At 42.4% G+C, this 72089-nt stretch overlaps 2 protein-coding genes across 2 annotated transcripts; both read right to left on the bottom strand.

The window, feature by feature from the left end:
* Window positions 1-17673: 17673 nt before the first annotated feature.
* Window positions 17674-39234, bottom strand: LOC147904129 (uncharacterized). Its single transcript, XM_087372389.1, has 7 exons — window positions 39188-39234; window positions 38797-39008; window positions 25553-25716; window positions 25165-25370; window positions 24837-25074; window positions 18425-18475; window positions 17674-17685 (listed from the first exon to the last, which is right to left on the bottom strand). Exons 1-7 carry the CDS (start codon window positions 39232-39234, stop codon window positions 17674-17676), a joined length of 930 nt encoding a protein of 309 aa, XP_087228515.1.
* Window positions 39235-53101: 13867 nt separating this feature from the next.
* Window positions 53102-69963, bottom strand: LOC147904128 (sugar transporter ERD6-like 4). The gene is made up of 18 exons (XM_087370828.1): window positions 69613-69963; window positions 69016-69078; window positions 68751-68840; window positions 68591-68650; window positions 68399-68464; window positions 68074-68139; window positions 67884-67959; window positions 56591-56655; window positions 56124-56216; window positions 55817-55897; window positions 55641-55725; window positions 55109-55155; window positions 54779-54841; window positions 54605-54664; window positions 54393-54452; window positions 54239-54298; window positions 53964-54078; window positions 53102-53845 (listed from the first exon to the last, which is right to left on the bottom strand). Exons 1-18 carry the CDS (start codon window positions 69808-69810, stop codon window positions 53733-53735), a joined length of 1461 nt encoding a protein of 486 aa, XP_087226954.1. The 5' UTR covers window positions 69811-69963; the 3' UTR covers window positions 53102-53732.
* Between the last annotated feature and the right edge of the window lie 2126 nt (window positions 69964-72089).

Here is a 72089-nt window from a genome sequence, read left to right as displayed (position 1 = left end):
ACTGAGTCTATCCTCTATCTTTGCATGTCCATTGAACACCTTACCCTCTCCCTGCATGCCATCCTCTTCTGTCGCAATCTTTTTACATGAAGAGTCGAGGGAAAGGATCATCTCAAACCATAGAACATTCTTTTGGATGACAAAGTCGTGGCAAACCTCTCAGTATTTTAGGCTTTTGAAGCTAATGGATCTAGACGAACTTTCACTTTGTAGACTGAGCTTTTCATTTTTCACCGATTGACATTTTGATATGTTTTTTGCTTTCATTTGACTAAACAGATACAACTGTCAAGGTTTTCCTTCGAGTTTCTTAGACAAAATAGTAGTTGGGGCATGGAGCCTATTCAATGAGGATAATGGAAATGTAGCAAGGCTTTTTTCTGGTTGCTGGGTGCAGCAACTCATATTTTGGTGATCAAAGATGCATAGAGGGAATTTGTGCTCCCATTCTATTGCTTGCAATAGTGCCAGGTGATGGTAGTGGCCATTTTTTCTTATGATTTTTAATGTGTGATTGCAGCTGGGGGTCTTACTTCTACTCTTCATGAGATTGCAACAGTGGTCTCTTGGATGCAACGTTGCAGCATTACCATCATTAAACCATCAAACTCAGGATTGTTAGCAACACAGTTGAGATTCTTATAGACACGAATTCTAGATCTGGTGGTGCAAACAGACACTCTTCCATCATTTCCAATGAAGCAAATTGCTTCAAAAGATGCTCTGCACTTTCTATAGGGAATGGAGGAAGAGGAAGCCCTCTCTAGTGATGTGCCCATGCTAGAGTGTAGTGAAGCCTTGGGATCATGAGTTGTTGCATTCATTATCTCTCTAATGCACCTGCACTCCTCGACTTTGCAAGTGCATCCTTGGATTTGTGTAGTGGATCCATTCCCATTTTTGAAGTGCGTCCTTGGATTTGTGTAGTGGATCCATTCCCATTTTGCAAGTGCGTCCTTGAATTTGTGTATCCATTCCTGTTTTGAAGTGCTAGACTATAGGACTTGTGGCTTGCTTTGGAGAAGCTTCCGTGGGCTTTGCAAAGGGATTGAATGCTTTGTGAGCTCCATTGGATTTGTAATCCACCTTGCTGCTCTCAAAATATATGGCTTTGGAAATGATGGGAGCTTCTACTCTTTGCCAAGCTCGTGTGACTTGGAGAGCTTTGGAGGCTTGGCCAATGATGGGATTGCTTTCAACATCTATCACCATGACCGATTGCAATCTTGGTTTCTTTCCCAAGGGAAGCAAGCCTTTGACATGGATCATGGACCAAGCCTTTCTGCATTGTGGAAGTGCTTTGCCAAACATATTGATTCAAGTAAGGATTCGAAGGATTTTGTGTATGCAAGATTTGTAATAATAAAATTGTTCAAGGATTGAAGAAAGATTACTCACGGAAAAAGGTTGCGTCTACTTTTTTGGCGAAGGTGGAAAGCTTCCATCCTCAAGTAGCAGAGCTTCAAAGTCATGCATGAAAATCACCAACAACAGTAACCTATATTCCCACCAGACCTTACCCAGTGGCCTTACGTCTGTCAACCTGCGAGATGGTCTCTCCCATGCTAGTTCGTGGTCTCAAAGGATCCTTCAACAGTAGAAATCTCTCCAAGAATGCCGACCACACCACACTAAAACAGCTATGTAAGCAATCATATCATGTAGCTTCTTTGGCTTACTGCTCCCAAAAAGCATTGGCTCTCCAAGAGGCATTTGCTTAAAGTTCAGTCTGCACCCAAAAATAGGCCAGCCCATTCCAAAAATGTGTCCAATGCTTCAACTCTCCTCATAGATCACAATAAAATGCTCCATTAGAATGGAGTTTTGAGTTATTATGCATTTGCGAAGAGCTCCACAAATGACTCACTGTCTTTTCACAAAGAGGGATCCATTGAATTCAACAAATGAAGATGAAGGGTTGGAGGATAATGAATCAGGGGAAATTTATAGCAGTGGCAGCAATTTACCCCTAATTGGTAGTGAGAACAGGGACTTGCCTGACACACTTGATAGTACAAGGTTGGGTAGATTTGAAAGGATGCAAGGGAGGTCTAGGGGGGTTCTAGAGGAGGGAGATGCAGGACTATCACTCTAAGAAAACAGATTATGAAGGCAAGGAAAGAAGCAGAAGAATGTGTGCAATAAAGAAGATGCATAGAAACAGGTTCCTAAGGAAGAACCAAGGTGAAGATTTTTGTTGAAGCATTTGAGAAGATTATTTTGCATTTGGATGTTGTTGAGGTGATAGATTCCTGAGATGGAGAAAAGACTCTTTGATGCGAACCCCTCTTGCACTCAAGGGTGCCATACATAGTTAGAATATGTTTCTTCTCTCTAGAAGATGGTTCATATGATGTTTGCTATATCAATCTCTGATGCCTGAGCAAATGGAATCATGGCCCATGTAAAACTAAAGCATTCATTGCAAGTGTTATTAGGCAAGGTAATTCGTAGCCTACAAGTCCAGTATTCTAGCTCCATCTCCCCATGAATCTCAGGTGATGATGGCCTATCTACGCCATTCTACCATCCATTTCCATATGGAGGTGTTGTCAATGGTTTGGCAACAAGTTCTATCCTACTGCTAATAGTTTTTATCAGCCTAAACAGCTTATGTTTATCTTCCATGGCATGATCCTAACACAATGCTTCCTCCAAATGTATGTATACTAACATAAGGTGTCAAACAGTTTGGCAAAAAGTTCTACCCTATTGCTAATAGTCTCTATCAGCCTAAACAGCTTCTGTCTATCTTCCATAGTTTTCCCACCATGCCTTTGATGATCCTAACACAATTCTTTGTATGTATGTATGTTAGTATTGGCTAACTGCAAATAGAATCAGATCCATTAAATGAAAATCCTTGGTAAACCTTCGAGTAATTGTGTAAAGAGCTACATCTTGATGCATACAGACATCTTTTGAACAAACTTCATGTAGTACTTAGCATTTTGGATTCCTATATAGAACCTCAAATTCTCTTGATCCTAGCCTTACAATAAACTACATTGTTGAACAAGTGGACATGAATAAGATGGGATAATGGGTAGTTACCTACATTAGAAAATTTAAAAAAAAACAAGGATCCAAAGTAGGTCAAGCATCGAAGATGCTACATGTCAAAGCCCTACAAACTGCAACCACCTAACCATGCCAAGATCAGCTACATCTCCCATGTGTGAGTCAGAATGTAGGCTCTCATGGTGATCATAATGAGATGTGGTACTGGGTTACTAAACCTGCTCGCTCATAGGAATTAAAATTGGAAGGCCTAATTTAAGGCATTTTGTGCAATTCAAAATTGTATGTGACATATAGGAGAGAGATGTGTGTGTGTGTGTGTGTGTGGGGGGGTGTGTGTGTGGAGAGAGAGAGACAGACAGAGAGAGAGAGACAGAGAGACAGAGAGACGGAGAGAGAGAATCTGCATTATGTGTGTTTTTGGATATGTATGTATGTGTGCGGGGGGGGTGTTTGTGCTTTGATATATGTGTACATGTGACAAGTACACACATAGATACATATGCCCACACATGCATACATACATGCAAGCGCAATAACCTATATCCACACAAGCACAAAAATGTAAATGTATGTATGTGTGAGGTAGGGATTTGTTTGAACAACCATATATATGTGACATGTACACACATATCCAAGCACAAACACCCCCATGTACAAATGCATACATACATACAAGCGCAACAACCATATACCCATACAAGATTAAACACATACACACACATATGTCAACACCCACACAACTAAAGACAAATATGATGCATTCACAAGTGCTCTCATGTGAGGCACACGAATTCATCCATTCATATACATTTACACTCATGTGTACACACATACACACACACACACACACACACGTACTCATGTGTGCACATAGACCACTATACATATGTACAAACATACATGTATATAATATATATATATTTATATACATAGATGCAAACTAAAATGTACTCACAAGTAGAGACAATCGCCACAGATGCTTGCACCAACACACACCTACATGGGTATGGTGGATGACATGGGTGTGAAGATAGTGGGAGAGAGAAAAGGAGTCTCACTTGTGGCTTTCTCACATGCACAATGGGGAAATACACACAAAGGTGGAGGCTGAATACAGTTTTCCTCTTCTTAGTTGTGAAAGCCAAAAGGAACTCTAGTACAAAGAAATAGAAGACCCCTTTATGTGGGTCTCAAACCAAACTCAACTAACTAAGGTGGCATACTAACTGAGCCACAAACTAGAGTAGATAAGGATAGCTGTCATCCAGCTATTATTCATGGGCGGTGTACCAACCGCGTCTGCAGCTAACAAGTCGGTGACATAAATGCACAATGGTCACCCTGGCATATCATGAGTGGAGCTCGATATCTCAACACTCCCCCTCGAGCTCAATCCCAATTCCTACAAACCAAGCAGGTCTCTGAACTTGCGCAGCTTCTCTGCGCCCAATGCTTTCGTAAATATGTCAGCTACCTGATCCTCTATGCTGACATAAACTAGATCAATAAGACCTAGTAAAACCTTCTCCCGCACATAGTGATAATGCACCTTAATGTGCTTTGTTCTAGCATGATAGACTGGGTTATTTGCCAAGTGTATACTGCTCATGTTGTCACAATAAATGACAACTGGCCCATCTGTAGACTGATGCATATCATAGAGTAGCTTATGCAACTAAGCTACCTCGCATGCAGCCACTGTTGCACCCCTGTACTCAGCCTCTGTGCTCGACAAGGCAACTGTAGGTTGTTTCTTGCTGCTCCAAGTGACTGCAGCACTCCCAAAAGAGAACACATATCCACTGGTAGATCGTCTATCAGAAATACTACCAGCCCAGTCAGCATCAATGTATCCATGCAATTGTATCTGAACCCCAGCCTCATAAAATAGTCCATACTGCAATGTGGACTTCACATACCTGAGTATGCATCTAGTCGCATCCAAATGCGGTTTCCTTGGAGCCTGCATAAACTAACTTACCAATCCAACAGCATAGCTTAAATCTGGCCTGGTAATAGTCATATAAATCAAACTTCCTACTATGTGTCTGTACATAGTAGGGTCTTCCAGAAGCTCCCCTGCATCTGTGCTCAGCTTCACATTCTGCTCCAAAGGAACTGAAATAGGCTTAGAACCTGTCATCCCATATTTGGATAGCATGTCTAATCCATACTGCCTCTGCAAGAGCTGTATCCCACTTGGTGATCTAATCACCTCAATGCCCAAGAAATAATGCAGCTCTCCCAAATCCTTCATCTCAAACTTCTGCTTCAATAGCATTTTCACATGAAGGATATCTTCATCACTATCACCTGTGATGCTCAAATCATCAACATAAATGAAAAGCAGCATAATCCCTTTCTCTGTTTTTCTCACATAGAGTGAGAAATTTGCCTTGGAAATCTGAAAGCCAATAGTGACAAGATACTGTCCTATCTTGTCAGACCATGCTCTAGGTGCTTGCTTCAAGCCATTCAAGGCTTTCTTTAACCTGCAAACAAACTCAAGATGAATAGCATGAACATAACCTGCTGGCTGCTCCATAAAGACCTCTTCTTGAAAATCACCATGCAAGAAGGCATTCTTTACATCCATCTGGTGTAAAGACCATCCCTTTGATGCAGCCATAGCAATGACTGCTCTTACAGTTGCCATCCTTGCAACCGAACTGAATGTTTCTTCCTAATCAATGCCGTATGTCTGTGCATACCCCTTGACAACTAATCTTGCCTTGTATCTATTCACAGAACCATCTGCATTGTGCTTGATCTTATAAACCCACTTACAGCCAATTGCATTCTTGTTTTTAGGCAAAGGCACCAATTCCCATGTAGCATTGGCTTCCAAGGCATCCATTTCTTCATCCATGGATTTCTCCCATTTTTCATTTCCCATGGCTTGCTCAAAAGAAGTGGGTTCTGGTTCGTGTATCACTTTGACCATATAGGCATAGTGAATGGTTGTAAATCCATCATATTTCAGCCTATCCACAAGATACCTAGCTCTGGTAGACCTGCGCAAAATAGGCTCACTTCCAGGTGCTCTCAAAACATCCCTGGTCTTCCTTACTCCAGGTGTAACAATAGAAGGAATACCCAATTCATCATCAATGCTCTGTTCTGAGCCACTGGATTCACCATCCACATAAGAGTGACCTGCATTCACATCAAACATGGGCTGATCTACCTTCTCTTTTCCTTTTTGTGATACCTGCGTACCACTATCTGCATTGCTTTGAGGAGATTCTCCTGATCTCAATCTACCTATCCATGGCGAAGTATGTGAACCACTGCTAGATGACACTGCAGGTCCACTGATATTTTGTGACTGTTGCATTGAATTCTGTGCAACATTACCATTTTGTGCATCTACATCAATCATCACATTTACTCTGTGGAACATTACCATTTTGTGCATCTACATCAATCATCACATTTACTGGTTTATACCAGCTGCTCATCTCATCAAAAACAACATCTCTGCTCACTGTAAACTTACGAGTATAAGGGTTATAGCATCTATACCCTTTCTGCTGGCAGAGAATAACCAATAAAGACGCACTTCTCAGCCTTTGGATCCAACTTGGACCTCAACTCATCTGGCACATGAACATAGGCAATGCAACCAAAAATTTTCAAATGAGAAATGTCTGTTTTCCTACCAGTATACATCTCCTCTGGTGTCATGCCATGTATTGCTGTAGTGGGAGTCCTGTTCATTATGTAAACTGCTATAGCAATTGCTTCAGCCCAATAATAATAGCCCAATAATAATCTGGTAGATCTTTCTCATTTAGCATGTCCCTAGATACCTCTCCAATATGCTTGTTTTTCCTTTCTACAATTCCATTTTGCTGTGGGGTATGACTGCATGAATATTGCTGCTTTATGCCATGCTCCTGCAAGAACCTTGCAAACTCATTTGAGAGGTACTCTCCCCCTCCATCTAACCTTAGGCATTTTATTTGCAGGCCTGTTTCTTTTTCAACCATAACTTTAAAAGCTTTGAAGTGCCCAAACACTTCACTTTTCTTTTTCATAAAATACACCCAAACTTTTCTGTTGAAGTCATCAATAAAAGTGACAAAATAGTGACAGCCTCCAATAGATGCAGCTTTAGTAGTCTACACATCAGAGTGGATTAATTCCAATGGCTTTTTACTCTCTTGAACATGCCTAGGAAATGGTTTCCTTGCCTGTTTTCCAAATTGACAGGCTTCACAAACCTTATGCATTTTTGCAACCTTGAATTTAGGCAATCCTACAACAATATTTTGGGCTTGCATTGATTTAAGTCGTTGTATATTAACATGACCAATGCATTTATGCCAGATATCAATATCTGCAACTACACCGGTCCCATGTGCAAACATTGCTGCACTCAATTCAGGCATGTCCACATCCAACGTAAATGCAATGTCTAGTCTAGTAGCTATCATAGCATACATAAGACTCCCAACCGCTAATGCATAAGTAACCTTGGCCATCATGGCCCTCTCCTCATCTGATTTGGGACTATCTATATGACTCAGTTTCACATATGGAGGCAATGGAGTACTCACTGCCTTCCCCTCCTCCATATTGAAACGCTGCAATACTTTTGTAACATACTCCTTCTGTGAAAGCCAAAGGAGTTTCCTACTCCGATCACGCGTGATGCGCATACCAAGAATATGACCTGCAAATCCCAAATCCTTCATATCAAAGGCCTCATGCAACTTGGCCTTTAATGCATCTAGCTCATAAGTATTCTTGCTAGCTAATAGCATATCATCCACATATAGTGCCAGGAGTATTAGGCTATTATCCTTAGCCCTTTTAGTGTAGAGGCAGTGATCAATTTCACTCTTCTAAAACCCTGGGACCGAATGAAAGCATCAAACTTCTGATACCATTCTCTAGGTGCTTGCTTAAGAGCATAGAGACTCTTCTTCAGCTTGCAAACTAAATGCTCTTTGCCCTTTTCTTCAAGGCCTTCCGGCTGCACCATGTAAATTTCCTCAGGCAAATCCCCATGCAAGAAAGCTGTCTTGACATCCATCTGCATAAGCTCCATATCCTTTGCTGCCACTAGTCTAAGCATGCATAGTGTGGTCATCTTCACAATCGGAGAGAATATCTCATCAAAGTCCACACCCTTCTCTTGCTTGAACCCTTTGGTGACCAAACGGGCCTTGTACCTAGGCACATCATCACCTATGACCTTCATCTTATAGACCCATTTACAAGGCAATGCTTTCTTTCCATGTGGCAAAGAAACCAAGTCCCAAGTCTTATTCTTCATAAGTGAACTCATCTATGATTGCATAGCATACTCCCACTTGCATTGATCCTCGTGCATCATAGCCACTCTGTAGCAAGAAGGCTCCCCGCAATCAATAAGCATCACATAGTCTACCCCTGGAACAAACCTATCAGGCGGTCTAGACACTCTAGATGATCTTCTGAAGGGCATTTCAGCTTGCTGTCCCACCTGCATATCAGCCACATTTGGCTCATCATTTCCACAAATAGATGATCCATCATCTACCCTTGATTGTATACCTATGGGAGTACTTGGTGGTACCATTTCTTGCACATTTCGTGCATGGAGGCAATGCAACCAAAAACTTTCAAATGAGAAATATCTGGTTTCCTACTAGTATACCTCTCCTCTAGCGTCATGCCATGTAGTACTATAGTGGGAGTCTTGTTCATTATGTAGACTACTGTAGCAACTGCTTCAGCCCAATAATAATCTGGCAGGTCTTTTTTGTTAAATGGTGATAAGAGCTTATGGCAAGTCTTACATGAAGACTCTGAGGGAAACCATTGCTCAGGCCAAGTCTACTTGTCAAGACCTCACTGAACTCAGTCATCATCGTTCGTTGTCCATGCATGAGCAAACCACATTATGTCAGGCCAGACATTGTCTTAAACTAAATGATCACAGGAAACTAGCAAAATGGGAGACTAGAGCAAGACAAAGAGCCTTCACAGATAAAGGTTGCTCTTCCAAAGAATTTTTCAAGAGTTTGCATCAGAGGAGAATCAAAACAGAAATTTGCAGAGTGCTTATGCCTGATGGATCATGGACTACTTCACGGTCACAGCTTGCCTCCTTTTGTGTGCATCACTTCTCTCAGCAATTTGGCTCTGTAGCTCCTCCCTCGCAACAGGTTTTGCTTGCATGAAATTTACTGTTGCAAAATGTTTCTCCAATCATTTCCCCTACTCAAGCTTTGGAATTGGAGGAACCCTTTACTGAGAGGGAACTGTCAGATGCCATCAAATCATGTGGCAGATGGAAATCCCCTGGATGGGATGGCTTCACACTCGAGTTTTTTCTAGCATACTGGCCTCTTTTGAAGCATCCATTACTATCTATGGTGAATGCTGCATGGCAACATCAGAAAATGCCAGACACATGGAAGAGAGGTCTTGTTAAACTCCTTCCTAGAAAACAAATTTGTGAGTCTTTGGCAGACTGGAGACCTATCATTCTTATGCCCGTAATTTACAAAGTCACTACCAAAATGATTGTTGCTCGGCTAAAGGGGTTTTTACATGATGGGTTGCATCTTGCGCAATATGGCTTTGTCCCGCGTAGGCATATCATCGATAACATTGCTAATGCCTACATTGGAATTGAATATGCCAAATACACACAGCAGGATGTTTTGTTATTGCAAGTTGATATTGCCAAAGCTTTTGATACAGTTCAGTGGGATTTCATTTCATCGACTATGCAAGCTTCGGGTTTTGGCACAAAAATGCAGCAACTCATCAATTGGCTATATCAAGATAGTGAAGCTGCCTGCATACTTTCAGGAGATATTTCTCCATCCTGGACTCTTGCTTGCTCTGTCAGACAAGGATGTCCATTGAGTGCTTTACTTTTTACCATAGCCACTCATCCACTCCTTCAATATCTGGATCACCTCTTGGACATTGACCAGCTGCACGGCTTGGAGATTCTTGGTGGACACCTTTGCAAGAAACTACTTTTGGGATCCAGATGCCAACTCTAATTTCTTCACAACTATTTTCCTCCCATCTGCAAGACAACCTTTGTATACAAGCACATGGAAAGAGAAAAAATTAAATGCAATATCTACAAAATAATCAAGCTATTTGATTTGTAGGGTAATGAAATTGAAAACATGGGCAATGATAAAGGATTTGAAGCCAAATTTTCCATATATTGTTGGCCATATGAAATATGAAGTAGCTACTGGTCTTACTAACTTCAATATGTACTCACAAACGTAGTATTTTTTTATATTGATGCCATGTAGTTTAAGAAAAATACATTTCAAGATTGGACCAAAAGTGCAAGTCCTAATAAAAGTGGGACATGGGGTATTCCCACTTTTCCTAATATGGTCTTGATTTCCCCCCCCCCCCCCACCTCAGGCAAATTGAAAACAAAAAAATCTTCAACTTAACCTTGGACACATCAAATGTTCTAGAAAAAGTGCACTTGATATGCATATAATCCTTGGTATGACGGCAAAAGCATGCTCTGAATCAAGTCCATTCTCTGAGCTCTTATTTTCGCTTGAGAAGTATTCTTTCTAGCAGTCTTGAGAAGTATTCTCAACTACAACAGCCCAAGCATTTGCAACAGAATTGCACTCTACAAAACCATTATCCCAAACTATCTTTATCAAGGATTGTACACTCTTTGAAGAAAAAAGTTTTGGGTCTGCTTTAAACTAGGAAGATCTTCCGTGTCTATGATAGTGGAAGTGACAAGAGGGAGAGAGAGAGAGAGAGGAGTGCACACTGCTTGAGTGGGGTCAGGTCCAATATAAGGTTTGAGCCCTCAATCCTTCATCTCAAACTTCTGGTTCAATAACATTGTCACATGAAGGATATCTTCATCACTATCACCCGTGGCTGTACATCAATAGATTTCAGCCTGACATAGTGGCATTATAAGAGCACAACCAACATACTTATGCAGGCAAGACAGGACACTACTGTGGATATGATGTTTTCTATGCTGGGGAGCACTCTTTCTCAGGGGTTGTCCTTCTGATCAAACATGAGCTTCAACCAGCCATTGCATTAAATGACAACAAAGGCAGATGGCTTGTTCTCCAATGCATTATTAGAGGAGAGGTTTGAATTTGCTTCAGTTTATGCACCTCAGTCCTCTCGAGAAAGAACTGCAATTTGGGATGCTATGCAACAATATCCGTGGAGATATCATGCCTACATATGTGGGGATTTCAATAATGCTCCACAACAGGGAGACAACACTTCCAGACATGACCATATGTTATCTCCTGAAAGGCATGCATGGTCTCAACTGCTTTTGCATTTGGATCTGGCTGACCTTTGGAAGGAATTGCAGCCTTTGTCGCCGGGCTACACTTTTCAACATAATGCTCTTTCCGCTTATCAGGCACGACTGGATCGTTGCTATAGTGTTGCTCACCAACAGAATGGGGATTTCGCATGCAAAATGTGGATTGACTATGCCTTTGTGCATTCAGACCATGCACCCATACATTTTGCTTCTGTACATAGTTGTTACATTACTATAAATATCTGTATATATGACTGCTCACATCACCTCTTTTACACTCAATGTCCAGGGCATGTGTGACAATAGGAAATGGAAATCTGTGTGGCTGTACATCAATAGATTTCAGTCGGACATAGTAGCATTACAAGAGCACAACCAACATATTTATGCAGGCAAGATAGGACACTACTGTGGGTATGACATTTTCTATGCTAGGGAGCACTCTTTCTCAGGGGTTGTCCTTCTGATCAAACATGAGCTTCAACCAGTCATTGCATTAAATGACAACAAAGGCAGATGGCTTGTTCTCCAATGCATTATAACAGGAGAGGTGTTTGAATTTGCTTCAGTTTATGCACCTCAGTCATCCCGAGACAGAACTGTAATTTGAGATGCTATGCAATAATACCCCATCACCATATCTGCAAGGTTATCATTTGTATGAACCTTGACAAGCTCTATGCGCTTGTCCTCAAGTACCTCCCTGATGAAATGGTACTTGACCCCCATGTGTTTGGTCTTTGCATGAAAGACCGGATTCCATGCTAGCTGAATAGCACTCATGGAATCACTATGCAATGTTGGTACACCTGTATGAATCCCCAAATCTCCCACTAGTTGATCAAGCCATATAGACTCCTTGGGGGGGAGGGAAAGAAAGAGAGGAGAGAGAAAGAGAGAGAGAGAGAGAGAGAGAGAGAGAGAGAGAGAGAGGGGGGGGGGGGAAGGGGGGGAGATGGAAGGGGGAGGGGGGAAGGGGTGGTGGAGATGGAGGGGGGAGGGGGGAGGGGGTGGTGGAAATGGGGGGGGAGGGGGTGGTGAAGATGGAAGGGGGAGGGGGTCTCTCTCTCTCTCTCTCTCTCTCTCTTCCCAAATCAAGTCATCCATCTAAGGGCAGTCCTCACGAGTATCTTGCTGAAGAGGGACAATTGCTTGTGTGGGAGCTGAAGGACTTAGCTGGAGCATCACTAATATGGGTGTTTGGAGGATCTTGAATTATAAGAGGCCGTGAGCTAGAGTAGGAGAGGTCACGAGAATATATCATTACGTGAAAGAAGAAGAGGTAAAATGGGTGGTGCAGACAATGATGGGCTCATATTGTGAAAACACACATTAGCTTAAAGGCCATAGGTGGAGAGGCTTTGGCCAAGCGAGAGGTGGGTGCTCGGTTGTAGCTGCAAACCTCGGCTATTGGGAACTACACAGTTGGTGGATTACATCATGGGAGCATAGCTGATCATAGACTATGTGAAGCTGATAGGAGTTTGAAGGCAATTGGTTGTATCGAAATTAGAAATACTACCAGCCCAATCAGCATCAATGTATCCATGCAATTGTATCTGACCCTAGTATCATAAAATAGTCTATACTGCAATGTGGACTCACATACCTCACTATGTGTCTAGCTGCATCCAAATGCAGTTTCCTTGGAGCCTGCATAAACTGACTTACCAACCCAACAACATAGCTCAAATTTGGCATGGTAATAGTCATATAAATCAAACTTCCTACTATGCGTTTGTACATAATAGGGTCTTCCAAAAGCTCACCTACATGTCTGCTTAGCTTCACATTCTACTCCAAAGGAACTGAAATAGGCTTACAGCCTATCATCCCATATTTGGACAGCATGTCCAATCCATACTGCCTCTGCAAGAGCCATATCCCACTTGTGGATCTAATCACCTCAATGCCCAAGAAGTAACGCTTATGTAGTCAATGTGCTTGCATATGCACATACTACTCTGATTTCTTTCAGTTTTCTTTATAGTTTGGGATTCTATCATATGCACCAAACAAAATCATCAAAAAGGTCTTGTACATGCACCCTCTACTTACCCAGTGCAATTTAAGAGGGGGTGTTGAGGATGGTGTAAATTGCACCATACCTCTAGGGCATTAGGGGTAAACCCTAACCCTAACCCTAAGGGGTTCACATGTATGTCTTCATGTTCATGTTCAATACAACTAAGTGTACAGGTAGCTATATCTTGCTTTAAGCCATACAAGGCTTTCTTCAACCTGCAAACAAACTCAGGATGAACAGCATGAACATAACCTATTGGATGCTCCATATAGACCTCTTCTTGCAAATCACCATGCAAGAAAGCATTCTTTACATCCATCTGATGTAAAGACATCCCTTTGATGCAGCCATAGCAATGACTGCTCTTATGGTTGCCATCCTTGCAACTGGAGTGAATGTTTCTTCATAATCAATGCCATATGTCCGTGCATACCCCTTGACAACTAATCTTGCCGTATATCTGTTCATAGAACCATCTACATTGTGCTTCACCTTATAAACCCACTTGCAGCCAATTGCATTCTTGTCTTTAGGCAAAGGCACCAATTCCCATGTAGCATTTGCTTCTAAGGCATCCATTTCTTCATCCATGGCACAGTCGTTGATCAGTGTCATGAAGTAGAAGGAACGACCCAAAGCTTCCGTCTCCATCTTTCCACAGAGGTCCATGTGAACGAGCTCTAGGGGAGCCTTTGCCCTGCTGGCCTCTTTAGGAAAGGGCTACCGATGCTGCTTGCCCATCATGCAAGCTTCACATACATCGGGCAGATCTGAAATTTCTGGTAAGTCTATAATCATTCCACTTTTATGCATCTCCTTCAAAGAACTAAGGTTTAGATGACCAAACCTCTCATGCCATAGCTTAGTGTTCTTCACATCTACTCGAGCACTGAAAGCTGAGAGTTCGGAAATGTTCTTGCATTGTGTAACTTTACCAATGACCTTCCCTTGAAGATCCAAAATCTGTGCACCATTCTTATCAAATTGAACTTTGAGGTCCCGATCCGTGATCACAAAAATGGATAACAAGTTCCTCTTGATATCTGGCACATAAAGAACTCGGACAACTGTTTTACAACTTCATCCGACTTGAGAGCAATCATACCTTTTCCTTTTGTTGGACATTTTGCATCATTGCTGACTACTACCATGATGTCATTCCCTATCGGCTGTAGAGAGGTATACCAATCCTTCTGACTGGTCATCTGGCACGATGCACCACTGTCAATGATCCAAGGTTCATCCGCAGATACATGAACTGCCTCCATGTAAATCTCCTCAATTGCTACGAATAGCTCTATTGGTACTGCTTGTGCACTGTTGTTGGACTCTTTCTTTACTCCGTTCTTCTCATCTGCAATCTTCTTTGGGCACTCATTCTACTTGTGCCCTACCTTGTTGCAATAGAAGCACTTGATCTTCTTCTTTCTCTTTTTATCATCAGAAGAAGATGGGTTACCAAAGTCCTTACACTTACCTTTCTTTGATCCAGTCCAGAAAGCCGAATCTTCTCTAGTCCTTGTTTTTTGACGCATCTCCTCCTCCAGAAGCATCGTGCTAAAATCCTCAAAGTTGAGGGGTGGATTTCTGTTCTGTGTATTCAGTGCTATAACAAGACCATCATACTTTGGTGGGAGAATCCGTATGCACCTTCATGCTAGATTCTCACTGGTGATGGTGATGCCAATCACAGTCATCTGATTGCGTAGATTCTTCACCTTGGTGATGAACTTCTTTGCGGCTTCAGACTCAAACAATTTTTTGTTCGCGAGTTGAGTCTCCAGATTTTAAATCCACGTCTAATTCATGGTCTCGTACTGATTTTTCAAGACCGTCCATGCCTCCTCCACTATTGTGACATGTTGAACTAATGCCATGATGGAATCACTAACACTGCAGACAATAGAACATAGCACATCTGTATTTCTTCTTGTCCATGCAAAAATCTCATCCATAGTTGGTACTATCTGTTGTCCTGCATTGGCTAGATCCGATCGCGGAACCGGCCTCATGTCCACCCTAGTAGTAGTGTCTCAAAGCTCATATGCACTTAGGATGGTCTTTATCTTGAACTTCTAGAGAGGATAGTTAGAGCCGTCCAACTTTCCGCTTTCACCGAACAGTGGGATTTGCAATCTTGCAGGCTGGGCCATCTCTCACAATCTGCTCGCAAACAAAAACACACTACTAAATCTTCTTGCTAGAGTCTAGGCTCTGATACCATGTAAGAAAATAATACAACGTCTGTGCTCAACAGATAATAGGATCTCGTACACAAGAGAGAAAATAAGATAGTATGGAGAATCAAAAATTTGATTATTGTAGAACTGATATAGTAGATGGCGCTGCCTCCCAACCGAGTGCTCTTGTGAAAGAAGCTTCGATGGCATGCCGAAAACAGTAGAAGACGGAGGCTAGATGCTAAGGAATCAGGGTTGCTGTAGCTAGTGATGAAATGGGCTTCACGGGCTTGCTCTTATATAGCCATAGTCGATTAGGCTCAATTGGGTGGCCGACCCAGTCCACCCAAAACGGTCGACTGGGGGTCGGTCCCGAAATAGGCCACCGACCATACGATAGAACCAGTGCGCAAAACAAAGCAACTAACTCACGGTGTCCGTTTAGCCCACAGCCATCCGGGATCATCTGAGGCTCTAAACGGGCCCCACAACCCAAGAGTGGGCTGCCCCAGGAAATGCTCCATCTACGCTCAGTGCGGTCAGTCAAGGGATGCCTTCCTGCACTTGCATGTATCCTATTGGCGGTGTGCCAACTCTATCTGAAGCCGTCCAGCCATCAGGTCACACATGCCCCCATCTGGCCGGATAACCTAGCTACTCAAATGCTTTCTCCTCATATGGGGGGCTTACAAGTAGAGTTAGCTGGTTCCCGTGTAGTTACATGAGAGTGGAGCATTGATATCTAACAATATGGTTATTCTTATGCATGAGCATATGCTCATGCATAAGCATAACCATATAAGCTTATTTATGAGCATATGCTCATGCATAAGCATAAGCATAAGCATCTACTTTAGCATATGCTTATGAAAAGAGAGAAAAGAGGATGAAAGAGAGGGGAAAAGAGAGGGGAAAAGAAGAGAAGGAAGAGGGGAAAAGAGAAGGAAAAGAAAGAGAGGGGAAAAGAAGAAAAGAGAGGAAAAAAGAGAGGGGAAAAGAGAGAAAGCATATGCTTATGCTTATGCATGAGCATATGAGCATATGCTCATGCATAAGCATAAGCTTTTCTTTCCCCCTCTTCCTTCTCTTCTTTTTCCCTCTCTTTTCCCCTCGCTTTCATCCTAGCATATGCTAAAGTAGATGCTTATGCTTAAGCATGAGCATATGCTCATTTGCATAAGAATAAGCATATGCTTTCTCTCTTTTCCCCCTCTTTCATCCTCTTCTCTCTCTTTTCTTAAGGATATGCTAAAGTAGATGCTTATGATTATGCATGAACATATGCTCATATACTCATGCATAAGCATAAGCATATGCTTTCTCTCTTTTCCTCTCTCTTTCATCCTATTTTCTCTCTTTTCATAAGCATATGCTAAAGTAGATAATTATGCTTATGCACATGAGCATATTCTCATAAGCTTATGCTTATGCATGAGCATATGCTCATATGCTCATGCATAAGCATAAGCATATCTTTTCCCCTCTCTTTCATCCTCTTTTCTCTCTTTTCATAAACATATGCTAAAGTAGATGCTTATGCTTATGCATGAGCATATGCTCATAATATTATATGCTTATGCTTATGCATGAGCATATGCTCATATGCTCATGCATAAGCACAAGCATATGCTTTCTCTCTTTTCCCCTCTCTTTTTTCCTCTCTTTTATTCTTTTCCCCTCTCTCTTTTCCTTCTCTTCTTTTTCCCTCTCTTTTCATAATTATCTTAATTTCATAATTGTCTTAAGTAATTAATGGTCCTTTCATAATTCTCCTTTCTGCATTGATGTCCTTTCATAATTTTCTTAAGTAATTAATTGTCTTTTCATAATTTTTTGAGTTTGAATTTCTTAATTGTCTCAAGTAATTAATTGTTTTTCTACTTCTTACCTTCTCTTGTATTTTTTTTTTTTTTCATGTTGGTGTTTACATTTGTTCAATCTCCCCAAATTAGACATGGGATCATGTCGCACGTCCAATGAGTATGGAAACCCTTGTAGGAGGAGACATCATAATCTGTACTCTCCAAAGGACTTTGATTCCACTCAGGCGACTCCTTAGGGGCCTACCCTTGGGACTAGCATGACTCCTCTCAGGCCTAGCACTATGACTACCCCTCGGGGAACTCCTTTGCTAGCAGCCCATGGCTTCACTGAGAGTTCTGACGAGTTTTTCGCACAGATGAGTGATACACAGGCAATGAGATTCATGTCTCTACTATCCCAGAGGACCTCAGCTATTCCCTCTCTTATACCAACCGCTAGACCTACTCAACAGCCATCTCCTCTAGCCCCTTCGACTAAGGGGTCATCACCTGGGCATACCCATCGTAAGGGAAGGAAGAGTAGGAAGGGTTGAGGCTACTGTGGTGGTGACTCAAGAGATGTATATGAGTCAGCACTTTCACATCCCTACAGGTATTCACTTGGTCATGAGACCCAGTACCAGTCAAAGTCCCTTGCCCTCTTCCACTCCCTCTACTACTCCTTGCTCCATAAGCGCTCACAGTACCACCCCTCACTCTAGCTTTGCCCCTCCCATGACTCCTCCTTTCCCTCCCGAGGATCTGTACTATGAAGTCACTAGGGGTGGAGAGATAATAGAAGATAAAAAGGGCTCAAAAGTGCTGGCCACCATGAGGTGATTGATGAGCCACCACTTCAAGAGCGGCATAACTATACTAACTGGCGGTAGCAAGATGACTAAAAGAAGAAGGTAGTCATTGAGGGATTGAAAAGACAATACCCTAACCCCCCAAATTGGGAGTTCAATGAGGATAACATGTGAGAGAGCATCTGTGCTATCTTGAAGCATTGTAGGTCATGCGGACTTCCATCACAAAGTAGAGGGCTAAACCCAGCTGGGTAGAAAAAGTTGATTGGAAGTTTTTGAAGGAGTACAGGGACCAACCACAAAATTTTGACAGTCAGAGGAGGGCTGTGAGGAGATGGCTAGACACCGTAGGTGCTTTGCACTTTGGTGCAGACGGACGGTTGGTGTTCGAGCCATGGGTGGTACTTCTTCTCATTTAATTTATTATTCTATTTTTATATTACATATTGCATGCACTTTATCTAACTCCTGCGATGGGTTGCCTTCCCACAAACCAAAGAGATGAGACATGGATTTTGCATAGGAGCGAAGCCATGGTTTATTGAGATGGAGGCACTGGGAGCGATGGTTGATTGGGTTGAGGTGACTGCTCGCACAATATAAGTCTACTCCTACTTGTAATCTCACTTTTGAAATTATTTTATTCTTTAAGGTCCAATCTAATTTCAAATTAATATGGTTTCACTCTTAGGGTGCAAGCTCGAATATCCCATCAGAAGAGGTGAGCGGTGATGACAAGGAGGTAACTCTCAAGGGATTTGGCATACACAACTTTGACGAGGGCCAAGGATCAAGCATAGCTCATGAGGGCTAGAGATTAGGCCAGCGTGATTACTATGATGACGATGACGATTCGGATGAGCAACAATATTAGTAGTATTTTGTATATACTTCGGCATGTATATGCTTTTTTATGTCGGCTTGTTTGAGAGATTTTGTATCACCCTTTTCGAAGGGGAAATTTTGTAATAAACAAGTTTGTATATACTTCAGCATGTATATGCTTCCATCTCTCAGCTTGTTTGAGCGATTTCGTGTCACCCCTTTCACAAGGGAAATTTTGTAACAAACAAGGTTTGAGAGTTTTATCTTGCCTGTGTGCTTGTAAAAATTCTTTTGTAATGCAAAAAAAAAAACATTAGTGGGACAAAATGAGGCTTGTTGTGGCCCTGTTTAGCCCCACTAATGTTTTTTTAGAGTTCTATTAAGGGTCACTATATAGCGATGCTTTACTAGTGTCACTATATAGCGACATTTACTAGACTCACTATATAGCAATGCTTATATAGCGACATTTCCTTTTTGATGTTAATAGCAACGTAAATAGCAACCTTTGCGCCCGTCAAAAAAAGGTAGGTGCCTTCTAGTGCATGTTCATAAAGTTGTCCTCCTAAAAGCAACATGGATCCTCTCCGAGAGAGAGGATGCAGCAGTCAAGGTAGACATTGCCTCTTTTTGGACAACGACAGGGTACATGCATTGCATGAAAGGAGCATTTTCAAAGGACAATAAGCTTAGTGGGCTCAAGTCCCATTATTGGCACAAGGTCTTATAGGTATTCTAAGCTGTACAATTAGTCACACCGATAATTGTGATGTGTTAGTGTAATTATGATCACTTTGTTATATTATTGACATGACTTCTTTGTTGCTTGGAGAGTTCATCCTCCCAATTATAGTGAAAGGTTGCTTACAAGAAGATTCTAGAAATGCTATATTCAAGATCAGTGGTATTGTGAGGTATGTTTACTATCAACTCGCATTGATTGCATTTTCTTCAATTTAAGTTGATATTGTGAGGTATGCTTACTATCAACTCACATTGATTACATTTTCTTCAATTTAATTGAATAATCTATCGACTGATTATGAATATATCTTACTTGGGCACATGAAATAGGTGGATATCTCAAAAAGAGATCTCCATATCAAGCATCGAGAAGGCTAGGATGGACTCCATCAAAGATGTATGCTTGCTTGAGAAGCACTTTCCCTCGAGCATTATGACAACTCAAGTGCACTTGCTTGTGCACATAGTTGATGAGGTGGCCATTGTAGGTACCGTTCACAGTCAGTAGATGTTTTTTCTTGAGCGGTTTATGAAAAATTTAAAGGGATTTATAAGGTAGAGAGCAAGACCAAAAGCAAGCATGGTAGAGGGATGGCTTGTGCACTTGAGTCATTAGTATATATTTTCTTCCATCCATGATGCAGGCTTGGCATAACAAGGATGATGATCGCATTGTTGGCGAGGTTCCCCAAGGAAAAGGGATTGAAAGAAAGATGAGCAAAGAGAAAATGGAGAAATTCAATAAGTTTTGTATCCTCAATAGCAAGGAGATGCAGAAGTGGATTGAGAGATATGAAGCAACCAAAGTAGAAAGAATAAATGCAAGGATGACATTTAGAGTAATGCACAAGCGAGCGCAACCATATCCATGTGATCTTGCCCTTCTCCCCATTGACATGCCACTTGATTGGCTACAACTAGCTCTACATAAAGCCAAACATGATGAAGAGATAATAAACGAGCACAAGCAAGAGTTATAATCTGAATGTATGATACATGTAAGTTTCTTACCTCTTGATGTAATTAAGTAATTATTTGTGGCAATGTACGCTATAAAAATAGATGCATCCTCATTGTTTTAATGATGCACTTTTGCAATACAAGAAGTACAGTGCATTATGGTCATATGGATGACATTTTTTCCTGGAACACATCGATTCAAAGAGAGTCACATATGATTGTGGAGTCATGGCTAACTTCACACAAGATAGCTGAGAAAGTACTTTCGATACCAATCTTCTCTCCTCGCAATTGGATTATTGTGGGACCATACATGAAATCTATGAAATTGATTTTAGACGATTTAGTATTTTCATTCTTGATGTGAAATGGTTTAGAACTATTAACAATAGTCCCCATGCGATGGTGAGGAAAGACATAGTGGTTTCTTTGCGATAGACTCCACCAAACTTTGGACCAATGAAAATAATACTTTTGTTCTTCTCGAGCATTGTGAGTAGGTCCATACTAATGATTTAATTAATCAAAGAAGATGAAGATCACCATATGAGCCAAGAGGAAGATGCACATAATGACATCGTACGGGAGGAAGATGGAGATCACGATCTTGAGGAAGAAGATGACGATCAAGAATCACTCAACTTTATTGAAGAAGATCAAGTCTTAGGTGAGCGTACGATGCCAGAGGTACGATGATGATATAGGAGATCAACTCGGCATAGAGTTGGAGATAGACTTGTTTGGCATGCTTGACTTTGAAGTCGTTGATATAAATGCTCTTGATTGACTTTTTTCATCTCAAACTTGGACATGAATATATGAGCTTCAAACTTGATGTAGATGCTATTGTATTTTTATTCTTTCAAAGGATCAAACATGTATGAAAAGATTTTTTTTTTGTCATTGGGGAAAACTCTCTTTAAAGGTCGGTATGGGAAAAAACACTCTCTGTAAAACATCGGTATAGGAAAGTATCTCGGAGTCGTTATATAACGATCTTTTACAAGTCTAGTCAAGATCGCTATAGAGCCACCATTTACAAGTCTGGTAAACGTCCCTATATACCCACCTGTTACAAAGGTCTCTATATACCCATGTTTTACAAAGATCACTATATACATACCTTTTTAAACCCGTCTTACGTACCGATGATTAGCGCACCACGTGCACTAAATGTCAATGCCTAACCATCGGAATAAGACCCATGTGTAGTAATGAATTCCATCATATTGAGTTCTCCTTCCCACTGTCAAAGATTGTGATGATTACAGGGAGCTCACCACTAGGTTAAGTTCTCTCTCCCAGTGCCTTGAAGGAATTTGCTATGAAGAAGGTGATCTTCAAGTATGAGGTGCTCATATTGTCCCTTGCATACAAAGAGTTCCGAAACAAAAGTGTAAGAAAGTGCTAACTACGAGGTGCTTGTATTGTCCCCTGCATATGAGGCACCAAGTCGAAAGTGGAAGAAAGTGCTAACAAGGGCAAAAAGTGACACTAGGTCCCACCACAACAATGGTGTTTACAAGTGCTAAAAGTGTTTAAAGAAGTGTCAAAAAGACAAGTTATAGCATCTTTGGATGTAATCTCTTTTGTCAAATATTTGCTTCGGATGTCATTTCTTTTGTTTTAATTTCGATGTAATACTATTATCGCAACAACTATCAGATGTAATTTCTTTTGTTTCAATTTCAATGTAGTACCATTATCGCAAAAAATATTATTGATATTACTTCGGTAGTGAAAGTGGCTCTAAAGAAGCACAAATGGCATATTTCTTCCCTCAGAAATTGATGTACAAGGAGTAATAGGACCAAAATAGCTTCCAAAATAAGACTATATTTTACTTGGTTTATAACCAAAATAGCTCCAATAACCAGCACGGTGGTTGCAAATATGGACCTTGAGGGGTCCCCTTTAGGGATTGACATGCCACATTGGTCTTCATGCTAATGTGGTGGTCTCTCCATGCCAACATCATTGCTCGAACCAGCACGGTGGTCAGCGCAATAAAAGATTATGTTGCATAGCGACAGATGGCGAAGCTGCACAATGACAGGTGGCAAGGAAAAAGTTGTGTGATGTAGTGAGGCCAACGTGGTGGTCCTCCATGCCAACATGGTGTTCACTCCATGCCAACATCATTACTCGAACTAGCACGATGGTCAGTGCAACAAAAGATTGTGTTGTGTAGTGATAAATGGTGAAGCTGCACAATGACAAGTGGCAAGGCAAAAGCTGTGTGGTGTAGTTAGGCCAGAGACTATGATGTGCGAAGGAGGGTAGAGCAACAATCTCTGTGCTCATGAGTAAATGCATGTAGTGCCATGTGTTGAGCTCTGCACTGTTGACAATGATAAGATTGTGTCTCATTATTATGCTAGGATGAAAATCATGATGTCGAAAAAACTTTCGACAAGAGCGCAGGTCCACACGAAATTCAAAATCTTACCCACCAACGCATTGCATCGTGGCCCCAAAATGGTCCCGAAAATAGTTTTGCAATTGGCTACACCCAAGCAAATGCTGAACCAACTAGAAAGTTTATCATTGCATGCACTTTAGCTACATCTAAACTAACAAATCCCAAATATTTGAATTCTATTTGGACCCATATGTACGCATTTGAATTCAAGAATAGATTGTATCTTTGTAATTAACAAAGGACCTACTTCAATACATTCAAATGTTCTTGTAGAGACTTTATGTGAACGAGTACATCATAAAGCTTAAAACTAAAAGATAGCTTGACTCAATGATTGCTTCAAACTTGTAATTGTGTCACAACATCCTTTCTAGTATCATTATTTCCATATGCACTTAAAAGAGATTTCTTCAAATGCGGGCAAGAGTTTTTTTATTGAATTTGCCAAGCTAATCAAACCAAGCCACTCCAAGATCTTGCAAATAATGTTTGATTTTTATTCTTGTTTTGGTTAGAATACTTATTTCATTCAGCTAAGCTAGAGAAATGATCTAACTAAACATAGATATCCCTGTTCTGGAGGGAGATTAAAAGGCTTGGGTTACTTGCCATATTTATAACGAGTTGCTAGATGTAATATTGTGCAAATTAACATTGCAATTCTCATAGAATTGTTGCTAACATCATTTGTGACAAGTCCGTGTTGAGATGTTTCATCTCCATGAATCTCATAATTGTGACAAGATGTCTAGTTAAGAAAAAGATAAATTAACAGACGACCTTGGCATCTCTACCAATTTCATGATGACCCTATAATGTAAACCAATAGACTATGCAACAATGGACACAATACACAATGCGACAATGCTCAAAGGACTTGAACCAAGATTTGGCTTCAACCATAGGCTTGCTTTCATTAAAGATTAAGGATTACAATTGTTTTAACCACTTTGCACTAGAGGACTACATAAAAATCAACCCTAACTCAATGGACTCCTACTCAACACATGATAATCATTGATCCAACATATCAAATCTACACAAGTTTGCAATCTATAATTAGGTATACTTAGGCGATTCTAATCAATGTTTTAGTTGTCCATGTGAAGAACACATAATAATTATGGTCAATTTTAATTTTAATGTCTACTTCTATCTCACATGAAATACATAATGAATCATTAAACCTAAGTCATGATGCACTTTGTTTACGCCCTTAAGCATGTATTAATTTGGTTTGGCTTTCTTCAAAAAACTTTCCATCCCTTCCTTGTGTGTGTTACCTACTGTATGCACGCCTTACGTGCCACTTGAGTTGCTTCATCTCAGACGGTACGGCTGGAAATGGCGTTCAATGAAGTGGAGCAATTTATAAGTACACTGCAAGTGCGAAAGCATATAACGAGATCGAACAAGGGTTACAGAAGATGTAGAAAGAAACTTTTAGTCGAATTCAAAAAATGTTGGCGCACTCATGCGCGGTGGTTACGTCAATGGCTGGGTTTGCAGTAGAGGAAGGCCAAACGAGTGAGCTGGAGTTGAAGGACCTCACTTTCGCGTGCGGGGAGTTGAAGAGTGCTTATGGACGTCTCCTTTGCAGTAAACTTGTCGTGTAAAGCTTCATGATCTCTGAACAAACAAACAAAGATCAGGGGCCAGTACCTTGGCGATCAAGCAGAACTTTTGCTGGCTTCATGCTATATGTTCTGAGCAGTCTGCGTCTGTTGTGGGAACGCAGCCATCCCTACGGTTGGCGGTCCGGTCGGTAGCGTTGGTCCGTCCAGCCGGCACTTGACTTCGAATACGTAATACACTTGACTGAGAATCCATGTTAGAAAAGTGAATGCCGCCGCTGCCGCAAATATGCTACTTCTTATCAGTTCGCAGCTAGGAACTACTGTGCCCGCAACTACCTTGGTTTCGGTGCGGAGAGAATTGCGGTTGGCCCCTGCTAGAAGAAGGATCTCGGCGAGGCCAAAGAAAAGCCTATAGCGAAGCACAGCGGTTACATTACAAAAACCGACCTTATTACATATTTTCAATTAGAGAGCAAAGTATATCGGAATGAGACTTCACCAACAAAAGCCCAACGAAACAACGGCACACAATCTGGCTCCCCCAGGCATGTGCAGGATGCCGAAGCAGAAACAGCGAGTCGCTCCCATTATGATTAAGGTACCGATTAGAAGAAGGCAAAAGGCCGCAGCAGCCATTCCACTTGCTGAGTCTGCGCTGTATTTACAATACCAGTAATTTCCCGTGTCATCGAACTCCCAGTCAACCTGTTATAAGTTTGTACAGTAGGAATCAAACGAAACGTTTAGGCATCAACGTTTTCTTTCTAGAAGTGAAAGATTCATTGCATTCTCTCGAGACAAACTACTGAATTGTAATCCAGGTTTGACCCATTAAAAAATCGACAATCTCTAGGGCTATAGAAATCGGCACTGGGCAGCGTCCTTACTTTATTCCGTTTGGATTGTGCTCCCAGAGCCAGGCCAAATGCAATGACGTGGAAGACCGAAGAGACGATGAAGACAAGCCAGACCGGTTTATCCATTTCGGACGGAAATGTCTTCATGAGGACCGTAATTAATGCAGGTTGCAAGGGTCGTTCGACTGGCAAAGCTGTACAGGAAACCGACTGGGGAACGATGAACGATTATGAAGATGAGATAGCAAAAATAGGAGAGTGCGAAGGCTGTGAAAGAGAAGGAGCGAGCTCCAGAACATGGAGATTAATAGATCATCGTCGTTGGCGACGTCGACGCTGAAAGCTTAAAGGGTTCACGAGCAGTTGCCAATCCTAAGTGCATTTCCACTCAAGCCTAACTCATTCTCATATTAGCTCTTCATCCATTCTACCTACTATTAACCACGGACAAAAAAGGCCATGGGACTCGCTTGGTGGTTGAACGTCACGTGTGAGTGTGGAACTCGATCACCACCGCCTGTGCACACTAGTCCCAAAGCAATCTCCGTGTGTCCACTAGTCCCAGAAGAGTCTTCCCCTGGATAGGGACCGGTTGAGGGTTGAGTGAAGGTGAGGTTAAAACCACAGACAAAAAGAGGACAAAAAGAGAACACACGGTAGCATGAAGGACAGGTGGAGAGCCACTTGTCAGCTAGAGGCTTGCGCGAGATAATTTGTAGGTTTTTCAAAGTCGTGACATATCCAATCTACATGCTTCACTATTTCATGGATTTGACAAGTAAGTTCGTTCCCAAGTGCTCATCTCAAGGTGGTACTCATGATAATGTATTGTCCATGTGGATTGACAAGTTCTACGTGGAAAGAACCCAAGTGCTCCTCTCAATTGGTGGTACTCATGATAATGTAGTGTATGGGGTTTCAAATGCAACCTTACCGCTCGAGATGATGCAAATAAGCATGAAATTCTAAATTGGTTGTTGAATTCCTGTGGGTAGAAAGTTGTATAGAAGGCAAGTGAATGGTGGGACACTCAAGCGAGTCCATCTGTGCAAGAGATCCAGCAAGCATTATGAATGGTTGCTATTGACATGTTTCCTTCCAAACTGGTTGCTACCTTCTTTTTCACCCAGTTAATGAAAAATAAGATAGCATTAGGGGAGAATTGGGGTCTCAAAAGGGCCTCCAATTAGTGTTTCCTAATTTTAAGGGATTAGAGAGTGATTTGAGGTGTACCAATGAGAGTGCTAGAAGGTGTGGGGCAATGGTATGTTGAGGTGGAGGGTGGACAGGCCTGCAAAGAGCCCCTATTAGTTGCTCCCCTTACATTAGGGACCACCCAAACCATCCCCCCCCCTCTTAACCGATGTTTGACCCTCCTACCAGGTGCACCTCCCCCACATGAGCCCAAAACTGCCTTCAATGGGATGGTAGGGCCCTTATGGCAAATTTTTCTTCTCCCCTCCCTCTTTCTAGGGCCTCTTCTCCCCACTGTTCTGGTCCATCCTGCCAAATCACTTAGATTTGAATCAAATCCCATGCATTTTCCCTCTTCCCCCTCTTTCTCTGCTCCCTCCTGCTTTGGCCTGCTTGCTGCAGCTCCTCTCTCTCTCTCTCCCCTCTCCCTCTCTTGTGCCTCTGTTACATTTGCTCTGTCCCTCTTCTTCTCCCTCTCCTATGCCTCTGTTGATGTTGCTCTGTCCCTCTCCTTCTCCCTCTCTTGTGCCTCTGTTGCTGCTGCACTGTCCCTCTCCTTCTCCCTCTTTTGTGCCTCTGTTGGAGTTGCATTGCCTTGTGTAGGAGTCCCACTCTTGCTATTGCAACCTCTGCAATCATGGTGAGGAGAAAGGCTACAAGACCATGCAATGTTGTGACCTCTTGTGTCTTCCACAACACCAGAAATGCATTGGATGAATGGATCCCTTGCACCTACAGCTTAAATGTCTAGATAGTGATGAAAGAATCGGCCAAAGGTCCACATAAGCTTCCCAAGAGCAAGAGAGGTGACATCTTGCATGAGTGGAAGGGATGCATCTTGAAGTTCAAGTTTGGGAAGAAAGGATGGCTCACAAAAGTGTAATATGTTTACATGGGAAAAGATATGCGGCTTCCTCCATCATTCAATCAATCTAGGATACCATCACACTGTGAGCCTTTCTATCTATGTACCTTTTTCACTTGTAAGTGTAATGAGTCCATTTGGAAATTTTGTATTTGGTTTCTAAGAGCTCTTATTCATGCTGGCAGATGTTTTCCCTTTGGACCTCGAGGAGTGGGAACTAGTTGAATCATTCATAGGCAAGTTCACTACGTATCATGAGGATTTAGGTAAGCAAATGCATGCCAGGGAGAAGGCCTCCTTGCGAATGAAGAATGTGTATTGGTATAATGCAACATACATCACTCCAATGACATCATCAAGCTATGGCCATCTGCAAACCATTGCACCACCACAACTTCAAGACATGGATTGCAGCAATGTGGACTCGAGGACATTGCAATCGTACAAGGACAAGACTGCAAAGGATGTGGGCATGGCCATGAAGTTTACATTTGTATCCAAAAGGCCAAGGTTATCTTGGTTTGTGCCTCTACACATTTTTGCTTCTTTATTTCAGAATATACATATGCATAGAACAAAAACTATGTGGTCGCATGTAGATGAAAATGCTCTTGAAGATTTACTTGGGATGAATTGGGGAACTAGGTCAGGTGACCAAAAGGGTGATGTGTTTCAATGTCATGCATGTAAAGACAATGTGGTTATTAGATACCATTTGTCATGCCAAATGTTGTATTTAGCTTTTTAGTATAGGCGCTAGAAGAAAACAAATGGCCGGTGGCTTCCCCTAGAATCTAATGATGAAGACAATACGGGGGTAATTTTGTCTATTGATGTTGAAGAGGGAGATGTCAAGAATGTGAATGTCACATCGCAATGGACTCTAAGGGATGTGCGAGAACACCTATTGGTCATGGAGGATGGTATATCAGAGTCCTTCTACTTTACCTTAAATGGTGGTAAGATCAGCCGTCGTGTGGAGAAGTGCATGTATATTGCCAATTTCATTCCTCCTGCAACTTTGAAGATTGCTAACAATGTGTTTGACTAGTGCAGCATTTAATTTTTTGTCTATCAAATCCTAGTTATTGCTTCAAAAGATAATGGACAATTGAATTAAAATGTTATTTCTTTTAATGTTTTCTCCTTTCAGTTCATGGTGGTAAATGTTTTTCAAAAATTTTAGGGATTTTACGATTAATTTTAATTTTTAGGGTTTTGATATATATTAAGGAGTAAGAGCCCTTTTTACATCACATTCTCACTTTCACATTTAGAGAGCCATAGAAACTCCCATCCTCAGAAGTTACTCCCTCCATCAACTGCTATTTTCCATGGATTTAGCTAGAACTATGTTCCATGACTTCATCTCACGAACTGCATTTGCAAATCGTGAGGAAGAGCTATTTTTAGTGTTTGATAGGACTTTAGATGTCCTAGGCACATATATGCGAGCCAAGGATAACTTCTCAAATCTCATCCTTTACATGCAAAGATAATTTCTCAAATTTTTCCTATACACTTGACCATACTTCAAAGAGATGGGTTCCCATAGATTACATAAAGTATCTATTCATAGAGGAACCCAAGTTTGTAAAGCTCTTGGCCTGCTTTTGTGACAACCTTATAGATGAAGGGTTTAGGACAGTCGAAGTCCAAGACATCCTAGATGCAAGGATCACAGGAAATACAGGCACCAAATTCCTATCATGGGAGATGCCATTCATCTTCCTTCTCTAAGAAGGAAATTTAGAGGAAGAAGCCTCATCATCTAGCACCCCCTCTATTAGAACTGCTGATCTGGTCGTCCCTAGACTAGACTCGGACATCTACATGGAAGAGAGTCTTGATGATCCAACAGAGGATATGGAAGCAACTCAAGCATTGAGCCTACTTCAAGAGCCCCCAGTAGAGTAAGAATCTACATCAGAGACCGTTGACCTAGACTCATAATTATGGTCCTTGTCCCCCCTCATCATCGATGGAGAAGAGTACATATTCCTCCATGACATAGAGATTCTTTTTGGACTACGAGAGGATGAGGCACTCAGAGTCCTATCGGGATTCGATGTTGACACAAGTGTCAAAGATCCCCGGGTTTTAGGTACCGAAGACCAGACAATGGAAGACTTTCTCTTAACGACGCTGGTTTCAATGAGGGATGCAAACATGTCCATAAACGATGCACAACCCTCTCATGCAGAACCTTCCACCTCCAACACAGGTCAAGAGAAAGTGTCCACCTCTTAAATGGAACATCAGACAGCACGTGGTTCCATCAACATTGCAAATGAGGAAGGGATAGAAGCCGATGATGCTGTAGTGGTAAGTTCGAACAATATTTTTTATTTTGATGTTCTTTCAGTATGATTTGTTTTGTCACTCTTCTAATGTTTGTTGAATTGTTGCAGGATGCATTCGAACTTGATGAATTCTCATCATGATGGGGTAATGTTCACAGCACATTTGGGTGAGATCATTCTTTGGCCCATTACCTTGGAAAAGTCGCAAAGCATATCATGGTCTTTCACGGCAAATTTTCTCCTCGAGGTCCTTCGGAGCTGCTAAAGTGCAAGGATTATCGCGTGCTATCGAATACTCCAACATTACTCAGAATGCCGACAAAGTCATTTTGGTACACCGCCTGGCTGTTATCAATGCCTTTGGATCGAACATTCATGGCAGGGCATTGACGACAATGGCTATGTCTTTGGTAGTAGGAGAGGAGGGTGTTAGTGCTATTGCAGCTAGATTTATATCTAGGAATCCACTAGGGGATTCAAAGACCCCTATTCTCAATGTACTCGAACTAGCCAAGAAGAAAGATAGCTTGTGATGCCTTTTGTAGATATAAACATATGTTTAAATGGATATTTCAATGGATACATGAGTACATGTCTTTATTATTTGTTTTAAGTTATCATTGCTCGTCATGAATTCCATAGTATTTTGTTTAAGTCGATGATATATTTTCTCCATCATTTTAATTGGGTTAATTTAATAAATTTCTAGCCAATTTAGTGTCATTTTCACCAATTCTGAGTATCAAAAGTTCATTTCTGTCAAATCCTGAAGGAGGAAAAGTGTCTAGCACGTCACCAGGACCCCAGAAAGCCCAAAATCCACCATGGTGCTTGGTAGCTTTTGGGCTTTCTAGGGTCCTGGCAACGTGCTGGACACTTTTCCCTTCTGTGCGACGGTGAAATTCCTTTAGGATTTGACAAAATTCAAAACTTAACTTAAAATGATAATTTACTGTAAGCATTGAAATGGAAAATATACAACAATGTGATAGTGTAGAGAATGTCAATATATTTCATTTAAAAAAAATCATCCCTTGGGCCTTCGATACAAGATAGTGCCTTCAAGGGCAGGGGGTGGTCGAAGTCCTAAGGGTGGGTTGCAAGAGAATCTAGGGCTTCAAACTTGGGTCACTCCACAGCTGCTTCGCCAGAGCCATGTGCTTGTCCACGACCATGACGTGCTTTGCATGGATGGTACACAAGTTGTCATCCTCAAACAGAGTGGTGATCACTTGCTCTGCATCCTCCTAGAGTGCCCCCATAGCTCCTGTGCTAAAGCGCACATCATTCTTGTATCCCTATGCAATCTCCTGTACCACACATTGTAAGGGACCACACGGGATCAAGTTGTCCGTGGTCTTCTACATTTGCCTGATCTCCCTCAGGGCTCGTGCTCTTGGTTTTGCTTGATACGGCTTCCTGACTCTGGGTGGGGGCCTTATAGGTACCCGAACACCTTCCCACGGCCTCATGTCTGCCTTGAACTTCTTCCATTGCTCCTATCTGTGTTGGTCCTCCTCTAGTAGACACAGTGATGACAGAAATGAGCATCTATTTATGGTGCAGCACATGACCAATTTTGTGACAAGTGCAAAAGAAAGCAATGATGTCTGGTATGTTGACTCAAGTGCATCAAACCACATGACAGGTCATGCATAATGGATGCAGGATGCAAGGAAAATGGAAAGACCAGGATTTGTAGAGACTGGTGATGATACTGCACATCCTATTGTGTAGATTGGTAAAATTCATTTGTCTATGCAGGATGGGAAAAAGAAATACATGTCTAATGTATCTCATGTCCTGAATATCACCAAGAACCTAGTTTCTATTGGTCAAATGGTTGAGCAGGGCTTGCAGGTCAGCTTTAATCCTCATGGATGCTTTGTTGAGGATATGAAAAATAACGGTTGCTTGATAGCAAAAGGAAAGAAGAAGGGCAGGATGTTTACGTTGGATGTGGACATGCCTGAATTGAGTGCAGCAATGTTTGCACATGGGAACGGTGTTGTTACAGATATTGATACATGGCATAAATGCATTGGTCATGTTAATGTACAGCAACTTAAATCAATGCAGGCCCAAAATATTGTTGCGGGATTGCCTAAATTCAAGGTTATAGAAATGCATAAGGTATGTGAAGCCTGTCAATTTGAAAAACAGGCAAGGAAACCATTTCCTAGACATGTTCAAGAGAGTAAGAAGCCATTGGAATTAATCCACTCTGATGTGTGGACTATTAAAGTTGCATCTATTGGAGGCTATCATTATTTTGTCACTTTTATTGATGACTACAGCAGAAAAGTTTGGGTGTATTTTATGAAAAAGAAAAGTGAAGTGTTTGGGCATTTCAAAGCTTTCAAAGCTATGGTTGAAAAAGAGACAGACCTGCAAATAAAATGCCTAAGGTCAGATGGAGGGGGAGAGTACCTCTCAAATGAGTTTGCAAGGTTCATGCAAGAGCATGGCATAAAACAACAATATTCATGCAGTCATACCCCATAGCAAAATGGACTTGCAGAAAGGAAAAGCAGGCATATTGGAGAGGTATCTTGGGCCATGTTAATGAAAAAGACCTACCAAATTATTATTGGGCTGAAGCAGTTGCTACAACAGTTTACATAATGAACAGCAGTAATACATGGCATGATGCCAGAGGAGATGTATACTAGTAGGAAACCAGATATTTCATTTGCGCATGTATTAGCGCGTTTATTTGCGTGTTTACACTGAGAATTAGATGCGCATTTAGACGCGTAGATAGATGCAAACCAAAGAATACAAAAAGTGAGATTTTGGTGTACATCATTGCTTTCCAAACATTACCCATGATTACCAAAGCACATAATTTTTTGCAAGCCACATATACAAGAATTAAGTGAGATGAGGAGAATGAGACAATATGTAAAATAGTTTTGCCAATATCAATTATGGGGCTACGGTTCAATCTCATCCTCAATGAGATCAACCCTTGCCAAACTATCTACTTCAAAATCCAAACAAGTGTTTAGATCTACAAATACATTCAACCCACTACTACTTGTGCCACTCATGTGCTCATCGAAATCAGCATTTTGAATGGTAGGCTCGTCCTCATGGGTAATGGCCTCAATATCTATATCTCCTATCTCATGATCATCCTCCTCTCTCGTATCATGGTCATCATCACGTCCATGGCTGATCATCCTCCATACGCTCCATATTAGTAAATGTACTATACATCACTTTGGAACGTGGCATAATAGGTATGACATGCCACCATCTATTATTATCCACCATTGGTTGATAGACAACCTAATTCAAACACAAATACAATCATGTTACTTTTCTTGCATCAAATATTTAAAAGCGAGTATTTTTATATGTGTGCATAGTACCTGTTCACATTGTTGCGGTAGTACTAGTGTGTCCTTCCTACTTTGCCAAAACTTTGTGGAGTCAATAGTTACAAAGCCACTTGCATGGCGTTTGATTGTTGCATTAGGGCCTCTTTCCACCACGTCCTTAAACCACTTTACATCCAAAACATACACAAAGAAGCGTCGAAAGTCAAGCATAATAATATCTTGGATTATGCCACAATAATCATCCATGGCTCCATTAGCTCCCTCAAAGCTCGCAATGATGCCGCAATCTTGTGTGTTTCTCTTATCATCAATCCGTTGTGTTTGAAAATGCTTGCCCTCACACCATATAGCATTGAACATAGTGCACTACACCAAGAAAAAATCAATTAAATAAGCAATCTAAATTATTGAAAGCTCCTAACTTATGCATAACATTCTATATATCGACCTTGCTCATGCATCCCCTAGCATACTCCCATTCTTCCATTGTGATATGCATCCCCTCATCTTTCTCTGCTTTTTCCATTTCATCAAGTAGCCAATCCACATGAATATCCTTTGGAAGTGCTCTTAGATGCTGAGGGTATGGCACACGGGATCCGTGGTGTGTACGAAAGAGGGCCCTTTCTTCTTGTCTTCTTGCCTTTGCATCCTCGTATCTTGTCACCCATCTTTTCATCACATCACTATTAAGCACGCAAAAGAGGTTGATACTATTATGCAACTCCGTGTCTATTACTTTGTTGCGTCTTTTCCCTTGAGGCATAATAGAGGTCATCCTTAGGTCTTCATCATCTCTCCATAGTCGTGGGAGAGAGCTATCCACATCAATAAGAAACGCAGAAATATATACAAGTGACTCTTGTACCAACCAACCCTCGGCCATGCTACCTTCGGGTCTTGCATTTTGTCTCACGAAGCCCTTCAAGGTCTTCATGAAGCACTCGAGGAAGAACAACCATCGTGCATGTATAGTACCGCATATAGCAATCTCATCCACCAAATGCACTATGAGATGTAGTTGGCTTGTGAGAATAGAACGTGGAAATGTCTCCTCCACTAAACAAACCGCCTCCACTGACATAACTCGAGCATTCTCAAGCATGGTGGGATCTATTTCATTTGAGCTCACATACCTCACAAGCTCGCCCATCTTGTAAATACAATCTTTCACGTCCTTCGATGCAATACGTGAAATGCTAGTAGGTAGTATGAACTGAACCCGCAAGGAGGTGGTTGATTATTTGCTTATAGCTATTCACTCACAAATTTGAAAAGAAAAAGATATTATGCACATAAAATACTTACTTGGAGCATCTTAAAATGCTCCACCGAATTGCATAAGAACTGACAGGTAGGGGTTTTTGGCGTCCGAAACGCAATGGGACAGACAGTTTTGGAAACTGTGGTCTCAATCACTAGGTCCAATACATGGACTGAAAAACGTTTTTGGAAACAAAGCTGTTTGCAAACTCCACCAGAGTGCGAATGATGAGCAACATAGAAGTTTTAGGACCTCCTGAGTCCACCGGAACTGATAGATTTGCAAATGGTTGCCCCAAACTTGAGTTCCAACTCCTGGGTAGAAAAACGCAGAAATTGACACAGTGAGTCAAAAATCCAATGAAATGATCCCAAATTCAAGAATGAAGGTGTTTCCAAGCTCTTGAAGTGAAGTGGACACCAAAAGCAAGCAATAGTTGCCTCTACAAGTCAATACAGAGTCTCTGTCATCGAATGGAATAGGGAAAATTACGAAAAACGACTTTTTCTTTGAAAACACTTAACAGGCTCTCAAAACCACTTCGCAAAACCAAAGTGACTTTTCCAAAGGCTCCTCCAAGTCTTTGCACACTCGGATGCAAGTAAAGTCACCCACAAAACTTCCCACAAAGCTTCTTCTTCCTCCCATAGAGCTGCTGAGCTTCCAAGCATTCACACACGCTCAGTTAGATCACCCGGGCTCTGATACCAGTTGAGACTTCTCTCAACAGAAGCAAGAATGGAAGAGGGAGAGAGAGAAACAAAGAGCAACACAAGTTTTGGTGGGTGTAAAACACCCTAATCTTCTTTTTCATTCATTTATATATGTGTTTGAGTATTGTACATAACTAGGGTAAAGGCATAGTGACCTTTAACCCCCACAGTGAGTTCTACTCTAGTGTGTTCTATGGGTGCCACATGTCATATTGGGAGTTATCCCATATGCATAGGTGTTCATATGTGTGTGTGCGCTCTTATATAAGAGTTGTACTTGTCTAGTGTCAAATGAATCAAGTATCAAGCTACAAGCTCTTTAGTCTACATGTGAGTACTCTCAATTTTGTTCATTGCTCTAGTCATTTCATTCCCATTTTATTATGTCTCCTTTTGAGTATCACTTCCTCTCTCCCTAGCCTACCCTCTCTCTCTCCTGCTTTCCACCATGTTCCTTCATGTGGTGTGCTTTGCATCCAACTCTATTGATAGGTTTTGCTGGTGTGTTGCACCCGGCTTCTCAAACTATTTCAAACCAAACAATGTTGTGTCATCATGCATGGGCATCTGCCTCTGTTTTGCATCCTATGCTTTAGATCGAAGCGTCTCTTTCATGTGCCATGATATCATATGCATATGCAGTAGATGCAAAAGCATCATAAGGTCATTGAGTAATTATGAACATGAGTTTTTTGAGATTTGACGATAGGTCTTGAGACATCTTTACCAACTGATTCTTCATATCCTTGATTTCGAAGGAGTTGAGGAAAACTCCATCTACCTCTTTTGCCATATCCTCGAGCTGTTGTTCAACTCCTTCCAATGCATGGATTCAATCCTTCAGTATAATATTTTCAATATTTGAGTCTGTGTGGGCTGTACCCATTCGTTCTGGTTGTAGAAAAAAATTTGTTTTCATTTCCTAAAGCCAAGTTGTTACAGTTGGTAGGCATTCCTTCTGTACTCTCACTTGGGTAGTGATCTTCAAGATTTTCTTATCTTGCACTTCTTTTTATTGGTCATATTCTCTCTTGATTGCCTCTAGTTCTGACTAAGTGTCATCTAACTTCTTCTGCATTCTGATTGCTTAAGCATATACTTGTGTAACGTCTTCTTATCTCTTCTGTCAGCTCCTACACTTGCTTTTGCACCTGCATTTATACCTTTCTCTAGTTATCAAAATAGTTCTGCAAGACTATGAGGGCATGTTTTGCCTCCATGCTAGAGACTATTCCTACTGCTAGTGGACTAGTCACATCTTGTATTGGGGATTGCTTGAAGTTTATCAATTTGTGGATAGGAAAAAAGGCATCAAAGGGGCCTAAGGGAGGTGATGTGAGCAATATACTGGCAATGTCCTCCTCTCATTTTTTCTAGGTCTCTATCTTTGTAAGCATGGATTTTGCCTGAGGACTTAATTTAATTTTCTTGGCAGATTAAGGCTTTGCTAGGCTAGCTAACAACTCTTCTCTTGCTAAGGGTGTATCCCATAGGCATTCTGCCAAAGATTGGCCATACACAGCCATAGTAGCTTCATCTTTGGAGTATTGAGCATCTTCCAAGCATGGCTTCCTTTGTCTTTTCTTCCTCATGCTGGTTATCTTGCATTGCTTTGGTGTGCTTCTCTTGATACTAAATGATTATCTCTGTGTTCATCGTACCGATCTGGATGAAAAATTCAAATAAGGTAGCAATAAATGGTTCTATCTTGGAATGAGAATCTGAAGTGCTCAAATCCTTTTTGGCTATCTCACTCATAAGCCATGAGTGAAGTAGATGCACCCACGATATCTTTGTCCCCTTCTCGATTGCACTCAGCGTCGCATAAGAATCCCTACTCATAGTATTTGTCTTTACTAGCAACTGCATTCTCTCCAAATACCAAACAAGGTGTTGGCGCCCTCTCGAATCATGAATAGTATTGATAAGGAAATAACATGCAGCCTGTGCACGTTGCCTAGAATATTTGGACTTTGGGGTGGGCTTTGGGTATTTGGGGATCAAACTCCCTGAGTTTGAGCTATACTCCTTCCATGTGCACATTGCTTGTAATCATTGACCTTGGTGTATTTGGATATCAAACTCCCTTGAGCTTGTCCTGTTGAAGTAGATCATTCGGCTTGGTCACCTTTACTCATTGATTACCCTACATTTGGCAGTTGTACTCTGTTGATGTTAACAAACAACTTGAACTTCATGTTTCTATTAATCCATGCTGCCCTCCTTTTCTAAATAATATCAGTGGTATGTGAGCTTGTGAGCCTATCCTAATCCAATTGTAGAAGTTGTTCTAATCTTGCATTAATGGAATCTTCTAGGGATAGTCTATTATCTATCGCCACTCTCAAGCTACCTACAAGAAATTCCATAGGCACTACTACCTCTATTGTGCAGATTGGCAAAATTCCTTTGTCTATGCAGGATGGGAAAAAGAAATACTTGTCTGATGTATTTCACGTCCCGAACATCACCAAGAACCTGGTTTCTATTGGTCATATGGTTGAGCAGGGCTTGCAGGTCAGATTTAATCCTCATGTATGCTTTGTTGAGGATATGAAAAATAATGGTCGCTTGATAGCAAAAGGAAAGAAGAAGGGCAGGATGTTTACGTTGGATGCATGCGGATGCCATGGCTTCAGTGCTAGGCCCGAATATCACTCTGGATCCTTTTCCAGGTGACCAAAAATCAAGAACAAAGGAGGTAGTTGACACTTGGTTGCACAAGTGGCAAGTACACTTCCAATTCCACCCCTATCCAAATGAGAAAAAGATTCAGTGAGTGCCTGTACAGTGCTAGCCAGAAGAGTCAGAGTTGCTTGTATCCCTTGGAGTTGCTGTGTCAACCCCGATTGATTAGCATTGACCTGCTCGAATTTGCCATCAAGAGCAGTCGTAAACTCACTGAAGGCTTTTTTAGTTATCAGGTCGTCATAGAGACCCTGATCCTCCTCTCCCACAGGAGTGTAATCCAAGTCCTGCTCTCCCATGGTACACGATCCATTTTAGTGGCCCTGGTTTGCACATCCCTAAATCTTTGAAGATAAACTTCAAAGGTCAAGTTTAATTTTGACATATCGAGGGCCTTGAGCTTGCCAACGATATCGTAGTCATCCTCCTTCTTCAGGAACTCCTTCCTGAAGATGCCCTCAAAATCTGTCCAAGTATCAGGCTTAGGCTGGAGTTCTTTCCACCATAGCAAGGCTTTACCTGACATAAACCCTATGAGAGAAGTTTAGAGGGTGGAGAAATAGAGCAGAAAAGTAGGAGAGATGTGCAGAAAAAAGACAGCAAGGGAGGCGGGGATGCAGTGCTTGGGAAGGGGCGGAGTAGACGGGGCTAGTAGAGGCTTGACAGCCTGCGCAACAGGCTGTCAATAGCCTGCGCAACAGGCTGCGAACAGCCTGCGCCTAGGGCTGCGTGCAGCCTACGCAGGGGGGGTTGCTTTTTTCGAAAAAGCACCCCTCCAAAGCTGGAGGGGCTTGGCCTTTTTTGGAAGCTCAGCTTCCAAATAAGGCTGCCCTGCACCCTATATAGGTGAGGGCAGGGTACTAGCCTACCCACAAGCAGCCTAGATCTTCGAGCCTCTACCTCGATTCCTATGCCAGACAGCCAGCCTCGTCCGTACATCGCTTGCGTCAGCATCGCCTTGCCTCGAGCAGTCTCCCGCATCTGCCCCTGCTTGCGTCAGCCTGCGCAGTCTTCGAGGGCCCTGCAACAGCTGTACAGCCTGTACGGACTGTTTTTGCCAGCCCTGCACCTGCTGCTGCACCGATTTGCGACTACGCCTTGTACCTTCAGAACTGTACGGACGCCGTACAGTTACGTCAGCACTGTACGACCTCCGTCAGCCCTTGTACGGCCTGCGTCAGCAGCCGTACAGGCCACATCAGCGACCGTACGGCCTGCGTCAGTAGACCGTACAGCTACTACAGCAGCACGTGCATCCGGATTGTGGGTTCGGGGAGGCTTCGGGACTCACGGGCTTCCGATTCGCCAGATTTCAGCATCTCCTTCCGTCAGCTTCATTCGGGACGGTTTCCTTTTGCTCCATCCTCCTCTGTGCTTCGTTTCAGTCAGTTATTTCTCTCCGTTTGTAATCAAATCAGATTTCAGCCATGTCTGATGCTCAAAATCCAGCAGTCCTTAGCCATATGACCCATTTTGCCACAATAGTAGCATTCAACATTGCTGTTTGCATTTTGGCTTCTCTGCCATCCATCACCAGTCTCCACAAATCCTGGCTTTTCCATTTTCCTTGCATCTTGCATCGATTCTGCATGACCTGTCATGTGGTTTGACGCACCTAAGTCAACATACCACACATCATTTTGTTCTTCTGCACTTGTCATAGAATTGGTCATATGCTGCACCATAAATAGATGCTCATTTCTATCATCACCCTGCCTGCTAGAAGATGCATAATTGCCTTGCTGCAATTTTCCATTCATAATGTCATTCTGCTAGTTGTTGCATGTAGACTTCCTCGTCTAGATAACCATTGAGAAATGCATTCTTGACATCGAGCTGATAATCTAAAGGGTGTTAATCCAATTGCAACCTTGTGTGATGTTCTAAGTGCCCATAGCACTAAATCCAAGTGCTAATCCCAATCCTCTGGGTGATAAGCTACTGTTCTTCTACACACTTTTTTCATTTGTTTGTTGGAGCTCTCTACCTATGCATTGGCTTGTGGGTAATAGGCTATAGACTTTTTATGCAACATCATGTGCATTTTAGTCGTCTTCCTAATTGTTTTGTTGACAAAATGGGTCCCTCTATCAAACACTGTTTCAATAGGAACACCAAATCTAGTGACAATGCTGTGATAAAAGAAAATGTGCCACAGTCCCAACCTTGCATGTTTTGAGTGCTACAGCTTCAACACATTTTGTACAATAGTCAGTGGCAATATATTGATTACCTAAAAACTTTGCTGGAAGTTTGATGGGTCCAATAAAATCTAGTCCCCATTTCTGAAAAGGTCCCAAGGGGAGAATTGGTTGATGGGGCATCCTATCACTGTTAAGTGGCCTATCATCTCTCTGAGATGGCAAACATGCTTTGGCCCAATTATGAGCATCTTTCAAAATTGTAGGCCACCACAGACCAGCTTGCAAAATCTTTTTACCTATAATATCTCCAAAGAAGTGTCCTCCTCCTAATCCTCCATGGGCTTCAGCTATGACATCCTTCTACTCATGATCTTGCGCACATGTTTTGGTCACCTGGTCAATTCCACTTCTATACAAAACACCAGCAATTACTAGGAAAGGTCTACTCTATCAAACAAGTTTCTCTCTCTGACCCCTAGTTAATGTTTCAGAGATCAAACCATCAATAAGAAAGAACATCATTTTATCATATCAATTTATTGGTTCTTCAATTCTTACCATAAAAATGCCTGCATCAGGAAGTTCATCTAGTATACCTATTAGAGCTTCCCCTAATTGCAGCCTACTCAAGTAATCAATAATGGCATGTTGCTTTCTAGGCCTATGCATAAGGTATCTAAGAAATTTGCAGTGTCATTTAATCTGGCCTATAAATATCTGAAGTTGCTTTATGTTTTTGGGTGGTTTGGCATGTTGTATGGCTGACACTTTAATGGGATCTATCTCCATTCCCTCCGTGAGATAATATGCCCTAGGAGAATTTCTCTACTCACAGCAAATGCACATTTGGCTTGGTTTAACTGAGACCAACCACTCTACACTTGGTTTAACCTGAGACCAACCACTCTACACTTGGTTTAACCTGAGACCAACCACTCTACACTTTGCAAAACATAAACCCAAGTGTTGCAGATGTTCCATTCTTTTCCCAAATACTGAAAAATCATCAAGTAAGACTTTCATCAAAGATGTAAGATACTCAGCAAACACCTTCTAGATGTACTTTTAAAAGGTTGGCGAAGCATTCATAAGACTAAAGGTCATGACATTAGAAGCAAATACTCCCCACTTAGTGAAAAATGTTGTTTTGTCCTTATCTTCAAGTGCCATTCTTATCTGGTTATAGCCACTGAAACCATCAAGAAAACTATAAATTTCATGACCTGATACATCTAGCAAAGAGTCACAAAATGGTAGAGGGAAAGGGTCAGTAATGGTGGCAGCAGTAGTCAGCTTTTTGTAGTCACACATATTTTGAGCTTTCCATTCTATTTGGGCACAATGACAATAGGCAAAAGCCATGTAACATGGGTGAGAGGATATATAAAACCAACTCTCAACAACTTATCAATCTCTTCTTTGACTTGCTTTGCATAGTTGGGATTCATTCTATATCTTCCTTGCACCACTAGAATAGTATCTTGCTTTAAATTGATCTTGCATTGATAGAACTTAGGGTCTACTCCCTTCATATCAGTATAATTGCAAGCAAATATGTCTTTATACTATGTCGCTAAGTCCTTTAGTGCTATTTTGAAAGGTGGAGGAAGACCTGTACTTTAACACAACCTTGAACCTCAAAGAAAAAGCCACCATCTGAAGTGCCAACTTTCTGCTAACTCTTCATTCTCAGACCTAACTTACATGCATCTTGAGAAAAGCCTACTGTTTCCTCTATTACCAACCCTCGATTCTCGGGACCAAAGAGCTTTGCACATCCTATGCAAATGGAAAAGACTTTGATTTAATACACTTTATGTACTTTATGCAATTACTGCTAACAAACCAAGACCAAAACTTATAATGTATTTTAATGAAGTCTCTTCTACCATTGTCTTTTAGTAGTTATTGACCCCTTCATAGACCCATTACACACAAAAAAAAGGCAAAGAATACCTCTTCTACCATAGGGAATCAACATCATGCCCCTAGAAGCTCTTGGAAAGGACAACTAAATGGCCAAATAGATCTCCTTGGAGTCCCATTTCTCCATTTTTTGGCTATGCCATGTCCTCAATAGGGCCCCCAAGGAAGGAACAGTGCTCATTGATTAACTAGTTGTTGCAAGGGGTGAAATGTTGATTAACCAAAGTTATAAGGGAACATTCATGAAGAGTTAACATAAGCGAGGGGCATAGCTCTCTTGAATACCATCTACTAAAATCATTGGCCTTCAAGTCCTTCAAAGAGATACCAATTAGGCAATCTAAAACATATCAATGCACTACCACTAACACATTATGATGCTAAATCCCACTTAGAATAACGTATAAGATCATAAAAGCCAAACTTAATAGAACCAGCTACATATGCCATTGTACCTTATGTGCATAATGGAAAAATGGATTGAATCTTGGTCAGGCACCTTTCCTACTTCCTCTTCATCGTGCTTTGGTGTTTTACAACCCTTCTTTACCGACTTTCAAGAATGAGCAGCTTAATATTAGTGCCTTCAATGCATTGTAAAAGATGGTGTTCTAGTTTTCTGTTATGATTGTATTTCTTTTGGAATTATTTAGTGGATGGGGATGTGGGCATTCTTTACTCCTCATGATAGGGCAAGGCAGCTAGAAGTACTTAGTAGTATCTAGCTACTCAGTAGTAGTAGTTTTCAACTTTTTTTACTACTTAGTAACTAGTTAGCAAGTTACAAGTCACAAGTTTATTAGTTAGTCTTAAGTACGAATCTAGTCTTTGTTTGGTATTTAGTAACTATGTTTGGCCTGTCTCACAATAGTTCAGTTGATGCTCCTCGTTGTAGTAGCTCTTAAAATAGTTAGAAATTATTAGTAGCATCCGGTTAGTAAGTTTACAAGCTACTACAACGAGGAGCATCAACTGATTAGTAACTACTTATTAGTAACTACTTAGTAAGTTAGTATTCCCAATTTTATTAGTTAGTCTTAAGCACTAAGTAAATATGACTTCAGTAATAAGTACCTACCCTCCAATTTGAGTCACAGTAGTTCAATTGTTGCAACTTCTCCTAAGTAGTAGCTCCAACTTGAGCTCCTCCACATAGTACCTGCATGAGCTTTTCTTTGTTTTCCCTTTGTTTGGATAGCCCAAAATTTAAAGAAATTTTTTCCTAGGATGCCACGATATCTCAATCTTGTGGAAGACACTATCCGATTGGTGCATGCAAAGAATTGAGAGAGGGAGAGAGGCGAGGCAAAGAGCTACAGATTTTTTCACTAGAGTAGCAACAATCGTTCATAAAAAACAATGGAGTCTATGTCGGCACGAAACCTGCTAAAAGAAGGAGTTTAGAGATACTAGGCCATGTGTGAATGTATGGAGGACAATGGGAAACATAAGGGATAGAAGGAAAGGAGGTACACCTTCAGATGGGGATGATGGGAAGCTAAGGCAAGGAAAAGAGGCATACCTTGAGATGGAGGACGATGGGAAATCTAATGGAGCCAAGGGCAGGAGGTACATCTCTTGAGATGGAGGATGATGGGACATCTAACAAAGGCAATGAAAGAATGTACACTTTTAGTGGGGAGACGATGGGAAAATTTATGGCAAAAAATGGGAAAACAAATGGAGGACAATGAGGATAATGACAATCCTAATGGAATATTGAGAGAAATACATTTGATGACAACAATGTTTGAACATGAATTTAGCAATAACTATACATATATATGCTTCTTACTTGTGGGACTCTTGTATATCTAAGGAAATATATAAAATTCTCTTTGTAATAATCTTACGTATACTCTCTAAGAGTATTTGTGTTTATGTATGTTGAGAGTCTTAGGTAAACACAAGAGTCCCTTGGGCACTCATAATATTCCAAAATCTCGTGTGTAGGAATAATATTCCTGAATCTATCATGTGACCTATTACATATGCTAGAGTAGCTGGCAGAAGAAGGAGATTGATGTAGGGCAAAGAAGAATATTGGATCGGATGGGTAAAGTAAAGTACATCTTTTTTTGGCATTCAACTATAATGAATAGCATAAGAATCCTGAACTTTTTTATCACTCTTAAGAAAATTAAGAGTATTGCACTTGCTCCCCTTTATAGAGAATATCTGTCTTTATTGGAGTGTTGCACAACATGCCTTTTGTAGATATTCCATACATAGGGTGAGATAAGGACTTATTCTATATTTGGTATAATTGTTCTAGCATAATATTCTTGAATTCTCAATGTTAGGGTGAACAATAGTACTAGGTTTTACACAGTTTTTCAATGACTCTATAGCCCATACATGGATTGTGGATCAATCTATCCTTTTTGTGCTAGTCATTCACCTAGAGATAGGAAATTTTTGTGGGATTTTTTGTTAGAACGTTTATTGAAAAGCTCGAAAGGGATCAATTGCACAAAGCTGCCTTTGTGGTTGAGGACAATGAAAGTTTGAATGTGCCCTAGCAATGAGTCATGTTTGGCCTAGTAAGTGCAGTAATAGAATAGTGGAGTGGAGATCTAAGCTGGTCAAATCCATTCAAGAGAGGATTCCCTAGGCTCACAAAACTTCCTCCTCAAGTGATCCAAGAGAAAATATTAAGTTCAGATGAAATGCATCTTCTCTATGTGTGTGCAAAAAAATTCTAGTGGCAAAGGTCTAATATACACAAACACTATCACATTATCCACTCTATTCAACATATAGGTAAATTGAGTAAGAGCAATGCTAAACATCAAACATAAAAGACAAGAATGCATGATACTTTTGCAACATAAATCAGGCATTGGAACATGAAAATCAACAAGATCCCTCACTCGAACACAGTCACTCAAATTTTGGTAATCCCCCATACCACTTGCTTATGTGGAATAGTAGACAAATTAAGTTTGTTAGAAATTAGTTTTTCTTGGATAAAGTCATGATACACCTCTAAGTCTTAGTGCAAGCACAAAAGTTGTATTGTTGGCCAAGTGTGTCAAATCGTGAAAACAATGGGAGTTCGATCCCATGAGTCCAATTTTAGTGAGAATCTTTGGTATCATACAACCTCACAAATTGAATTTGTAATAGTACAAATACTCTCCTTTAATCAAGAGCAAAGCCAGTATAGGTTTCTTCTTAGTATAACATCATAATGGTTTAAACCAAGGGAAAATCCAAATCCACTAGAAGACATTCTATCATCAAGGCTATCAATGCATCTACATAGATGAAAAACTATGAATTCAACTCAATTTTTCTATCTTACTTTAATCCATACTCAATGGTTCCTTTGATAAATCTTAGCACTCTTCATCTACTACTAAGAAGGTTCAAAGCAAAGTTGGTAGTACAAAAATGAATCAATTGGGTGATTTCATTATCTGGGGTCTTGCTCATAGCCATAAAGTGATTTCAATACTTTCTATTTTTAGATTGCCATGAACATCATTAATTCATTCTCATAAATATACCCATGTAAAATGGCATTCTTGGAATAAGTGTGCAGCTATGATAATTAATGTCTCGTCTATCTAGTCTATCGTCATGTTTGTTACTAGAAAAAAGGTCTCATCATAATTGGTCCCATACTTTTGTGCATTGGCCCTTGCCATTAGATTTTACTCATGTTTTCCTCTCTTTGAATTTGTGAGCCTTTGATTTCAAATTGAGGGCATTTGATTTGGAGATTGATTTATTACACTTGACTACTAACTATTTGTTGTGGATGGAACTTGTTTGAATATGGTTTAGGTGGTCGTATAAGTAGTTATACCACTATGGACATATTATTGTGGCATTGGTCATCATAATTGACTTATTCATCCAAAAATCTATATATATTATCAATTTTCTAATCTATAACTTTTGTATTCATCACTATATCTAGTGAGAAGGCATTTCTTGAATTTTTGATCAATTCATCTGGCACATGTATGTAAGTGAACAGAGATTCTTAGATGGCTAATACCAAGTTTTCTACCAATAAAATCCTCTTTAAAAGTCATGCTTGACAAAATAATTGTGGAACTTTGATTCATAAGGTGAATTGTTATATTGCATGCTTCTAACCAATAAGACATGTATGTTTCTCATCCATCATGGATGCACACATTATGTGATTTTTGTTAGAGGATAGGACTAGATAAGGTGCAATCTTATCATGACATGTGAATAGGAGGGAGAAAACCTTACCCACAAAGATGTATATATTCCCAATTCTTCCTTTCTAATGTAGTGTACAGTTAGTCATCAACTTGTGGTGTGCACTCCTCTCTCTCTCTCTCTCTCTCTCTCTCTCTCTCTCTCTCTCTCTCTCTCTCTCTCTCTCTCTCTCTCTCTCTCTCTCTCTCTCTCTCTCTCTCTCTCTCTCTCTCTCTCTCATATAAATATTTAGGGTTGGATTTCATCAATAACTACTACAGATGGAATACGTGCATGGAAAGGAGGATTTTGGGAGGTTTAAACGCTCTATATAGCTTCCAAAATAAATGTAGGAAGGCACATCTATGGAATTGCGAAATGAGAAAGTTTCTATATACCATGCTTGTGCAGAGAATAATCATTTACGGATGCCCCACATGGGCACCTGGTCTATCTAGGATTCATTGGAAAAGAATAGAAACTTTACATAAACGCTTCCTAATAGGGGCGTTAGGGGTTAAGGCACAGACATCCTACCCCATGCTGTTAGTGGCTGAGACATGTATGATACCTCTAAAAGGGGAAGCATTGTGTCAATTCATGGCATACCTAAATAAAGTTGAGAGGATGAATGACAGCAGGATATAAAACCAAGTGATGGAAGCTATACAACTCATGGGTTGTTGGCACAGAGAGGGGATGAAGTTGATGGAATCATGGGGTATAACCACCCCTAATATACCAGAAGGTGCATGTGAAATAAGAGAGATTGTGATGTAGGAAATGGTACAAAAACTATGGCAAAACCTAGACAAAAATGCAGTTTGATTTTAAAATTTGTCAAAACTAGAATTTGTGGCCTTACATTAGTGGGGAAATGTCAAACTTTTACTTTTGGGCTCAACTAGAATTCCTAAGAGCCATGAAGGATGCCACCTCATCCTAAAGGGTAGCATGCTATGTTCTCCTTTAAAAAAGATTTGCTTCTTTTGGCATTAATGTAAAGGATTATCTTGTCTAGCTCCATTTGAAATATTTTTCCATTTTGGCATAATACAAAGATTGTCTCCTAGAGCTCCAAGGCTTTTGCATGACCTAAGGTGTGCTTTACTGCCCCATGTAGTGAAACTCTGCCTTATATTTGAGTGAATGCAATACCAAAGCTGTGCATCGTGAGCTTCTTCCTCTATCACGCTTGAGCTTTATGATATGATAGGTGAAATGAGAGCTTGATATGCTAACTCATGATACCATGTTAGAAATCAAGGATAGGGGAGGTTCAAGGAGGATTGTGGACTTGTGCTATAGCTCAATGAGGGAGAGATGAAGCATGGGCAATCAGTTGTAAGGCATGAGAGATACTTCGGGAAGTTCACAAAAAAACAACATCAATCCAATTCCAGTTGTATCCAGAAGACCCAAGTACATCTTAATATAGAATTAAAGGCTAATCACCTTTGACATCATGTCTTAGGTCACTCTCAAACACATCACCTCCTACATTACATAATCGCATCCACTCCTAGTCACACTATCCCTCACACCTAATCACACTAATACACATGAGGCACTCACAAGACCACTCTAACACCTACCTCAGGGAGATGGGACTCAAGCCTACAAATTGTCAAATGATGCTAGCTTCTCCTCAAACCACACATTTCCTGACCTCAACGTTTCTATGTCTTGTACACACAACTCTCATGGTTATAATAGATCAGCATAGGATCTCACGTCCCTAAATCCCAAATGGATGGCCTAAACCTTGATCACCACATGAGACCATAAATTTCAACAGTCTCACACTCAAGAATCTCACAAAGTAGATTTCCTTCACTGACGCATACTTCAAGACACTCAAGGGACCAATGAAAGAAGAAATTAACACATTTCAAGACAATTGAGGGACTATGAAAAGAAGAAAGTAGCATATGTATACCCACATTGACTTGGAAAACTAGCAAGACCAAGCTAGGGCAATACCAAAAATTTGAGAGTCAAAGACCTAAATCACACCTCATACATAAGGATTATCCTAACTCTTAAATCTCTTTTTAAAGACGGAGTTTGAAATTAGCAAACTGAAGAACCAAAATCTCTCTCTCTCTCTCTCTCTCTCTCTCTCTCTCTCTCTCTCTCTCTCTCTCTCTCTCTCTCACACCCCAAAAATTTGAGAGTTAAAGACCTGAATCACACCTAGTATAGAAGAATTCTCTCTCTCTCTCTCTCTCTCTCTCTCTCTCTCTCTCTCTCTCTCTCTCTCCTGTTGAGATATGGTGCCATGAGCACATATTAGAGGCTAAGGTGTGGTATAGGAAAGAATTAAAGTAGCCACCCTAGGATGTGGACTACATGATGTGGAGATGTGGATCAAGGATATCCACAAGGAGAGATGTGGATCAGAGGATCCCACATGTGTTGACTATACTAAAGGCTCTCTCTATATAAGAAGCATATCTTTATATTGTTCAAGTACACATTGCAATAGATTGAGTGTTTGCTATGCTATGTCTCTCTTGTGGTGCTTTGATCCTCCTTGATCCCTCACTTTGTTATGGTATCAAAGCTTCCCTATCTTCTACTGAGACATGGTGATCCTTGCGTGAGAGTGTGAGAGATCTAGAGCAATTGAAAGTTCCTTCATTTCATTGAATGGAAGAGAAATTTTCATTCATTCTTGATTGGAATAATTTCCGTTTGTGAGAGAGAGTGAGTGTTCCTCGTGTTCATCATTGAAAGAGAGATCTATGAGAAATAGAAGTCTATGATATTTGAAGGACTAGGGAGAGTCTATTTTATTTTGAGAGACAGCCACGAAACGACCACAAGATCACAAACTTCTGAAACTGTAGCCGCAACACTAGCACGCCATCTCCATTTCTCTACTTCTCCAAGGTCTCAGGCCTTAGGAAAAGCCATGACGTGGTTAACTCTAGGTTTGGTTTAATGGTCTTTGGTCCTAGTTTGGTTAACTTAAGAATCAATCCTAGTTTGGTTAACTTAACCCCCCATGGTTAGAGTTAGGATTACTTATGCCACATTAGCATGCATAATCATCAGAAGTGCCACCCAAGCACAGTCTCTTGGTAAGCACAGTCCTGCATGGAGCATATGAACCCCTGAACCACATCATCAATTGGACCCCTCTTCTTCATAAAACTTTGACAAGCTGTAACTTCCAATCCAGGAAGAATTTGCACACACTCCAAAAAGGAAGGGTGATCGCCTTTTCGAGCTCTATGTGCCAATCAAGTTGATTTTGTTGTATGCAATTAGACACTTCCAGATTTGAAAGTTTCTTCAACAACTGGTGAGACCCTTGCAATGGCAATACACACCCCAACTGTTGAGAATTTCACGGGGGAAGGATTTCACACCTGGTCTACACAAATGAGGTATCTCTTGATGCATCAAAAGCTTTGAAATACTATAAAAGAAGACATACCTGCACAAAATGATGCTTGGAAGGAAAAAGATGAAGCAGCACTATCACTCATTGGTTTGCACTTGGATCCAAACATAATTCATCATATGGACTCCAAGGATCATGCCAAGGATGCATGGGATGAGTTGAACACAGTGTTTGCTACAAAAGCCAAAAACCAAGAAATTCATCTTAAGATTGAATTCTATGGTTTGCACATGAGCTTCAATGAATCAATGGCACAATTTGTCAACAAAATCAGAAGCATTTTGACCAACTAAAAGGCATGAACACAAAAGTAGGGGAAAAAGATGCACTTGCAATTCTCCTTAAAAGCATGCCTACAGAGTACAGTGCACTAACAACCACTTTGAAGAATCTCCAAAATCCAAAGTTTGAGGAATGTGTATCCTCTCTTCTTGAAAAAGAAAGAGAGTTGAAGGCATTGACAATCTACATCGACACGCAGCAGCAATAATGAAGAACAAGCATTGTTCAGTAAAACATCAATGAAATGTTACCATTGCGGGAGGATGGGTCACTACCAAAGTGACTGAAGAACAAACCAAAGTGTCACCATTGCAAGAAGCTAGGACATAAAGAAGAAGATTGCATATTGAAGAACCAACATGTCAACTACATGGAGTCATCAAGCCATGAGTAGAATGACAAGGATAACATGTATTGAGAAGCAACATCCTTTCCACCTTCAACCTACACGTTTGTAAATCAAACCTGACCACTTGAGAGTAGCCATGTAAGCACTCAGGGGAGGTATTAACATGTAAAAACCAAACTTGACCACCTTTTGTGACAAGGTATGTACTAAGGGGAGGTGATGGAATGTAAAGTCACATCTGACCACCTTTGCAGTAGCCAATGGATCATGGCACCAAGGGGAGGTATTGAGATATGGTGCCATGAGAGCATATTAGAGGCTAAGGTATGGTATACTAGGAAAGAATTAAAGTAGCCACTCTAGGATGTGGACTACATGATGTGGAGATGTGAATCAAGGATATTCACAAGGAGAGATGTGGATCAGAGGATCCCACAGGTGTGGACTATTCTAAAGGCTCTCTCTATATAAGAAGCCTATCTTTGTATTGTTCAAGTACACATTGCAATAGACGAAATATGTATTATAATGGGACATGATCCAACAAGTTCGTACACACGCAATTGAAATAACATTGCATGTTTAAGCCAATATACCATGCAATATCCAGACAAGCTAATTCCATGGCTCCAACATCATTCACAACATTGTGTATCCTAAATATTGTTGATCAGATATGAACAAACAAAATGAAACAATGAGTCCGATTGTGTTGTGAAATGCAACATGAGTCAACCAACTAGCTCAATCAACATTGCATGTCCAAGCTAATACAATCATCAATGGCAATATCTCCCAAAAAGCTTCATCTATAGTGCCAACATCATTCATCAACATTCTCCATCTTAGATTTCAAAGCATGAGCATTAGCTAGCAAACTAGCATCACATATGAATAATAGACAAGATGAACAAACGATTTGCATTGCAAGTGTATGATGATGTGATTTGTGTACCACTCATCTATAGACTTTGGGCCGTGCAACATATGTGAAGTAAAGCTTCTAATGATCAATCCTTACACCCTTTCAAGTTTCAAATGACATTTTTTTAAAATCCTTCCATATTTGGATCACTCTTTGTTGTCATCACTCTCCTAGCAATGGCTCATATGTGTGCCAATGGGTTGTTCTTATAAACGTACGAGAAAATGTTGCTAGAGTTGTTTCTAGCTTGTAGGCATTTTAGTGGTCTTTTTTGCTAGTTGTTATGTCAACACCTGCTTCTTCCAACCCCCTTTCTAGTACCTTGAATAGGTTTTTCAATAAACCTATCTCGTGACCTCTATCTTGAAAAGTTGCATGTAACCACCTAGCTAGCTTAAGCAAAAGACCAAACTATTGACCATGTTTGACAACTACTACATAGAGCTAGACAACGGATTACCACTATGATAGACAATTGATAACATAAGATTCATCATAATGACATTGCATACGTATGAACTCAAGCAAGCATGTTAACTACACTAATAATTTCATACCGCCATGCCATAGCTAGATTGTGATTTTTATGACCACTTAGTTTTAGCAAAAGTTTAAAAGATTTAGAGTGCACCCTCACATAGTAGATAATGTCCAGTGGTTGTCTTTGGATTTCTAAGCAGCTGTACTAGTGATCTTTCCAAGTAGTATTACTTGCACAATTGTGGAATAAAATTTTAACAAATCCCAATATCCTAACCAGTCCTAAATTTAGCTTTCAATATCAAAATAGTGTTTACAAGTGGTGAGGCAATAATTTGATGGTTTGGTTCTAGATTAGAATTTGGTCTGTGTACATCAATTCATGAACTCTATTACATTTTCCAAGCCCATTAATGATGTAATCAGCATCATAACTATAGATGAGCTAATCAATAAAAGATGAGTAAGACAATGCCAATCAAAGTGTCAAGCCATGGGCTAAATTTATTGTTTGGTAATTTGGAAAAAAAGATTATATTCTCTGGGCTTCTAGAGCCATGTTTGGAAATCCCTCCAATTGGAGGGATGAGATATATTTGGATGCATCTCATTTCATTTTTCAATGGATCTCTAGGGGGGAAACACGGTCCACATCTAGAGAGGGAAATTATACCTAGTCTCATTTTCCACTCTTTGACTTGTTACGTCTCTATACGAGAAGCTTTGTTTAAATGGACCTTACCTTACTCCCCTCACAAGATAAGTCCACTTTTAAATCGCCACAATGTCTTTGCCAATGAATTTCATAAACCATCCCAAACTGTAAAGAGGAGTTTTGAGCAACAACGCTGGCATCCAGTGGTCCCTAAGCCAAGACAATGAGACGTTGATGGCTTGTAGATATTAATTTGTGCTCAATGGGATGATGGGCCAGCATGATCGATCAACTTATTTCTTTTGGGCATGGAGCAAGATGACTCGTGTAGCTCCAAATTAGAAAGCTCAGACCTCACATTTACAAGAGGGCACCAACACAGTACCTTAATGGAGCAAATGAGTTCCAAGATGAGATTTGTGCTAGTGCGTCCAGTTAATCATAGACCATATAGGCACTAGGCTTCAAGAGGGGTCTATCTGCGGGAAGGTAGGCTTCAAGAGGTCCAATGGGACCTTGGGGAGTGGCATTGGGCCACCTGAAAATCTCAGCCACCATTGATACCTCAACAAGCAGGCATCCAAGAGCTGCAATAATGTATCATTCATACCAGAATCATACAAACAAGGTAATTGTGCATACTTGCTTGCAAATTCATTGTCTTGTTATCCGATTTTCCAGTCATACCAAAAGCAACCACAATGTACGAGCTGACAGCATTAAAAATGGCAACAGAAGGAGAATTCAATCAATTAACAGTATCAATTGAAATGACTGCAGTTACTTCTATTATGCAATTCCCATTTTAGAATTTAAAAAGGTATTTTTTAACAGCAAATGTTTTACCAGAGGCTTCATATGTAAATCATGTACATAAGATAAGACATTAAAAAGCGAGCATTGCATTATTCTGTCCCAACCACCTGCTGCCAAGACTTCACAGTCAAAACCAATAAGGGCCATGCAAAAAGGACCCGGTTTGTTTCACTGAGAATCTACAGCATTTGTATATGAAAAGCGGAACATTCGCACTCTGTCGAGCAGCTATGAAATGATTATATATCTAGAAGTTCTTTCCCGTGTATCAATTTCAATCCAATTTGCAAGTGGCACCAATATGTCACAACATTTTTCCCTTGCCTTCATCGTCTCCTCACTAGAGATCATGAGAAGGAATGAATGAGCATTTACATTCTAGCCAACAACAGCTCACAATGCAGGCTTTTGCACTGAAATGACCTCTGTACCTCCTTGCTCAGAAAAATTCCATATACATACTTTAACCCCCCACTCTCAAGTTCAACTTGTCTGCTGAGAAGCTAGCAAGATGTAACAAAGCCAATAATGAGCTTATCATAGAAAGTGTTCATTCTGCAGCCCTCTAACAGATAGGGATTCCGCATGTAGCTCAACTTTATCCCCAGAGAAGAAATTTAATTGAAGCTGGCTTGTTTGAGTTCTGCAGACCAATTCATCTTATGCTATTTGAAAAAAGCTTGTATTTCCTCCAGAGTTTTGCCCTTTGTTTCTGGAACTCTAAGAGCCACAAATACCAGTGTCAATGCACAAATGCAACCAAAGATTCCAAAAGATCCTGCACATCAGGAGCTCCATCAAGACTCATAAACACCGAAAATTTCTTAGTCCACAAAATATTCCCCAAAGCAACAGCATGGTTGGCTCAAAGGACTAGAACCAAGTAAGTAACATACCTGGTGAACTCCAATCAAGCATTGTATTGAAAGACACGGTGACAACCCAGCTTGAAAACCAACTCACAAGCGTTGCCAAGCTTCCAGCAAGTCCCTTTACATTCGAAGGAAATACCTGCCAAAAAAAAGGACAAAGTTAGCAGATATCAAAAACTTTAAAGGTAAAATACTATAGTTCAGGCTTTTAGTTACTATGGATGTAAACTGTGTTCTTTCACATTGTACACATCTAACTCCAGGAAAAACAATCTGGGGCTGAGAAAATTCCATTCTACCTCCGACATCATGATCCATGGTATGGCTCCAAGGCCCATTGAGAAAGAAATAACATAGACCTGCATGCAGTTTATTGCACTTTCAAATCTCAATCAGCACCAAAAGACATGCAGTTAATAAATTACATGAGACCATCCAGGCAAGAAATAATACCAGAAGACTAACAAGAGCCATATATCCAACAAACTGTTGTATTGAAGAACTTCCATGTTCCTATCAACATGGAAGAAAAAGAGAATAAGCAACACAAAGTTGAAGGCAAGATGTTTGTCAATGGTTGTCCAGCAAGCCTTCTCCTTGGAAGTAGCAAAGCAAAAACCTAATACTTGCAAAACGTTCAAGAAGATGACACTTTAATAGATAACCTGTAAGTAGAAAGAAAGTCCAACAAGAAAGCAGCTGACAGTCATCCCACCAGAAGACACCTACACAGTAGAAACAACACTCATTATTTTCTTCCGCAAAAACTAGTATTTGCTCCTTGATGCAACATTCATCTTACATGCACTAGCACATGATGCACAGTTATTCAAACTCACCATGAGCAGGAGGCGTCGCCCAAGTCTGTCAGTCAAGACTGCTGTCACCCCCGTCATTATTAGCTGTAATTCACTATTTCTTAGCACTCAAGATAATAAAATGCTCTAAAAAACACGATCCTTGTCTATACCATGAATATGTATTTACAACTTGCCTAAGACTCGCGAAAATACACAAAGCCGACTGTATATTGCTACATATGTAAACCCCAAAAGTTACAGCTCAGCACTTTATTTGCTGGCACAAGTATTTACAATGGTACATCCCTCAGCTAGCCACTAAATATTCCGCAAATGTAGATACAAAGCTTACAGATGCAAAAAATAGACCTGAAGAATACCAAGTACAAGAGATGCCCAGCTCCCAGCTGGAACACCTGCATCATGAAAGTACGGTGTGAAGGCTTGGTATGTTAAAATCAAATATATACCTAGATGAATCCAGGAACATTCCCAAACTCATCCTCTAAAAACACAACATAGTGCAGTTTCAATCATGTTAAAATCAAAATTTGTAATCCCAAGAAGGAATTATGTCCCAGTCTACATTGTAATTGTATGCCTGTAGCATTGATACCATTGGGCAGAATTCAAAATCTGACCCTGGCTGGACACACTAAAGTAAGCACAATGAGACCCTTGCCAGTGTACCATGACTAGAGAGCCAGCTTACTCGTGCAGTTGCCAACCAGAGAAGGATGAACCTTTTATGACAACCTATGTGCAGCCTGGAAAGGTTCAGGTGCAACTCCTGGAGGATTGGCACATTTGACCAAAGGAAAAAGCATCGAGTAAAACGACATATTTGCCCTCCAAATGCTGTTGCCTCCCAAATAGAAAATGCAGAACTTCATGTATTTACCAGCAGAGTCGAAGATTGAACTTGCATAGAACAGAATTGCATTTATTCCCACAAATTGCTGTAAACACAGAAGACCCACACCAACCTGCAAATATGAAGAAACAGATGGTCATTGTGGGAACCAACCTCCATCAAATCAATCTAGCAGACAATAAGAACATTAAACACAAACTTACAATCAGAGGTTTTAAGTATTTTGCATGAAACAACTCAGTGAACTTGACACGTGCCTCTGTCCTTGACTCTGCTGCGGCATCCTGCCAGACATCAGCACAAGACAGCAATAAATGTTTCTCGATATAGACTGGAAAGAAGTTGGAAACCAATTCAGACAAAACTTGGTGCTATCAATAATTTTAGCACATGAATCCCAGAAGCAAGAATCAATTTAATAGAAGTGTGTCAACCCTATAAGTGACCTTGAGAGTGTCATTACTTAAGTTTCAAGAAGTTCTTAATTTTCAAGTTGAAGAACAAGTTTACCTGTATCTCCTCCACCTCTAGAGTAATGTCACTATTTTTCCCACGAAGAGCTTGCAAAGAAGCCTCAAAATCTTCATCACGGCCTATCTTTGCCTGTAAATGCAACTTCCCAATGACTAAGAAATATATAACGAAATTTTGCCTTTTTCTCTTAGTCCCACGTCAGATACCATGCCTATGTGCATCCAGAAGTATGCCCAAACTCATCCTAAGCCAAAAGAACAGTTAAGTTTTGACCTCCTGATAAGCCACTAAATGTCCAACTAGTGACAATGGCATCCCCGCAGCATCAGCACCCATAGCAAGTGCTTAAATAAACATACACTCTCATGCACGCACAAATATATCGACTCTCCCACCCACACGTAAGCATCCATTAGATACAACATGTCATAAATACAGTTTATCTTGCTATGATTTACTTTAACTAAATGTATTGAAATGCAGAAGGATAATAGATCACATACCAACCACCTTGGAGACTCCGGTATAAAGACAAGTCCTACCAACAATAAAGAACATGGCACAACACCTGCAATTTTCCAACCCCACCAAAAAAGAGGAAAAAGGTGCATCTCAGGCCAGTTGAATCAAATCTCATACTCCATAAAAGATCAAAGGGGAAAGATAGTGTCATTTTTTCTGACTTTTGGCACATTAAAATAATTTCAATATCTCGTCACTCTCGATCTACAGGCCTAAATACTCGTTCCCCGAGAATTGATCTTTGCCAACTTGCTCTTGCTTGTGTCTGTGCCTCTGTTGTGTGTCTTGCATTGGGACTCAAGCGAGGAAGCCTGGGACATTTTGCAACAAATGAATGTGCAATGTCCGATAACTGACCACAAAACGGGAATCAGAACAAAAAGGAAAGTGCACCTCCCAAAGTCATAAAATTTGCTCACCTAGGGATTGAAGGGAATGGATAAGAAAGCAATGGATTTGAAGAGAATTGGGAGAGAGAAACGTTGGCAGAAGGCACACACAATTATCAACTGGGCTGACAAGGTAAAGCCAACGCATAGGCATGTCCAAGAGCTCTCAACTAAGCTACTCTGTTTCCAACCAAGCCTTGTCCTCTTGCACTGCGTAAACTTGAGGCTGCCATGCCTGCCTCTCTTCTGACATAGCTCCTCCCCATCATCAAGGTGCCCTTCTGTCGTGGGCAGGCTACAGGCCCATGGACATCTACCTGTACTTCAGCCAAGTAAAGGCACGTCAGGGGCTCTACAAGGGCTGCTATACAGGCCAGAAGAAAATCAACCTCAACGACACGTAAATCTAGATGATGTAAAGGAGAATCATTAGTGTTTAAAGCAGCAAGTACAGCAACACTCTCAGTCTGCCTTTCAGAAGCAGCAGTCAACAAAACAGGTGAAAAAAATTTCTGGAGTCGTGTCCAGCCAAACTACTTGTGAGAGGTGTGACACTTGGAGATGGTCTCCTCTAGCCATGGTGGAGATAGGACAGCCGCCACCACCTTCGCCAAAGCTTCTGCTATTTCCTCAACTCCAGAGGTCAAGACAAGACTGATAGTGGCGTGTCACCAGTGAATCTAGTGACAGCATCTGAAGTCCCACTCAAGCATGGGAACTCCTTGGCTCCAGTGGAGAATGACGTCGAGATGGACAAATGCAATGAAATAACATCTCGACAAATGCAATGAAATAACGACATACCAGGACACTTCGTCTCATTCCCTTGATTCACCTTGCATCTTAAAGAAAACCACCGGTGGGACCGGATCCAAAGAGGCAAAGGCTCTTAGATGCTTCCTGGCAAAAATTGGTGGCGCTCCTGAAGCTAGCAACAGAGCACAAGCGGGACCTTCCACTTGGGCCTAACAAAGTCCGGGAAGCAGCCAACATTCTTGCCCGGTGCCACCCCAGAATGTCACAGGGACAAGCAGAACTGTTTCTGTCGACATGCAACAAAATGAAAAAGGCAAGCCAAGGAGCCAAGCCGTGCGCTGGTTGTAGGGCAAGCCTTCTTACAGCAGGGCCGTTCAAGGAGGGCATATAAGTTTTTTCAAAGCCCCGCCGCCTCCAAAACAGATGCCGTCGAAAGTTCTCAGCACCAATGCTAGGAAGATCTTCAAAAAAGGGCTTGGGAGACGCCAAAACCGTCAAAACGTTGTTCGACCACATTGAGAACCTCTTCCAAGTAAGCTCCCATGTGTCAAGGTCCGCAATGGAGTCTTAAATGAAACTACCAAATGGTTAAGCTTTTCATAGGTTCCATTCACGGCCCTAGACCACCTGCAATCTTTCTGGGTTCGCAATGCATGGACCCAAAAAGGTCAAAGCGTCACAAGTATTCACTTCCTTAAGAATGGCTTCATGGTCTTCCTATTTGAAAAGCCAGAAATGGCTAGTTCAATTGTCTAGAACGGTGCCTAGACAATCGGAAACCAACCGTTATCCATCCAAGTGTAGGATCTATCTTTCAACCTAGATATGCCACCGCACTTGGAATTCCCGGACCTGCCACTGTCTCTATTTCTACATATAGATACGCTCTATGCTCCCCTTGGGTCAATTTTTGGGTTTGGAGTTCATTAACCCATGAGGGAATCCGCAAGCATGTGCCCTTATGGACCTAGCAACCGATCCCCCGTCAGCCATAAGAGTGGTTGATGGAGATGGGTGTCGGTACATAAAGTTTTCTATAAAAACATTCCAAACTCTTGTTTTCTCTGTGGCTTAGGGGGGCAATTCATTAGAGACTGTCCCTTTAAGAGCGGGTCATAGGAGAACGGAAGAAGAAATTTTAGAACCACCAAAAAAGGTAGAGAAAGTCACGACTCGCTCCTGAGGAACCAAAGCAAACACCTCCTTTGGCAAAGAAGGGGGCAAGTAATGAAAAAGGGAAGGCAGTTGAATCTAAGAACTCTTTCAAGGTGTTGAGAGATGAGGCTATAGAAGACTCAAGTTCGAATTAAGACCCGAAAAGGTGCAATGTACATAGTAGTCAATCTCACTAGGGTGTCGAGGAGCCAACTCTTTGTCTGCGGGTCCTGGAAGTGTGCCTAGAAGCACTACCTCACTAGGCAAGACAAGGCCCGTCGACCTCATGTGAGTCGTGCTCTAGTTGCATGGGTCATCATGAAATTGGCCCTGTGAATACTGCCCCCAGTATGTGTGAGACTGCACGATCTCCACTGGCTCACCTCCGTAGATGAAACTATGTCGGTGTAGCACTACATGTGAGGTATTGAAGATCATAACCTTGGTTTTCCCAAGGTTGACTATCAGGTCTCTCTCTCGCAGGTCTCTCTCTCGGTAGAACACCTCTAGGGCCTCCAAGTGTCTCTTCAACCCCTCTGTTGAAGATGATATGAGGACTATGTCATCTGCATAGAGTAGTATCTGTATCATCAGGTTAGCTAACAGTGATCCCTCACCTCCGAGGCAGCCTATGAAAGATGTGATCTCATCAATGTAGGCACCCAAGAGAGGGGACATCCTTGCTTCACCCTGATCGTGCTCTCAATCCAATCCGATAGACAACCTCAGGCGCAAACTCTCCCTCTGACAGACTTGTATAGGTTCATCACTGTCAAAATCATAATCTTTGGAATCTCCATCTCCTATAGCCTCCTGATCAAGCAGCATCGTGGAACTATGTCGAAGGCCTTCCAAAAGTCTACAAAACAAGCATAGACTTTCTGGCATCTCGACCTCACCTCCTCAATGATATCTCTCAAGGTGAAGATATGGTCCACGGTGGAGTGCTATCTCCGAAATCATGCATGTGCCTGTGTGTCATTGCTCATCTCTCTCACCTTTTTCTCACTCTAGCAGCAGCCCCCCCGTTTGGCTGCTCCTCCCTCTGCTCCACCCCTGCCCGCTGCAGCTGCTCCCTCTGCTCTGCCCCGGCTCCGCCCTCTGCCCGCTCCTGCTCCTCCGCCTCTACTGCTGCTCCTCCGCCTCTACTGCTGCTCCGCCCCTGCTCATCCGCCTTTGCTGCCCGTCACCCGCTGTAGCTCCTCTGCCCGTGGCAACTCCCTTTCCGCCCTGCCCTGCTAGCCTCTCCGCCCTGCTCCTCCGCCTCTCGCTAGGCCGCTAGCCTCTCCACTCCCTACCGCTAGCCTCTCCGCCCTCTTGCTCTGCCCCTCCGCCCTACCCGCTAGCCTCTCCGCTCCCTCCCACTAGCCTCTCCCATAGCCTCTCCCGCTAGCCTCTCCCGTAGCCTCTTCACTCGCCCTCTCGCTGGCCTCTCCACCCTGCCCGCTGGCCTCTCCGCTCCCTACCACTAGCCTCTCTCGTAGCCTCTCCCGCTAGCCTCTACCGTAGCCTCTCCACTCTGCCCTGCCAATCCGGCCCTCTCGCTGCCCCTCCCAAGCTGCTCCTGTTTTTGCCCCCTGCGCCTGCAGCTCCGCCCTCCTGCAACCCCTCCTTTGCCCGCTACTGCCCCCCCCCCAATAATGAATGGCAAAGGCATCCGGACCTGTCAGGCAGAGCTAACACAGGACACTCAGAAGCAGGCCCGATACACCCAGGAGCAAGCCCACATTATACACAAGCAGGGCACCCTTATCCACGGGCTCAGACACGATATCACATAGCTTCGAGAGGAGCTCAAGACCCTGAGCGCAGCGCCTGGAGGGACCCCAGTCGCAGAGATGGAGGCATAGATAACCACAATACAGTCAACTATAGCAGAGACGACTAGGTGGGTGAACGTGGCGAAACGGGAGCCCACAAAGGCAACTGTTTCAGCCGCCATACAAGAGTAGTAGCAGAGGGCTTCGAAGGCCCTCAACATCCGGATACGAGGGATCACGCGAGATAGCACTAGCACCACTACGATGCCCATGGAGGAGGCGATCACCTTTGTGACCACCACCATGGGGGTCCTCGACCATGGCATAGAGGGAGCATGGCGTGTTGGGAGAGACCCTAACCGAGAGCAGCCCCTAGACATTCGCTTCAGAGATTCACATGCTCGACTAGCGACACTCCGACGTCAAGCCGCTCTACGAGAGCATCCCACCTTGTCCATGGATGAGGATTTGACACCACTACAGATTGAGGAGCGACGAGTTCTTCTCCAGCAGCGGGATGTTGCCCGCAAGGAGGGGAAATGGGCCGTGGTCCGAGATGGTAGGTTGTTGACCGACACCCGCCGGGCTCCCACCCGTACCCCCTAGGGGAACGGGGCCTATGAGACTCAAGTTTCCAAGACCCTAGCTTGCACCATTTGGAACTGTAATGGTACCTTATGGTCAGACCCAGGGAACTTCTCGGAATCTTACACAGGACGAGAGATAGTCTTTTACACAAAGACACACCAGAGCCCAGAGCGTCCACTACCAATAGTCAATGGCTACACATGGAAGTCAGCCTTCAAGGATGAGACAAGGGATACAGAAGGAGTTCGAGGATCAGGCGGGGTCGCAGTATTGTACAGGTCTTCCCTCACTAGAGACATCTCCATTGAGAGGAAGGACGCACACTCCCGATTCATGTGGATTTGGATCCGACGCATAGCCACTCGTGACCTTTTCATAGCAATATGGTACATCCTGCCAAACACATCCCACTTCGTCAGAGTCGCATGAGAGGAGGGTGAGACATCGCCATATGCACCCTTACATCAGGATATCCCAGACCTTTCAGCCCGCGGGGAAGTTCTCCTTGTTGGGGACTTCAACACCAAGACGAGCACGCGCCAGGCACCACTCCTGGACTTTCGAGATGACTCTATCATGCTACCAGACATGGACCTAGACGGAGCAGGTATGACCACAATCTCATAGAACCAACACGGCCCTGTTACACCAAATGGACATGAGCTCCTTGATCTGGGCAGGATGCATGATCTCATCATCTACAACGGGCTTGACATATGACCCTCCTCAGGTGGTTTTACTTGCTTCCCACACGGGGGGGGCACTAGTGTAGTAGATTACATCATGGGATCCCCTACCTTCACCTCATGTATCACTGACTTCATCGTAGCACCACTCCTTCCAGGAGCTAATCACACATACCTATTCTTCACTATCACCACCCCACGCTTAGCTACACCACACACACCACATAGGAAGCACGACACCTACCACGACATACACTTTGATCACAACCTCTCCCTTGCCTACTCTGGACGCCTAAACAGACTCCTAACCTACATCGATCACATACCACTCATAGAGGACCGTGTTGCCCTGATTAGTCGCACACTCCACGAGGCTGTCCTCCAAATCTTTCCCCACACCACACGGTCCACTAGACCACCACCTCTAAAATTATGTACCCTGCAACAACTGGTACGATGCGGAGTGCAAGGCTTATCGCCGACAACTCCAACTTGAAACCAGATGTCACCTCCCGAACACACTAAACACGATATGCAAGTACCGACGTCTCGTACGTCGGAAGAAGCAAGCATTTCTTCATCGAAATGAGGAGTTGCTAAACATCTTGTACAACAACTCTAAGGATTTTTTGCGAAGATTCCTTGAGCGTAGGTCTCCATCACCCCTCATCGACACGAGAGTTTGGCACACGTATGCACGCCATCTTTATGATGTCCCTCCAGATCTCATACACACACCTCGCCCCACCACTTGCACGTTGTTCACCAAAGGGGAGGGCAAGGACACGACATTGAAACTACACAATGGCCGAGCTAAGGATCACGAGGGGCTATGCACTAAGTTTATCGCATATCGGATCGACACGCTATTTGCCTTGGCTTCCCCCGCACTTGGACACTCAACACCATCACCCACATCCACAAGGCAGGAAATCCCATGGACCCGAGTAACTATAGGACTATCATGATTGGACATGTGATGCCCAAGATATATGCAGCAGTATTGGATGCGTCGGTCAACCTGTTCGCAGAGATGAGAGGGCTCAGAGCAGAGGGTTAGGCCGGTTTAAGGCGAGACCATGGGACTTTGGATCACATACTCACACTCAGGAGTGTCATTGAGGAGGCCAGATCACAGAAGGAGAGGGTATTTTCCTACTTTGTGGATTTCCAGACACACTACCTCGAGCTCGTCTCATCACACGCCTACAGACACTGGGATTTGATCAGGAGATCATTTGGGCAGTCATGCCACTTTATGAGAGAGTCTCAGGCCGAGTTCGGACAGGCACAGGTTGGACAATTGAGATCTTGAGTACCATAGGGATCAAACAGGATCACCAACCTGTTTGGCCTCTACATCGATGAGCTTGAGACTTTCATGGGGGCTTCCGAAGGGACCAGTTGCTCACTTGCCGAGATCATCATCAAGATTCTTCTTTATGCAGATGATCTGGCACTCTTATCGTCCACACCCGAGGGGCTCCAGCAACACCTAGATGCACTACAGGCTTTTTGTTTATCCCATGATTTGGAGGTCAACCTTGGCAAGACCAAGGTCATGATCTTTAACACCTCTAGAGCAAACATGCAACGGAAGCAGTTTACTTTTACTTTCAATGGTCACCAATTGAGATCGTATCCTCATGCACTTACTTGGGCGTCATCTTCTCCAACCTGATCTTCACAATGAGACCAGCGATGCAAGCCAGACTAAGTAGGAGATATGTCTCACTGGCTCGGCTAGAGAGACAGTGCTTCCACTCCCACTTTCAGGACCCTCGGACCAAGGCTCTTCTCTTCGACTCCTTGGTCTGACCAGCCGGTATGTATGGCAACCCTTGTTGGGGACCTGACATGTCAGAGATAGAGTGGACACAGGTGGAGCGCCTGCAGATCCTCATGCTCTCACGGATAATCCAGGGGAAAGGCCAAGTTTGGTGCTTCTCCACTCCAGCTAGATGCAACCTTTCAGATCATCACGTATCTATACCGGGTTAGATCATATGGGGACTGCACATCAGGGAGACAAAGGTTGCCATGGTTGGCTCTCGATTCCTCCATAAGGTTGGCAACAGAGGGAGACGAGCGATGCTGGTATCCACAGACTCACAAATGGTTTGTGAGACTAGGGTTTCACATCGATAGAATACCTCCTTTTCAAGACAATTTAGATGCCCCTCCGGTACTCCCACCCACCATCCCGATCAGACCACACACCAACCAGCTCATTCGAGAGGATCTCCTGCAGCTACACACCTTCAGGACCTGGTTGGAGCCGAGGGAGCTCCCAGTGAAGCTAAGTTTTTACAGAGATTACTGTCTTCGTGTTTCGGAGGAGGGATTCATCACACCACCGGAATACGCTGAGCTTCATATGCGTCACTCACTACGGATCTCCATCGGACAGTTTCGGGTATCATCACATCGCCTCCGCATAGAGAGCAGCAAAGCAGAGGGGATCCCTAGGGAGCATCGCATATGCATATTGTGCGACTGTCAAGAGGTTGAGTCGGAGGAGCATTTTATTTTTAGGTGCCTAGTGTACTACGAGATCCGACGTCGCTACCACTGTCTCTTCAGAGACAGCTCCGAGGTCCTTTCAAAATTCCTCGCCTACCCAGATCAGAGATGTCTCGCGGCTTTCATTTACGAGGGGGTCCAACACAAAGAGTACTTACTCAGGCGACGCGGCTTGGCCACACCATCAGACACCTCTCACAGCAAGATCACAGAGTTCTTCCCATTGAGTGACATTGATCGTCTAGTGTCTAGCCGCAGACGTGACAGAGACCCAAACCCGACGACCGCAACACGACACACGAGACATCGAGGGGACACAAATCACTCTGAGGGACCTCCCGTCAGTGTTTAGATCCGGGATACACCTCACAGGAGTCACGGTAGCTCTAGTCTTACGTCGAGCCTCCTTCAAGAGATCGAGACGCACGAGACCTCTTGACGGACACCAGCGTCCTTCATCGGCTATGCACCAGCTAGGGCGACATGACATACGGAGGATTCTGCTCCGCTCCAGTCTTTTTTCTTTTCATTGTCATACCCAGATGTATTTGATTATGTATGATCAGACTTAAGATTCAGCACGGGTGATGATGCTCGTTTCAGTAGCTCCACCCTTACTGTGATTTGTATCAAGTTTTCTTTCAATCTCATAGACCCATCGGTCTTCCGAAGACTCAATAAAATTCTTTTTTTCTTTCTTTCTCTCTCTAGTACCGATCCATAGATCTTGGCCGGAGTGTGGCCAATCATAAGAGTGCGGTAGTTCCTAGTGTCCATAGGATCCCCTGCTTTGTGTATTGGTACGATGAGGGGATTGGATCCAAAGTCAAGCACGCCCACTTGTCTGTCTCCTGTGTGTGCATTGAAGTCATCAAGAAGGAGGGTGTCTCCCTGTTGAGAGAACTCTGTGATGTCATCATGTATCGTCTCGTATGAACTATGTCCTTCTGTGGTGACCACATGTGTGTATGATGATGTATCTAGTGGGAAGTAGCACACTGCTATAAAGATCGATCATGCCTCTGGCAGCTAGACTGGTATCCACATATGGCGTGCATGTTCCTCTCTCTGTATCACCGATATGAGTACTCACAAGTGGGATCTGAAAAGGACAGCCTCGTACCCCATTGTCTCTCGTCATCTCCATCCTGTGAGCTGATTCCCATGTATACCTGTCACTGTAGATAGTCCTCCCTCTGGGCTCTCATGTGTCTCTCTCTCGAATGATCACGCTGCCATCCCTGTAGGCAGCCCATTTCCCTTCCTCTTGCTGCCATCACATGCACCATACCCTCCCTCCGGTGCTCCTGCTGTAGGTCTTACTGCCTTTCAGAGTTGTCATCATGCTCATGAGAGTGGACCTGTCCAGAGTTTCACCATAAAGTCTCAACCTTGCCGACTCTCCGAGCTGACTCGCACGTGAGGTTAACCCCCACTTTGGTGAGCAAAGTCTTTGCATCTACCATTGGAGTGTCTCCCACTTCGAGGCCTTGAACCAACACATTTAAGGCCTTGCTGTTCCTTCTTTTGTCCTCCTCCAAAGCATCTGCGACGAACTCCTTCTTGGGGGCTGCTGAACCTTTTTAACCACATCTTTCCATCAAGAATTGCAGCTTCCCCTTTAGTAAGTCTTTCCTGAGTTTTTCACTCTCAGATTTGAGCTCTTCCATTGCCTTACATGTCCCTTCCGGAACTCCTTGTGCATCTCTCAACTGCTGCAATTCAGTTCCCATATCTTTCATTTGGTTTTTAAGGCTGGTCCTCTCTAATTCCCATGCTACTCTTTCTTTCCCACACTCCACCTTGTTCTTCTCTTTCCGCCATCCCTCTTGCATCCATGCACCCTGCTTCTTGACCTCAGCCAATGCTTTATCAACATGTGCTTTTTCATTGAGCAAAGCCACATTGGTGGCTTCCAAACCATCAACCTTCTCAACTAGCACAAGACGGATTTTATGAAAGTGAGAAATGACTTCCAAGATACCTTTGGGTGGCCCTCCTATGTAGGCATTTATGGCAGGCTTGTTTACCCCAAGTGTCTTCCACACCCCCTCGAGTAGGCATTGTGATTCTGCAAGTCTCTGCTTGTTTGCCGTTAGTAATGTTTTCTCTCTGTTTTTCCTTCTATTTTCCCATGTATTCCATGCCTTCCATGATGCAGTCTTCTCACATTGTGTCTATGCACTTGCAATTAGAGCTTGGGTGGCCCAGGGTCTTCAAAAGATAGGTATTTGCTGAGGTGAGTCGTCCTCAAGGTGTCCCCTTGCTGTCTCATGGGTTTTCAAGGGGGGGGCGACGGGAGGGCTGCGACTGAGGAGTATGAGGCTTTGGTCGAGGTCGAGGTAAAGTCTTGACCTCGGGGAAAGCCCTTGCGTCATAGCTTCCCGATTCATGGTGGCATGCATGTATATTGGTATTGGGCACCCCCTTGCTGTGACTAACCCCAGGGTTGGGTCGGGGGCTCAGCCCAAACCCTTGCTCAAAGCTCCTGCTCTGGCTGACGCGTTGGTGCTTGCGAGGAGGGCGCTGCTGAAGGGCTAGCGTTGACAGGGCGACTGGAGGTGCAACTCCTGCTGCTAGCTGGCTGTGTGCTGGCATGGACTACACCAGACTGCTGCTAATGAAATGCGAGAGGGGAGCGGAGAGCTAGCACGGGCTAGCGCAGGCCTAGCGGAGGAGAGGGGGGGGCTAGCGCAAGCCTAGCGGAAAGGCTAGTGCAGGCCTAGTGGAGAGAAGAGGAAGGAGGCAGAAGAGAGGTTAGGTTTGTGGTTAGGGTTAGGGTTTGTTTTGTTGGTAAGGTGTGGGTGTGTGACTGATTTTTCTAAACAAAATTAAGAGTGCAACCCATTTGGAATTTGGGAGCCAAAGTTAAGAGCTTTGAAAAAAGTAGAACCATAAGTACCATTTGGTCTATTTACGAATCAAAGATGATATTTATGTATTTGTACCCTGATTCTTAATGAACATGTGCAACCATGGTACTTAGGTGCCACTAGTTCTTGCGAGACTTGTTTTTGGCTCCATCAAGGGGATATTACAACGGCATGGTCATGTGGGTCTAGTCCTTCTAACATAAGCTTTAGCCCTGGTACTATATAATCTCTGCCATAAAAGCATTTTTGTATAACACCCCATTGGGAATACACCTTCACTGTGCACTCTGTCGATAAATCCATTTCTCATCAAGCCAGCATCAAAAATGCCTTACAAATAATGGAAGGTTTTCCCCCCCACTCCCAGCCCCAAACCTCATTTCCCATTTTAAAATGTTTTCCTTGCCTTCACAAAACTGGACCATCTTTCCTGCTTCGTCAATGAAAATTCCTTCACCTTGACATTGTTCAAATCCCTTGCATCATTTTGAAAGGCACTCTAGTCTAAAATGCCATCTTCATCCCAAGAGATTAAATAGCTCACCAGCTATGGCGAGAGCACGCCATGAGATAGCAATGCCCAATCCATACGAAAGTACGATGCCCAGCGAGATGCAAAACTGTAATAAACCACAGATGACTTAGACCATCAATTATTGGCGGTACATGCATGTGTGATTTCATCACCCCATGCGCTGCTCCAGAGAGAAAAATCCAAAAATTAGCCAACAAACCTGGTTCGCAGTTCCAAGCAATCCTCTCATGTGCTTTGGAGCAATTTCAGCAATATACATAGGAACCTAAGAAAGATACATGTCCAAATTTAGAAAAATTGATTTAAAAAATCACACCAAACAAAGCAGGATATATAGAATGCCATCATCAATACCATAAGCAATTATTGTCACCTGACATCCAAGTAGCAGAAATTGCACTAGCAGCTAAACATTTCCAATTCATGGATTAAGCTTTCACAAGCTGCATCAGAATGAAATCGCATGCATATCTCCACCCTCAAATTTTCTTAAGCAGAGTTCACTCAAATTGGGTGGCACAAACCGTAAAAGAGATTACACCCACTCCCAAACCCACCAGCAACCTTCCAATGTATAGGCTTGTGGCACCCTGTTGTGAAAATGAGCTGTCAAAAACACATATCTATGCTCCATCCAGCAGTTATTTCCTTGATTGTCAGGTTCAGACCAAGCAATTCTGAAGTAAACAAGCAAACTGCATCTGCAGATGGCATACCTCAGCTAGTGCAATGACCACCCAACCGGCAACATTTGGAATTGCTGCAAACACGAGAGCCTGCAGCAAGTGCTATATTGTCTTAGCTGCAAAAAGGCTTTTCGACCTCTTGTCTCTTATACCTAAAGACATGGCTCTGCAGTCTTAGCATAACGCTTACCCCTTTCCTTCCGAGGTACTCTGCAAGTTGACCACTGAGTACTGCTCCCAGCATGGCACCAACATTGGAGAGAGAACCAAAGAGGGAGAACTAAAGCCAATGCAGATCCTGTTCCAAGTAAGTAACTTGAACAGGCAATCTAGGGAAACAAAGATCTCGTACACATTATGATTTGGGCCCAAGAGCCATCGTAAATAACTGCAGCCTGGATTAACAGTATCATGACATGAACGCCACGGACACGTCAAGGGTCTTACAAATATACCTGTGTGGTTGTAATGTCCAAGGATGCTATCATAGCTGTCTCTACGGGCGAAGTATAACCAATCTACAAAACAAAGGCACTCAGATGATATAGATCCCACAATCACCAACGACAAAGACGGCCAGACAAATGAGCTAGCTAATAATGCAAAGATTAAAAAGGCAGCTGTGGTATTTACGTCAGATAAAGTGCCGACACGCAGTTTGGACCATTCCAACGATAATTCATTCACATGTATTATAGTAACCAGCATGAAGGTTTATCACGTATTCGTAAGCATCCGTTTCAAAACAATTTGGAGAATTTTCGACCGCTCGATCGCAAATTGAACAGTCATTTCGGATGCCCGCCATGCTGGCTAAACTGTGCGCGTCCTTCGATCGTTTGGTATCGGATTACAAATTTTAACAAACGCTCGGATACTTACCACAGATTTCGGACTACACATTAAGATCGGAAGACAGCAGCAGAAACGAGCTACTGATTCGTAGCTACTCTCCAATTCTCTGCGTCTAGCGATACGGCGCTGACAAAAGGCCAAATAGGAATGGATGCTTGAAATGTAAATTAATCGCAAGGCGGGAGAGAGCAACTCACAGCGAATCCGTACTGCGTAGGACCAAGGCCTACGACGGCGGTGCAAAGGACAGCAATCGCGACGCTACCTTTGAACGTCTCACGTCGGGATCTCCTCCTGCGCTTTCCGCTAGCAGATTTGACGAGGGACTTGAGGAGGGGGGTGGCGAAGGCCCCGTTGACGTCACTGGTCTCGGGGTCAGAGGTGAGCTTGGCCATGGCGAGGTGGGATTCATGCAGGGGGGAGGAGGAGATGGCGATCAGGAAGGAGGAAGGGAAACCCTAGAAACCATAGCCGAGAAGGGGGGAGAGCTTTGAAGCTCAAGCAGCCATGAAAGCTCCAGCGATCCAACACAACTTTAAGTTCTAAAAACATTTCAAGTTCATAAAACATTTTGCACTTTCGGCTTGTTGGCTCTAGAAGCAACAGCAAATGAGGAGGAGCAATTGGCTGCATCAGGCACGTGTGGGGGGGGAAACGATAGAGAGAGAGTGCGGTCTTCAAATGGATGAGATGCTGCGGATTAAAAACTGGAACAACCTTTATGAGATGCTGCGCATTAAAAAATGGAACACCCTTTGACATGAGGGAGTGGACCAATAGAAAGTAGGGAGTGAAATAGTAAGGAGTAGGAGAAAAAGGTGGAGATGGCATGTCCCAACCAATAGGAATTAAGAGAAATCACTTGAAGAAGATGAAGAAGAAGAAGAGAGAACGGAAGGGGGAGGAAAATATGGCGACAAAAATAGCAAGCACCAATTGGATGAGGACAAAAATAGTTGCCCTGGAAGAAGAAGAAGAAGAAGAGAGTGAGAAAGGGGGAGAAAAAAATGGGGATAAAAATAGCAAGCGCCAATTGGATGAGGACAAAAACGCACCAAAACCAACTGATTACTATAGCCTTTCCTACGGCCAGGCCAAGAAGGGGAGAGAGAGAGAAAGGGGGAGAAAAAAATGGGGACAAAAATAGAAAGCAAGAAGAAGAAGGGGAGAGAGAGAGGGGGAGAAAAAAATGGGGACAAAAATAGCAAGCAAGAAGAAGAAGGAGAGAGAGAGAGAGAGAGAGAGAAAAGGGGACAAAAATAGCAAGCACATAGGATAAAAATAGCAGCGTTGGACACCCGTTTGCACGAGTCAACAAAGAAAATCCACCACCAGTGAAATTCTACCATCCAGCCAGCCCCAGATAGGAATTTAATCATCTTTGAGAGTGCAAAACGATTACTATAGCCTCTCCCTCTGGGCAGGCCAAAAACATTTTGCACTGTTGGCTTGTACTTTTTGTTGGCCTGCCTGGGCTAGGCCTTAGTGATGGGGATTTGTGTAAGAAGCTAAAAGCCTATTTCGAGTAAGTTTTAAATCTTCCATGACTTGGCATTCGACTTGTAATTGAGGCTCCACTTTTTCATCCCCCTTTTTCTCTTGTTGCTATTTTGGTCCCATTATTTTTTCCCCAACCCCCCCCCCCCCCCCTCTCTCTCTCTCTCTCTCTCTCTCTCTCTCTCTCTCCTGCTGCTTCTTATTCTCTCTCTCTCTCTCAACCCGATGAATCATATTCAACTTCTTGTTATGACCTCAACAGATATTTATTCCCTTTTTGCCCTTTGCCCTTTTTAATTACTTTTGTTTTTTGGGCTTGCCCTCTGTAACCTTAGCAATTCTTCAATTTGGCAAAGCATAATAAATTAGGCATTTTTAGAATTTTGGGAAATGCATTATTGCTATTGGACAATAAGGCAAATGCCTAAGCGTTTCTCTTGCCTTTCTCTATCCTCCAAGGGCTTTAAATGAATGCTATCATGGAAGGATAACATGAGAGGGTGAGGTTGCCCTTAAATGATGCTATCACAGGAAGGATAACTTGAAAGGGGATTTAAAGGTTGTTCTAATCTAAGGGTGAGCTTGTCCCATCTCCTTTTGCACACCTAGTGAAATTTTCACCTTGTTTGGCATAGCCTTTATTTTGGATGCTCTTATTATGGGAATTGTGCAAGGGCCTTGAAAGAATGCTATAACATGAGAGGGGCTTTAAGGGCTCTCATAATCTAAGGGTGAGAGGATTGTCACATCTCATGGCCTTTGGAAGGCCTAGTGAAATTTTCTCCTTGTTAAAATATGCACATGGGTATCCCCCCTCACATTGAAAAATGGGAAAAGGAAGAGGGCAAGGCCATGATTAAGGGGGAGGGGAGGAGTTTCAATTGAAGTAACGAGTACTGAACCCGTGCTTTGCACGGGCAAAGATGCATGACCATCCTCAACCACTCCCCATCTGAAAGTGGATCTTTGATTCTTAAATTCTGGCCAAGTCTAACCCATGGCTCTGACACCTTCCATCTCCCGAGGGTGACCTTCCATCTCCCGAAGGTGACCTTCCATCTCCATTCCATTGACCTTCTATCTCCTCCTTGCCCTTAAAGCTGCCTGTTGTCTTACCACCTCCCCTCCCTCCAAGCCTCCTCCCCAAAGCCTGCCTCTTGTCTTTCCACCTCCCCCC

The sequence above is a fragment of the Dipteris shenzhenensis genome, chromosome 3, assembly GCF_047967505.1.
Source record: "Dipteris shenzhenensis isolate YYH24624 ecotype China chromosome 3, Dip_SZ_1.0, whole genome shotgun sequence".
Taxonomy (NCBI): domain Eukaryota; kingdom Viridiplantae; phylum Streptophyta; class Polypodiopsida; order Gleicheniales; family Dipteridaceae; genus Dipteris; species Dipteris shenzhenensis.
The sequence above is the reverse complement of the archived record's forward strand: the minus strand, read 5'-3'. Positions and strand labels throughout refer to the sequence as shown.

What these genes read in the sequence shown, in the direction of transcription:
- LOC147904129 (XM_087372389.1), bottom strand. Translation starts at nt 39,234, where the DNA reads ATGAAGCTGACGGAAGGAGATGCTGAAATCTGGCGAATCGGAAGCCC. An exon ending in TGTCTGGCATAGGAATCGAG is followed by an intron (nt 25,717 to 38,796) that starts GTAGAGGCTCGA and finishes TTTCCTGTACAG; the next exon opens with CTTTGCCAGTCGAACGACCC. An exon ending in GTTTCGTTGGGCTTTTGTTG is followed by an intron (nt 25,075 to 25,164) that starts GTGAAGTCTCAT and finishes GCTTCGCTATAG; the next exon opens with GCTTTTCTTTGGCCTCGCCG.
- LOC147904128 (XM_087370828.1), bottom strand. Translation starts at nt 69,810, where the DNA reads ATGGCCAAGCTCACCTCTGACCCCGAGACCAGTGACGTCAACGGGGCC. An exon ending in AGTACCTCGGAAGGAAAGGG is followed by an intron (nt 68,651 to 68,750) that starts GTAAGCGTTATG and finishes CACTTGCTGCAG; the next exon opens with GCTCTCGTGTTTGCAGCAAT. An exon ending in GCTTGATTGGAGTTCACCAG is followed by an intron (nt 53,846 to 53,963) that starts GTATGTTACTTA and finishes CCTGATGTGCAG; the next exon opens with GATCTTTTGGAATCTTTGGT.